The sequence below is a fragment of the Cryptomeria japonica genome, chromosome 7 (assembly GCF_030272615.1).
Source record: "Cryptomeria japonica chromosome 7, Sugi_1.0, whole genome shotgun sequence".
In the NCBI taxonomy this organism is placed as follows: domain Eukaryota; kingdom Viridiplantae; phylum Streptophyta; class Pinopsida; order Cupressales; family Cupressaceae; genus Cryptomeria; species Cryptomeria japonica.
In genome coordinates, this window is record NC_081411.1 from 159,500,053 (window position 1) to 159,572,141 (window position 72,089).

The 72,089-nt window shown below is 37.4% G+C and overlaps 1 protein-coding gene across 1 annotated transcript; it reads right to left on the reverse strand.

Moving 5' to 3' along the window:
- Window positions 1–1,604: 1,604 nt before the first annotated feature.
- Window positions 1,605–60,304, reverse strand: LOC131078258 (uncharacterized). The gene is made up of 5 exons (XM_058015924.2): window positions 59,930–60,304; window positions 20,727–20,844; window positions 20,503–20,608; window positions 2,822–2,965; window positions 1,605–2,332 (listed from the first exon to the last, which is right to left on the reverse strand). Exons 1-5 carry the CDS (start codon window positions 60,090–60,092, stop codon window positions 1,967–1,969), a joined length of 897 nt encoding a protein of 298 aa, XP_057871907.2. The 5' UTR covers window positions 60,093–60,304; the 3' UTR covers window positions 1,605–1,966.
- Between the last annotated feature and the right edge of the window lie 11,785 nt (window positions 60,305–72,089).

Genomic DNA, 72,089 nt, shown 5'->3' on the forward strand with positions numbered 1-72,089 from the left:
GTTTAATCAAATTGTTTACTATTTGAGGTCCGAGACTTATAAAGGAAAAACATACCTTTGTATTGAGAGATCTACGAAGAAGAAGATGATAATGCACATGGAGAAAAAGAGCACAAAGAGCTCATCAATTATTTCTGCATCTAGCATAAATCATTTTAAATTTTTATTTGAACATTTGTATTGATTATATACTTTTTGCCTTCAAGTATACCACCAACACATGTGCAATTTAGTTGTTATTCATTTCAAAACTTTGTTTGCAATGGATAGCTGATTTCTATTTTAACCAATCTTCATATTGTTAATTTTGCAGGTTTCTAAATGCATAGCTCAAACAAACAGCAAGCCCACAGAGAAGCTCAAAACAATCAGCAAGCCCACAGAGAAGCTCAAAAAGCCCACAAAGAAACTCAAAACAATTAGGAAGCATTTTGTGCATGTCAAGCTTTATGTTGGGCATTGTTTTTAGTACAATAGATTTTACACACAAAATGATACAGTTTTTACCATCCTTTAAACAAAAAATAATCTGTATAATGCAGCTACTTTGTGTTTATTTGTGTGATACAGTTGCCAGTAATTTTCTTCCAAAGAAGAACAAATCACTGTCATTCGAACCATGAACAAATACAAAGTCATTAGTGACTTGGAATCAATAAATGTTTTGATTTTCTCTGTTTTATCTTTGCCCTCTCAAGGCTTGAAACAAGCTATTAAAAAGGAAGGATGGGGATAGGAAAAGATTTAAGTACTCACATCGACCTATAATTTAGAAAAAAAAATGTAGTGCTTGCCATGGGAAATATTAGCAATGATTAAAAAACATTATTTGTTAAAAAGTGAACTAATTGTAAATTGATTTCTTTTTTTTTGAAAAATATTATCCTGGTGAATGATTTAGTTGTATTTCTCAAGAATGATATGAAGTCAGTGAAAAGAAATATAAAAAAAGTAATTTCTCAGTTATTAGAATGTTGAATTTTTAATGTTTGGGTGTAACCATTGCACACATATCACACCACTATAGCTGACCTATGGCTGATGTACTTCCAGAGTTTGCCAGCCATAGCTAAATATATGTTGTTCCTTCTCTTTCATCTTACAATCTGTTGTTTGCAAAGTCAGTTTACAAAATATATGTACTTCTCATCTTCATTATGTTGTTTATGTTAGTAATTTCCAGTTCATACATCAATGCAACAGATCAGATAAAAAGTAATATTACTAAATTTTCTTTAATTTTTTAAATTAATAACTTTCATAGATTCTAAAATTCAGGTCCTTACCTATATTGTTTGATTATTGACAATGAATGTTATTTAATTTATTTATTTTTTATCCACAACAGTAGATGACTATCTAATAATCCAATTTTTTTATTAAAAAAAACAGTTAAATTATAATTAATATGATCTTACTATTATATTATTTTATAATCATTAATACGGTCTTATTATTATACTATCACACAAAAATTATATATTACATTTTGTATCGTCTTACAATATTATTATTTCAATTTTTTTCTTCCAACATTCCACACAAATATTGTCCACATACCCACAAACCTATCGGTGTTGCACATTGGACCTTGCAAACTAATATAAGAGTAGAGAATTCTATACTCCTGCATCTTTCTTCTCAAATTTGAACTATTAATTTTAAGTTCACAGGGGATACCTTGGGCATAATTAATATGATATTTATCCTAGTTTTACATTGTGCTTTCCCATTTGAGTAAATAAAGTAGGTACTTTAAATCAGCACACACTTTGCCTTCCAGCATTTCCCTGAAATGCCAGGAAGTAGAAGCTGAAAAAAATTATTGGAAAGCAATTGGCAACAACAGTTGAGGCACAAAAATTATTTCATGGGCCACCTCAAAAAAATTCTCATTACTGTATGCAACTATAATAATATAGCTCTCTCCAAATGCCCATTGTCCAGTTTCGTAACTTCACTATGTTTAATCAACTAAATCATCATAACCTACAGGTACGCGGATCCTATCTTTGACAGGTAATTTCACCTTCTCTGAAAGTATGGTCCGTGGACGAATGTCATCCCTGCAGCGATTTCCACAGGTTTTGTTACCTGTTCTTATGCCATCTACCCACGCCTTAACCATAGGATCTTGCAAAGATTTTTCTTGCAGACCATTCTCAGACTGCGTGTCCTTGCATGGTTCATAGAAATGCCTATGCATACTCTCGGTGACTTGAGCTCCACCATTTCTGCCCAGATTATCTGAACCTATTCTATATCGTTTGCTGTTTTGTTGTCCGGCCGCTTCTGGACCGTACCGCTTATTATTTTCTTTTCTAAGTTCCTTCTGCAACATAAGAAAAGTAACACGTAAATGATTGTCAATTGACTGTAAGGCATTCATCTAGAAAATACATCGAAACCTTTCTATCCTCTAAAATCAATGTAAAATGTATCCAGCAAATCAGGTGACCCAGAATCCCGAAAAAGTGATCAAGCCTACTTTACATTTTGCAATTTACAAATACACTGTGCCTCCAAAACCACAAATACAACTTGTACGATAAGGAATAATTTGATTTCAAGCCTACTCTCCCTTTTGCAATGTACAGATACAACTTGCCTTCAAGAAGCCAAAGGCTCCCCAGAAGCCTTTGTAAGAGCTAAGAGCTAAGGGACTGAACAATTAAAAAACATTTCAGAAAGGTTGCCCTTATAATTTGTTTCTGTTGTAGAATGGCAGACTAGCGTGGAAAGTAACTTTCTGTAGATTTAATTAAAAACACACTATTTGCAATAACTTTCAATTTTCTCCTTTAGAAATCTACCAACATACCTCAAAGTCCTTGCCTTTCAGCATTATTTCCTTATATGCTTCTGGCTCTTGCAATTTCAAGATATTCCACAGGATACCTCCAGGTGTGCGGCGACGCTTACCGTCAGCTGTCATTTCTCCTCCACGACACTCAATAGCGATCACCTGAAAAAAAAAATATTCATGGATTTCAGTTACAAAAGGAAGGTTGTAAGTCAAGAACTGTACTTTTTTAGAAGATCAATGAGAATGCCCTGTTGTTACTCCTTAAATTAATTGTACGAGCTCATGGATCATACTTCTGCAGGATAATGTTCTTGTGAGGTCCATAAAGAGATATCAGTTTAGCCATGCAACAATCTAAAAGAATATTTTTTCAAGATGAACAAAGTAACACTGACTGAATCAAAACTAAGGTTATCAAAATCGATCAATCCTATTGCAAAAGTTTTCCAATGTTGCCATGTTCTTCGTATCTTAAAAGAAGGCAGGTAGACATCCATAGTTCAAATAAAGAACAATACATTGAACCAACATCATAGTTTCAACTTTTCCAATTCCTCAGCTAATAGATATATTATATTCCTACAACTACTATTAAATAATAGTTTACCATCATGTTTTTCATCTATTTAAATTCCTCTTCCAATAGAATTTTTATATTTCTACAATTACTGTTAAAGAACGGTATTTTTTGGTATTATAGGAAGTCAAAAGAATAATATGGCACTAAATATTATTTAGACGCTGTAATTCTTGGTATTATTGAAGTCAAAAGAATGATATGGCACTACATATTATTTAGAGGCTGCTATCATGGTTAATAGGTTTAGTACATGTCAACTCAAGTTTTTATTATTTTTATTATTTTAAGCAATAACTTACCATTTTATTTTCCATATTTTACAGAGATAACACAAGGTTTCAATATCTGAGGTCCACCACTGTATGGAACATTCCGTACAAAAGCTGATGCCTTGGCAAAAAGTTCACGTTGTAAAATTTCAGTTTTCATGCATCTTTTAAATTCTTAGAATATACACGTGTATCTGGAAGAGCCAATTTGGTGGAACAAATATTTAAAATATGCGTTTCAAAACAGATTTAAAAGGGAACATGACTCTACACCATAGAAAAGCAAATTCCATTACCTTGAAACATAACACATCTTAAGAATCAAAGAAATCTTTTACTGTACGGTGTTGCGATCCAATTTCATGCAATATGATAAGGTGCTTTATTGTGTAATAATTAAAAATGTTGTCTGCATCCTAACATCTCCATAATCACTACTTAGAGCAATTGATTACCAAGAAATATTCATGCAGCCTTATTTTGATTGTCTTTTTGTGATAAATAGAAGGTATATATACTAATTTATGTGAGAGATTTATGAAGTTCCCTGATCAAGCATAAAACTTGGCAAGGATTATTGTAAACACCATCTTAAGGGTGCCAAAAAGAGACAACAATAAAGAGGTCGTTTAGCAAGAGAAAGTTGTTCTGCTCTAGTTTTCACTTCTTGCTGTCACAAAATCAGGCTGAGATATAAAACTTCAAACGTAGCAGACAAACAATAGACGTGAATGCTAAGCCGTAGGAACAAGGAAAGATCTGTGAATGCTAGGGGAAGAGCAAAGAACATCAAAGAAACACCACCCTCTGCTGCTTTGACGTCTCCGAACAAAATCCTCTCTTTGCTGCTTGGTCAACATATCTGATAGAAATACATTTCCACCCTCTTGCTGCTTGAACCAGCTTCGAGAAACAGTCATGAGATAGATATTTATCATTTCATGCTGCTGGCTTTGACTGTATTTTTTTCATGAATTACTTTTTTTAATTTCAAATTTTTATTTACTAAAAAAATTAAATAATATTTCCTATTTATTAAATAAAAAAGGTTATTTATTCATAATATTTATGAACAATGAATATCTATCATGACATTCAAGTTTGACAGATTGATATTGGTATATTTGTATGTAAAATTTGAAATAGTTATGATATTTTTGTTTAGCACAGCAGGATGTGGTATTCTGAACTCAATTCCCTTTTTAGGCTCCAAATATGTATATATAGGTGGGTTCTTTTTGTATAGACATGCCTAGAACATACCCAGCCCCTCCAAAAAATTCACCATACCAGCTTACCATACCCGCATAGCCTTAAGGCCCTTAACAGAACAGAACTCCAATTCAGCAACTTAGGTTCAAGAGAGCCTTCAAGGTGTATATTTTGACCAATGCAAAATGTACATTGGTTTCAATGAATTTGGTATGACCAGCTGAATTCTTTTGTGTCAACGGAGGGGTTTTCATTCCAGTCTGTGGCTGGAGAAGATTCAGGATTTGAGGGTTTGTCAGAAATCATGAAATGGTGACCACTGTCCTGTTATTTTAAACCCTAGGTATGTTAACCAGATTTATCTAATTGATTATGCCCTAGGTTGTATTCAGATTTGCAGTATTTTAGTAAACCAACATAGATTAAATTGTGCTCTAGATTGTAATCAGATTTGCAGTATTTTAGGAAACCAACATAAATCAGAAATAGAACAGAAGACAAACAAGCATACCCTGGGAAAACCTCCAAGGAGGAAAAACCCAGCATGAAAGACCCACAGGTCAGATTATATATTCTCCTTTAAAATATAAGTACAATACTTAGCTCGAATCTGATCCTCACATATCAGATCTGTCCTTGTATGCTTCAATGTCTTGCATCAAAATCTACTATGTCCCTTTGGACAATTTCGCACCAAGCTGAATAAGTTAGCACTTTTCCTTAAGTTCGCACAGCAGAGCTAAATCGCCTTTTGATATGATTAAACTTTTTGAAATGACTTGCAAATTGTCATTTACTTATATGCATCTTTATTCCTTTTAAGTCGGCCTCCTTGTAAGTCGGCCTCCTTATTATTTTTGGCGCTAAAGTTATTTTGGAATTTATTTAGCGTGGCATGGTGAATAAGGATGGGGTCACGTTATTTTAGGGTAGGACCCGGTCCTAAAAGGGGTTCGGATGTTGCCTTATTTATTTAGCGTGGCATGGTGAATAAGGATGGGGTCACGTTATTTTAGGGTAGGACCCTGTCCTAAAAGGGGTTTGGATGTTGCCTTAAGGCAATCCGAACCCCTACACCCCTAGTTACAATCAACACTCCCTCTTAACTAGGGAGCAGAAGAATACATAATCTGAACCTTTTAAGTTCCATCTAGCACACAAGCATAGAATGGATCTAGCACACAAGCATAGAATTACATCTTCCACCTAGCACACAAGCATAGGATGGTTCTAGCACACATGCATAGAAAGTGCAATACACCAGTGGGTCTTTACATTATTACAATAATCCATCTAGCACACAAGCATAGATTGGATGAAATTCATTCTAGCACACAAGCAAAGAATGATTCAAAGTGCTACCAATAGTCACTGAGATTGAAGCTCCCTCTCAATCAGGGTTCCGTTTTCCATGACACCAAGTCTATCTCTGAAGTACTCGAACTTCACTCTGGATAAGGGTTTGGTGAGGATGTCAGCAATCTGTTCATCTGTGCTAATGTACTTTAGATGAATGGCGCCTCTCTGCACCATATCCCGAATGTAATGATAGTGTGTTTCCACATGTTTGGACCGATCATGAAATACAGGATTTACTGACATCTTTATAAAGCTTTGATTATCACAATGAATGGTGGTAGGATCATTGACTTGACCAAATAATCCAACAAGGAGCTTACGAAGCCACATTGCTTCTCTGGATGCAACAGATGCGGCAATGTACTCAGCTTCTGCAGTGCTTAATGCTACCGAAGATTGCTTCCTGCATGCCCAAGAGATCACTGCGGAGCCCAAGTTGAAGCAGATGCCTGAAGTGCTTTTCCTGTCCTTGACACTTCCTGCCCAATCTGAGTCTGAGTAGCCTTTCAGGAGGATTGGGGTATTAAGTGAATACTTCAGCCCATAACCAATCGTGCCACATAGGTAACTTAGAATGTGCTTGGCAGCAACCAGGTGAACATGTTTAGGTGAGCTCATGAACTGACTGTGAGCATTCACAGCATAACAAATATCTGGCCTAGTATTGACTAGGTACATCAGGGAGCCAATCAACTGCCTATACTCAGAAGGATCTGCAAAATCCGAGTTAGCTGCAGAAACACTTAACTTCTTTAAGTTAGATTCCATAGGAGTACGCATAGGTTTACAATCTATCATTCTAAATCTTTTCAAAATGTCAATAGTGTATTTTCCCTGACTTAGAAAGATTTCATTAGCTCTTTGCCATACTTCTAACCCTAGGAAGTAGTGCATTAGACCTAAATCCTTCATTTCAAATTCTGAGGCTAATTCCTTTTTACATCTTATGATTAATTTATTTTCACCCGTGAGAAATAAATCATCTACATACAAAACTAAAATAAGCATCTCATCATTATAAATTTTCAAGTAAATGTTAGCATCAGCATCATTCTTGGAAAACCCTAAACTTAGTAAGTATTTATCAATTCTTTCATACCAAGCACGAGGAGCCTGTTTGAGCCCATATAAAGCTTTCTTCAACCTGCAAACATGAGAATCTCTTTTATGGATTACATAACCTTCTGGTTGCTCAATATAGACTTCCTCCTCAATGACACCATTAAGGAAGGTTGTCTTAACGTCCATTTGATGCAGCTCCCAACCTTTGGCTGCAGCAATAGCTATTATAGACCTAATAGAGATATATCTAGCAATAGGGGCAAAGGTTTCTTCATAATCTATTCCTTCCTTTTGAGAAAAACCACGAGCTACAAACCTAGCTTTATATTTTTCAATACTACCATCAGCATTATGTTTAATTTTAAACAACCATTTAAAGGAAACAACAGACTTACCTTTGGGTCTGGGTATAATGTCCCAGACATCATTCTTGATGATAGACCCATACTCTTCATCCATGGCTAATTTCCAAGCATGATGGGACATGGCTTCTTTGACATTGTGAGGTTCAGACTCAATGATATTACACATCACAGAAATGTAGTTGGCGTGATTTTGGAATCTCTTGCTATCTCTAAAGGTTCCTTTGGGAGCAACAAATTATTCAGCATCTTGAATCGTGTTTCTAACCCAAAGTGGTCTCTTCTTGCAGACCACAATATCCTGAGGTATATCGGTAGAGTTCATGGGTTCTGTTGGGTCATTCTGAACTTCCTGATCCGGAAGATCAGTAGACTCCTCATGTATCTCAGGGTTAGCATCAACTATTGAATCTTGATTTTCAATCACCATATCATTATTGTTAGATAATGAACCTTTAGATCTTTTGAAAGCAATATTTTCTTCAAAAGTTACATCTCTACTTACCTCAACATACCTTTGACCTGAAATGTAGATTCTGAAGGCTTTGGAAGATTCGTTGTATCCTACTAGGATGCCTTTCTTTCCAGATGGATCCAGCTTGGTTCGTTTTTCTTGAGGCACATGAACATACACAGGGCTTCCAAATATCCTTAGGTGACTGATGTCTGGTTTGATTCCTGAAAAGGCTTCTTCAGGTGTCACATTCTTTAGGACTTGATGAGGACATCTATTCTGAATATAAACTGCGGTTTTGGATGCTTCTGCCCATAGGAAAGGTTGCAAGTCCTGATCATGTATCATGGCTCTTGCAGCTTCAACAATGGTCCTGTTCTTTCTTTCAGCAACTCCATTTTGCTGAGGGTTGTAGGGAACACAGAACTCCCTCTTAATTCCTGCTTTTAACACAAAAGTCATAGAAACTACCTGAGGTGTATTCACCTCCATTGTCAGACCTCAAACATTTAATTCGATTTCCTGTAGTATTTTCAACTAAGGCTTTGAATTCTTTAAATATGTTTAGGACTTCTTCAGACTCTTTAGTTTTAAGAAAATAGATCCATGTTTTCCTAGAGAAATCATCTATGAGGATAACATAATATAGGAAACCGCTAGGAGATGCTACTGACATAGGACCACATAAATCTGAATGAATAAGCTCTAACCTTTCTTTAGCCCTACTATCGCTTTTATGAAAGGGATTCTTTACATTCTTACCCATTGCACAACTTTTACAAGCATCATCATGAGATAAACTGAGATTAGGCATACCTTTGACCATTTTACCGAGAGTGGGAAGAGCTTGAAAGTGAAGATGACCCAATCTTCTATGCCATAGCTCGCATGATTCAGGGGTCTCGTGAATGAGAGCTTGAATTAGATTAGCTGCAAGCTTATATAAACTATCACATCTATTTCCAATAATACGAGCAGATTTGAAGTTAGATTTCTTAGACCAAGTGAGTACTTTCCCTTCAGAAAATGCTATTTGCAAACCCTTATCTTCCAAAGCAGAAATGGAAATAAGATTTCTTTTAATACCAAGTACAAATAGAATATCACAGAGTTGTAAGGAAATACCAGAATCTAGTTTTAAAGAGGTAGTACCAGAACCTTTTACCGAGTATCGAGCATCATCACCGATTACTACATGAAGATTGGTATCTTTTTCAATCAGATCTGAGAGATGCTCACGAAATCCTGAGATGTGTCTGGAGGCACCACTATCAAGTATCCACGTATTGTTGTCCGTAGGAACATTGCTGGAAAGAGCAGAGATACGAAGGTAGTCTTCACTTTGTTCGGCAACTTCATTTAAGTTAGCTTCCCTTTCCTTTGGGTCATTTTGACAATCTCTGGCATAGTAACCATACTTATCACATCTGAAGCAACGAATGTGAGAGGAATCTCTTGACTTTTTCCTTGGATCATAGGAGGAGGATCTAAAATCTTTGCTTCTCTTTTCTTTCTTCCAATGACCACCTTTCCTAGATTTAGATAAGAGAACATGATTATCTTTGAGAGAGTTCTTGAATTTTCCTCTTACCTCAATTCGAGATTCCTCTTCGATGCAATCAGATTGAAGACACTCAAAGTTGGGACGATCGGCTCTTCCACCAATGCTACAAATGAATGGTTCCCATTCATCTGGTAGACCATTTAATGCAATCATAACAAGGTCTTTATCTAAGATTTGGCAATCAAGAGTGCTTAGCTTGTCCTTTAGTTCATTGATCTTCATGAAGTAGGCTATGATTGAGTCTTCTTCTTTCATTTTCACATGAAGAAGTTGTTGTCTTAGGGCAAGAGCCCTGCTGAGATTGTTGACTTCATAGATCCTTTCCAAGTGTTTGATCATTTCTCTGGCAAATGTGAACTTTGATATGACAGTGACAAGATGGTTCTTGACGGACTCAATTATGATCCTTCTAGCCTTGAGGGAATCTTTCTTGAACAGTTTCAGCTCTTCAGCATCTTCTGGAGGAGACAGTCTTTCTTCTTCTACAAATTTCAGTAGGTCATTTTCTTCAAGGATCAATAGAATACGAACTTTCCAAGCAACAAAATCAATGGCTCCCTCAAGCCTATCTTCAGCCTTCAAACCTGACATCTTTAATCTGAACACAAACAACAACTATATGCAACAGTCGATTTGCTAAAATCAGAAGTTAGTGACACCTAGAGCTCTGATACCATGTTATTTTAAACCCTAGGTATGTTAACCAGATTTATCTTATTGTTTATGCCCTAGGTTGTATTTAGATTTGCAATATTTTAGTAAACCAACATAGATTAAATTGTGCTCTAGATTGTAATCAGATTTGCACTATTTTAGGAAACCAACATAAATCAAAAATAGAACAGAAGACAAACAAGCATACCCTGGGAAAACCTCCAAAGAAGAAAAACCCAGCATGAAAGACCCACAGGTCAGATTATATATTCTCCTTTAAAATATAAGTACAATACTTAGCTCGAATCTGATCTTCACATATCAGATCTGTCCTTGTATGCTTCAATGTCTTGCATCAAAATCTACTATGTCCCTTTGGACAATTTCGCACCAAGCTGAATAAGTTCGCACTTTTCCTTAAGTTCGCACAGCAGAGCTAAATCGCCTTTTGATATGATTAAACTTTTTGAAATGACTTGCAAATTGTCATTTACTTATATGCATGGCATGGTGAATAAGGATGGGGTCACGTTATTTTAGGGTAGGACCCGGTCCTAAAAGGGGTTCGGATGTTGCCTTAAGGCAATCCGAACCCCTACACCCCTACTTACAATCAACATGTCCAATAGTTCGGGGTGGTGTTGGTACCCTAGAAAACTCTGTTTCTAGGCCCCCTTTTGTGAAATGATGAGTAAATTCTCGATGTCACATTGAGTACAAGTCAATTATTGCTCTTCCAGTCAAGATTGTCAAAGTTGTCTTGTCCTTGGTCCTTTCAAACAAATTCAATTGTCAAAGTTGTCTCGTCCTTGGTCCTTTCAAACAAATTCAACAAAGCTCAAAACTTTGAAAAAAATGGAGAAGATAGAGATGAAGCTGGGATGGATGCAGCAGTTTTACCAGCCATGATCAAAGAGAAAAGAAGGAAAAGTTTCTGCCGCCAAAGCATGAAGAAGGGTAGGAAAGTGCATCAATGTTTAAGCTGTCAAACTTGGTCAAAAGTCGGCACTATTTCTTAATGGCAATGCCTATAGGAAACTTCACCAAATGTTCTAGAGGTGCCAATTTCCTTCTGAATGTCCACCTAGTAGAAAACAGCAAGGACAAGTGTTAGGTTGGCACACAATCTAGGTGTCACTGCCACAGGGAAATGGCACCTAGTGCCACCTAGGATGACAAAGAGGTTATGAAAGCATGCCAGCATTGAAAGAAGAAATTCAATCTTATAAGTTGTCAAGAAGTAGTGCCAAATTAGAATGGCTATGCCATAGTTAAACTGCACTCAATGTAGCAGAGACATAAGTGATAAGTATGTAGCAGCTAAAGAGAAACACAGTACTTGGGTGATATTGTAATATCCCTTGCTGGTGTAGGTGTGAAAAGGTGTAGTTGAACCAAAGGAATATTGTCAAACAATTTGCAGGCACGCTAAAATCTAATATATTCTGATTGCAATTGATGTAGGAAGACATACAACAAAACTAACATGAAGTAATATACCTCAAATCCATCTTAGTATGGAATGGACATTACAGCAAACACTTGTCATGCGTGTTTCAGAATAAGCAACTGAATATTGAATAATGCTGTCATAGCATTCTGAATACAATTTCAATCTTTTAGAGAAGCAAAGCAACTTATTTCTTCATGGATGATTGACAAATGAAAACCCTATTTAATGGCTGCCATAAAGTCTGAACACTAGTACTCAGAAAACCATTATTATTGCTATCAATTATTGGTCAAAAACCTGATTTGAAGATGCTAAATTGGAGAGTATCCCTCAGTGAACATTAAGGAATTTTCCGAAGATTTTTGGAGGCTCGAAGAATGAAATCGCCCCCACTAGCAGCTGGCCGCCTTATGCCCTTGAGTTGCAGGTTCAGGATAAATTAAAATGGACTGTCTTCAGCTCCCAATGAGGTATAAATATAATTGTCTCTAATTCCCAAAACCAATGCACCAATGCCCACAAAATTCTGATTGTCCAGCAGAGAGAAATGAGGGAAAATGTGAGAACTGATAGGTCTGATCGACCCTTATGACAGACCTGATAAGGTCCTCAGAAAATGTTTTCCACACCCTACAACGCCTATCTCCTCAATATATGTGGATGCAAGTAAAGATGTCAAATCCCTCAAGCTGAAGTAATCACCAACAAGCCGTCCACCATGAAGCTGCTGCAGAAATCTGACAATGTCCCTAATGCAGAACAGTGCCTTGAATTCCCTTCTAAGTTATCAATGGCGCCCTAGGAGTGGAGCGCTCCAATTAGATATGAAATCAATGCTACCATGAACAAAAACCGTGGCACACCCTCACAAATATGAGGTCTGAAAATAACTGGGACAAGAACTCAGCAAATGGCATTTACAATCAGCTCCAAAATGGCAACCAATGAAGACTTCACACCCAAATTGTCTCCCTTTGACTCCTCCAAAATCGTACCTCAGCAAGTTGGCCTTTGGCCACAAATTAAGCTCAAATAGGAAGACTGGATTATCTTCCTCTCAACTGCAAGACTCACAAATTTGGTGCTGATGTAGACTCCATCACGAATCCACTCCAAAGAAGAAGAATTAGGGTTTCGTCCAGCCCTTCTATCAATTTGCTGAAGGTTTGCGTCCTCAGAGATTCAACTAATGCAAAAGCATCAGACAGTTCATCAAATCCAAAATCCATATCTACTTTGAAGCTTTATCTTGATCTCCTTAAATACTTTTTAACCCCAACATCCAGAAGCTTCTAGAAGTGACTTTATGAAACAATATTTAAATTGTCACTTTATTAAATTAATTAAATATAAAGTCATCTTTGGATTTTAATTTATTTGACAACTTTATAAATAATTAACTTAATATTATTAATTAAAATAATTAATCAAGCTAACGATAAAATATATCAATAATTTGGACAACTTAATTAATTAAATTAATTAATTAACTTCTCTCCAAAAATGGGGACATTACAGATATCTTGTGTTGGCAAAACCATTTCCAAACTCTGACATCAAAGAAGTGGTAAAATCATTATGACATGGCAACCAACAGGTGGCAGAACAGTTAGTGATTCACACCCAAGTCAAGGACATTGGTAAAAAAGTTGGGTGCTATTTGAAGATGGAAGTGCCATAGAAAAGTTCCACAATTTCTAGGCAGCAAAGCAAATCTGAAAGCGTGCCTAGCAGATGGTAGGTGACAAAGGGCTACAAAACTTTGACAAGCTGAAGGGTGATTATAAAATCAGTCCTAGGCGTCATTCCTAAGTAGCTATGCCAAACAAGAAGCATGCCCATGTCTTAAAAAACTGGCCAAGTGTGTTACAAATTTCCACCTAAACCAAGGAGGTCAGCCAAGTGCACTAATGTTCAAATAAGTGGCAGACCAGTTAAGAAATAGTACGCAGACAAAGGTTAAGTTGGAAAACACAAATAAAACATGTTTTTCCTTGACCCAAGCCAAACTTTAAGACTCTTTGGTGCATTTTGATGCCACTAGGAAGTGGCACTCGAGTTGGATGACAACTTTTAGCACTTAATACATGACACAAAAAGAGTGTTTTCACCTTAATACAGTGAGCCCTGATCTCTGCCATATTTTCAGTCAGAAATGAAAATAAAAAACAGGCCAAAAAGCATGCAATAGTGTCCATGGAAGAGTGCTTTTCAGGCTATATCAGTCAACTTTGTCAAGGGTTTCAGCCTCTCCAAAGCACAAATACTGCAATGTAATAATCATTTTACAAGTTCCATCTAATCATGATGGTTTAGGGTTTTTCATCGCATCAAAGAAATCAATAGGTTTGGCATTCAATTGGATTAGGAGATTCAAGGTGACATTTGTACTGCAGTTTTTGTCCAAACCCTAAGGAATGATCAAGTGTTGTTATGGTTCACGGTCGACAAAAATTCATCATGGTGAACAACATCAAATAGGCACTGATAATAAGTTTTCAGTTCTATGTTTTCCAAATTGGCAAGGAGTACTCAACAAGTTTCATTGAAATGAACGATTAGAAGATCCAATCAAATTTTCAAAAACAACCTAAGTGGCAATAGTTATGTTTTTTCAAATAAAGCAGTGTGTAAGAAGACAAGTTGAGCCCACTAGATAATTTCAAGAAAAAAGCAACACACACTAGGAATAAAATTGGAGGAAAAGACAAGTTGTAGCGGAATTATTAATCAAAGCAAGATGCACTGCTGGCCAGATTAAAATCACAAACCTTTTTGAGGCAGGGAAGGGGAAGGACCTTCCCATGGAGTTATGAAACTCCTTACTTGGAATGTTAGGGGCCTAAATGCCCCTAACAAGCAACGTATCTTTAAACGTTGCATAGCTAAATTCAATCGAGAAATATTCTTAATACAAGAAACTAAATTAAATAACATTGAGAAGACAAAGTTCAACAAAAAATTAGGTATCAGAGAAATAGAAGGGCAAACTGCTTGTGGAGCCTCAGGAGGATTGGCCATCATATGGGATCCTAGGCTAATATCCTTTAAACTAATTAGCAAAAGCCCAAACTCGATGTGCGGCTGGGCTATAAGCATTAAAAGCAACTTAAAATTTATTATAATTAATGTCTATGGACCTATCCAAACACAAGCAAAAAGACAAGTGTGGAATGAAATTGAGGAATTCTTTTCAAGTGACATGGATCAAACATACATAATAGGTGGGTATTTCAATGCCATCTTAGATCCCAAGGAAAAATGGGGGGGTAATAAAAAAAATTTCCAAACAAGTCAAGACTTCAAAGAATGGACACATAAGTGTAACTTGATGGAATTCAAGACAAAAAATGAAGCTTTTACTTGGAATAATAGAAGACAAGGTTTCTACAACATTACAGAAAAACTAGACAGATTCTTCCTATGTGGGAATCTCACACAATCTTATGAGTCCTCAATTCTCCCGTTCTCAAGATCAGACCATTTCCCGGTCCAATTGACCATATCAGAGGAACTAAAGCCAACCAAAACCCCCTTTCACTTTAAAATAATGTGGCTAAGGGATGAAAATCTAATACAACTAATAGAACAATGGTGGAATGAAACAGAAGTTATAGGCTCCAAAACTTTCAAAGTAGTTACCAAATTAAAAAAGACAAAGCAGCAATTAACAATATGGAACAAAATGCACTTTGGAAACATCTTCACACAAAACAAGGAAATTGAGATAGAAATGGAAAGAACTAATGAAGAGGTAATTAAGCATGGGGTGGATAACATGCTTTATCAAAAGGAAAAAACCAATTTGGCCCAATATGAGAAAATCCTTGCAAGAGAAGAAATATATTGGAAACAAAAATCCAGGGAACATTGGTTGGAAGCTAGGGATAGAAATACAAGCTTCTTCCACAACAACACAAAACAACGAAGAGCTATAAATAGAATCAATAGAATAAAATTAAATTCAGGAGACTTCAGTGAGGACCCTGATAGTATAGCAAGGGAAGCAGTAGAGTATTTTGAAAATATCCTTAATAATAAAGAGGGTTCTAGGTGGACAAAAGAGAGTGAATTCTTAAAATACATTCCCAAATTAATCTCTAAGAAACACAACCTGATGCTTAATAAAAAACTATCCATGGAAGAAGTAGAAACAGCTTTATTCGAAATGGGACCGGATAAGGCTCCTGGCCCTAATGGTTTCCCAACACACTTTTTTCAAAAATGTTGGAACTTCATGGGGAAAGAAATTACAGAAGCACTAGAGGGGATGAGAAATTCAGGAAAGATTCTAAAAAAACTAAATAACACATTCATAGCTTAGATTTCAAAAAAGGAAATAGTGGACTGTTTTGAGGATTCCGACCAATAGCATTATGCAATACCCTCTATAAATTACTCACAAAAACAATTGCAAATAGACTTCACAAACTCCTCCCCATAATCATTAGTGAGAAACAGACTGGTTTTGTGCCAGGTAGATCTATTTGTGATGGAATAATCATTGCTCAAGAAGCAATCCATTCAGTACAAAATAATAAGGAACTGAGCATGATGATAAAATTAGATATTAAAAAGGCATATGATAAAGTAGACTGGCACTTTCTATGCAAATGTCTTGAATCATTCGGGTTCAATAAGCAATGGATCAATCTGGTTTATGAATGCATAGCAACACCTAGAGTATCAATCTTAGTCAATGGGGCCTCAGAAGGTTTTTTTGAAATCTCAAAAGGACTCAGACAGGGGGATCCCCTTTCCCCCTTTCTTTTTATCATCATGGCAGAATCATTGGGAAGGATGATCAATATGGAAAGAGAAACACAACAGTTGAAGGGTATTAAAATTACATCAGACATGGAACCAATTACCCATCAACAATTTGTTGACGACACCATGTTGCTTGGACAGAGCAATACAATAGAAGCAAAAACACTTAAAAAAATCTTAGACAACTATACTATGATTTCTAGACAGGAAATCAACACTTGAAATCCAACATTATCTTTTTCAATACAAATAAAGAACTCCAAAGGAAAATCATAAACATTCTTAAATACAATATAGGGGAATTACCATGTAAATACTTAGGACTTCCCTTAGACAAAAGGATTAGATCATCCAAATTATGGGATCAAGTGGTCTCCAAAATTACAAACAGGATCTCCTCTTGGAAAGGGAAATGGTTATCCTCTGCTGGAAAGGCCACCATGATTAAGTCAGTTCTCTCAGCGATGCCAATATACCAACTCTCATGAATGGATCTACCCTCAACCAAAAGAAAGGAAATTACAAAACATATCAGGACATTCTTCTAGCAAGGTTCTGAAGATAAATTCAGACTACCATTGGTAGCATGGGAAAAGATATGCATGCCTAAAGACCTTGGGGGTTTAGGTATCAAAGATCTAAAAAATCAAAGCAAGGCTCTGGGAGCAAAGCTTGCATGGAGAATGTATAATAACCCTAACCTCAAATGGGCAAGGATCCTTTATAAAAAATACCTTCATAACCCGGATCCCACAAGCATCTTTAGGACAGCCCATTCACATAAAGGATCCAGATTTTGGAACTTTATGATTGATTGTAGAGATATCATAACGGACAAGCTAACATGGAATTTAGGCAATGGGGAGGATGCCCTATTCTGGAGAGACTCCTGGGGGGCTCAAACTACCATCAACAGACTTCATAACTTCAACAAAATTATACCCATCCTTGAAGAGCAATGGGGAGATAATGTAAGAGACTGTGGAAGAATACTGCATTGAAGGCCTCAAACAATGGAGATGGAAATCACTGAATAATTTAGACCTACCAGACCAGGAGAGATCCCTCTTAGCACGGATCCTAGCCTCAAGAAACCCTGCATTAAATTTTGAAAAAGATAAACTGATGTGGGCAAGATCCAAGAAGGGTAAGTATGAAACTAAGGAGGGATATAAACACCTGTTAATCAAGAAAAAGAGATGACACAGGCACTCTATGCAAGGAGGTCTTCATAGCCTCGATCTTGGGCGATATAGAGAGGGTTCTTGTCAATATTGAAAATGATTGAACCATACCAAGGCCAAGAGACTATGATGTTTTTATAAGAAACAACAGACTGGTGCCAAGATACCCCATTATCACTATGGATGAGGAAGCATTTACCAAGGAGAGGACTGCTGCAGTAAATAGGAATGTTAATTTCCTGCTTCACTTATTTCATGTGAGAAACCCACCAAAGACCACTTGGTTCGAGGACTTCCTAAAGGAAGAGGGCTTGAAACTGGATGAGGGAGAAGAGGTGACCCCTTCTTCAAGCTCGAAATAAGGAGGCTACGGTTCCTGGTTAGAAGATGTGACATTTTTGTTCCTTCCTTGTCACCATATATTCGGCATAGTTTGGTCCTCTAGCTTATTATTATATTAAGAAGAACAATGTTAGCTTATGATCAAATACAGACTGTTAATTTTAATAATCTCGCCATATCTTAATGTTAATGTTAGATAATAATCTCGCCATATGTTAAGGATAAACATAGCTAGTTTAAATGAAATTAAATAGTATGAATTAACTGTTAATTTTATGGTTTTACTTATATACACTTCATAAGAGCAGCTTGGACCTGTCATTTTAGTTACTATTGATTGTTCTTGTTCATATATTTCTACATATATTTAGGATTGGCTGATATATTCTTACTCTATTTTGATATTCATAAATATGAATATATACTCATATATATGATTATAAGCAATAGGATATACTCATATATAGGTATATATTTGTATTGGTGGATACATAATCAATGAGGGATCTGTTAAAAAAAACGGCAATGAAGGCCTTCAATTTCTATATGCGTAGACCTATATGAACTAAGAAAATCAATTGTAGCGTCTATTAGTCCTGCCAGTTGTTAAAATATACTCGTATGATACTTGTTGTTGGGCTATCTATTAATGAAAGATTATCTGACATTCTACAGACTACGGGTAATAAGTTGCTTGCATGAAGAATACTCTGGGTGAGAATTTAAGATAAATTTTGCCATGAAACTCATCCATTTCTATTACCCTCTTAGTATAAATTTTACATGGCTAAGTCAGCTCGACACAGATACATGCAGGACAAAATCCCCTTTATCCCCTTTTGTTATTGTATCCTGGATATCATCCATTATCAGGGATAGCATGCTGATACAAAAACAAAAGGAAGTAAACAGGTGATTCATAACTTTGGATGACCATTGTTCAAAAAGGGAATTATCTAAGAACTTTGTTTATGATTATGTCATATCTACTACTTTCTACTTATAGATAAATGAGGTTAGAAACATCAAAGAAGGAAATCAAAACACTCTGTTTATAATTTTTTTTTACATATCTCTGTTTAAATCTTGGAATGGCAGTTCCAATCGGATAAATGGCTAAGGAATAATCCTAAAATGGAAAATAAATTATAATATTTGAAATAGGAAATTAAATGTTACTAACAATCTTGGCAAGTGATTTGAAAACTAACCATGCAAGAGGAGCAAGGCCATCTTTAACAAAAGAAAGGAAGACAGCTGTGCTAAAAAGGCTATAAACAACATGTAATCAAAGCTCAAACTCAAGACAAGGCACAAGGAGAACAGTGATAATTGTAATATGTTAATAGGGGCGTGTAAGGGAAGAAAATATCTTCCCACCTGATCACCCTTAGCCCGGGGTGCTATTATAATTTTCAAAAATCTGTTCATATATGTAATAGTTGTAGAAATTTTCTGGACTATGGTCTTGGGCAAGGCCGGAGGTTTTCTCGCCTCCACTCTTTCCTACCAGCGCCCGCACGAGTGGAGTGATGTAAACTTTAATAATGATTAATAAAATTTTCGGCTTCGGCCTCTTACCGATCAAAAAAAAAAAAAAAAAAATTGGAGGAAAAGCAATCCCATTACCAAAAATACTGGGAATACAACTTTGGACAGATTCACGAGTAGAATTAACTCCAATACTATCCCATGTTAAATCCACCCAACTAAATTCACGTGAAATCCACCTTGGCCTTCTTCATAATAAACAAGCACCAAATCACCCCCAGGTAAGAGCAATTGAATTGAATAGTTGAGATTAGAAGCTTGAAGGTGTTCTCCTTAATGATAGTTTAGTGTACTTCCTCCATCATCTATCACAAAACATTCCTCAAGCATGCTAGCCGGCATCACAACATCCAAAATTAAAAATTAAAAAATCCAAAGAGATATGTGTATATTGAGGTGGATGCACTTTTGTAACAGCAGAACATTATACCTTTTAAAAGTATTCTCATTTTGTTTTACTCTGTATGAATATTCTTACTAAAACACATTTGACATTGGCTAGTTCGCAGAGCAAGAAACAAAACGTCCATGTGTGAGAGCTGGAATCAGACAAAAGAAAAAAAAATATGTATTTGTTGCAAAAGACAAATAATTTTTCTTTGGAGAAAGTAAATTTTTCCCTCATTCTCTCACTTCTGCAGGGTGCATACATATCAACAAAAGTAGAGGTAGTTTTGTTGATATGTATTCCCACCCAATATAAATAAAGCACTCAAACATTGACTGATAAAGATCAAAAAAAATGTGAAAAGCTGTGTCTTGTCTATAGAAAATAGAAAATACTAATAACCAAAGTTTAATCAACATGCACGATGCACTGATCATACAGTCAGGCAAAAGAGATCTTGCAAAAGTGGAATTCAACTCAGAAATGTGTTACCTCCTCTACAAAATCTTTTACAACAGAAACACCAAGTTTCCTAATTGCTTCCCAAACAAGATAGGACTTTGGCTCTTTTAGCTGCCGACACGTGTCAATAACAAACCTGTTAAACCACCATCAATTGACTTATCAAGTTATTTTAAATTATTAACTACACAATACTATAATCAATAGTATAGAATTGCACAAAGAAGAGACTTTTGTAAAAAGAATTCAAGCACCTGTTAATGTTGCCAATGGTCTTGGCATTGTTCCTGTTTTTCCTGTACTTTTTCTTATTATGAGGTCTGCCCTTATTATCATGAACTGAACTGCCTATGGTTTTCTCCGAAGTGTTCTCTGCATATAGATAAAGCAAAAGATTACTAAGATATCAAGAATAAGAATTTCAAAAAAAATGAAAACATCATCATTTTGCAAATAATGAACCATCGATTATTAATACAATGAAAATCATTACTATCCTTGCCTTGAACTAGAATGCAGACATAAATCTTGGAACTTCATGGACTCTCAGACCAAGGACAGCTGCAAATTTTTATGGCACACAATATAGTTGATTAATATTTGATTCAAGTAGTAGTCAATGTGCAAGTTTATATCCATTTGTGGGGGTTCTTCCCGTTGAGGTTTTCCAAGCAGAACTTGGTCTACTTTTCAAGGCTAAACTCAAGCACTTCTTTGATATATGGAATAACGGCCTTATGGGCAACAGACTCCGATCCCCCCTTTACTCTTCTTAGGGGGGACTATCTTTGTAACCCTCTTGTTAGCTCATGTAATTCTTTGTTCCCTGAAGTAATATTACATGCATTTCTCAAAAACTAGTCATAAAAAATTCAAAAATGTAAATCTAGATAGTATTTAACAGTAATACACTTTCTCTATCTCTAACAAAATACTTTAAAGACTCACAAAGAGACGAAGAGAAAAACCAGATAGTTTCTAGGCAGAAGACAAATATATAACAGACCAGACTAGCATCTTGGGAAGATGCTTAAGCATTAAATCAATGGAGCTTGCATAGCAAAGTCCCAAGCCAAACCCCCAAATGACATAAATGTATAATACTGAATAGCATGGTTCCTATCCTACCTCAATTGACAAGATTAAGTGCACATCCAGGGTGGATTTGAGAGAAGAGACACCTCAGAATTAATCTTCACCAATGGTTAGCCCTCACCATGTTTAAAGAATAGGTCATTATCCAATCTAACAAATCATGTCTGTGCGTTAAAGCAAAGAGAGCAGATGATGAAAGTTCCAGACATGGAGACTTCTACTTCAGTGGAAACAATTTATTTTGAAAACTTATTCATTACACTTTAAGGTCAGTATATGAATACCATGCCATTTCAATTCTTATCCCTGTAATCTGCTATTTATCCAAACACTCTTATGGAAAAGGTGAAATATGATATTATGAAAGTAACAAAGTTTGGCTCCGACTCACTGAGACTCAATTCTCAACTCGATCAGCAAGAAAACAAGACAAGTTGGCTAGTAGCTTAAACTGAGACTCAATTCTGAGCTCAGGTAGCATGAAAACAAGACTTGTTGGCTGGTAGACCAGACTCCCCAAATCAAGTACATAAACAAAACAAAATGAAACTTATTCCATTTCAATGGTGACACTTAATCAGTTAATTGAATACCTGGTAGAATGATCATATCAAGTAGAGTGGAGGAATAACAGTTCATGTGGAACATGGATAAAAAATGGAAAGCTTTGCAAATTAAAACTTTAAAGGTAAAATGGAATATGATAATATATGAGAGAGAGAGAGAGAGACAGATAGAGACACACACACACACACAGAGAGGGAGAGAGAGAGAGAGAGAGAGAGAGAGAATTTGGCCCAGACTCGCTGAGACTCAATTCTGAGCTCAGTCAGTATGAAAAACAAGCCAAATTCCCCTGTAGCCCAAGATTCATTAAGACTCCCTGGAGTCAAGAATGTAAATGAGGCAAAATAAAACTCATTCTGAAAAGTTCTCTCAACTGAAGGACATTTTTGGAAGGCAATTAAGGCATAAAGTGGCTAATGCCATCAGAATTTTTTGGTTGTTATTAGAAGAATCTGTCCACTACATATTTTTAGGAGTGAGAAGGGTATCTCTCATTTCATTGTACCCAACAGCAACTGAGGCTTTAGTGGCAGCTAAAAGATGTTTTAGGACTTCACATGGCCATAAAGTTGTATTTTCTTCAAATTCTCAGAATGACAAAAACCCTTTTTCAGAGCTTGAACATTTTGTTCATCTCCATGCCTGTTGACGTGTATTTTGTACACCATCATACACAGAATAAAATACCTAAAGGCATCTTATTCTCTCTTGAGAAAATAGTCTCTAACTGCTGAAGATTCGCATAAAGGATCAGTTAGGAAGACTCCAAGGTTCTTTTGGTAGGGTCTCTACGTGTGGACAAGCTCCAGTGGTATGATGTGATTTGCTGGAATCACAAGGGGACTTACATATGATGATTGAACTTCCGATCTGCTTTGCTGGACACAGGCTCTTACTAATTTAGATTTGGAAAAAAGAATGAAAAAAGGATAAGGGCGAAGAGAGGATCTAATCCTAATACTAAGAATGTAGGAGCAATGACTTGATTTTTGATGAAACTCTAACTAGGTCTTGTTTTGACATCAATGGAACATCTACACAAGGCTAGTGCAATCTTCTAAGGGAGCTTTATGATGTTCAAATCATCACCGCAGGCATAGATACCATCCAAGTTGATGCATATCAATGAAGAGGCAACAAATTGAAATTGAGCTTAAGTTGAACTATTCCAGTTGACTACACAAGGCAAGTCTGCAATCAACAAACTGCTAGTAGTATGGATATACGAATTCCACCATCAATCAATCACATTTCCTTCATTCATCTAATCATCTACCATCTAAGATTGAAGACTCAACAAGAAACCATGCAAATTGCAAGAAAACGACATATTTCACCATTACTTCAATGAAAATGGAGTTTGTTTAGAATCAATGGCAACAATTTCTTGCCTTGTCCTCCTATTCTACTCTAATTGCTATTCTATTTCTATCTTCTAACTATTCCAACTATCTTCTAACTCTCTCTAATCATCCTTTACAAATGAAATGTTTGGGCTTATATAGTGCCCACAATACAATTTGATGGCTTAGATCAATTCAAGATCAATGGCCAAGATTTTACAATGAAAACCCTAATTAGGGTTTGTTACAACCATTACATAACATTTAATGCTTGACCAATGAAATAATTGTATTGCTTGGACACATGTCCCTTCTAGAAAAATCGACCAATGGATAGCCGGGGTAGGTACATCGGAGTTTGTGCCACCTTCCATGAGTTAAGTACATTGAATCTGGACATGCTGAGAGGGACCTCACTGATTGGAGACGTGATGACTAGGATGCCACCTCATCTGACACTTGTAGCTTGCTAGATATTCAATTTGATGTCGTTGAGAGGCTTGCTTTAATTAACTCTTGTTCTAACTCCTTTTGTCCTTGATTTGCAAGATGATGATGTACCTCGCCTTGGAAAGTTGGATTGAAAGAGGTTGCCCATGTCCTTACTTGATCGTCCCGGCGAAGACCGTCCTTGATGCGGCTTGATTTTCCTTGATGAGATCTCCATTTGATGCCTACACAACATTTCAAAATTAGTAACATGATTTTGCAATGAATAGCATAGATTAGAGATTAAATTTTAGGAAATTTAATGATAAGTCCTTTATTAATCATTTCCTAAAAAAGATTGAACTTATTGAAATTCAAAATTTCAAAAATTCAAAATTTAAGGCTATGACGATCAAAATTCGAAATTAAAACAAGAGATCTTGCCATACCTCACTTAAGAGCTTAACTCTAAAATGCAAAATGAGGAATTTGCCTAGGCAAAATTTGAAATAAGATGGTCTTCAACGTGATCTCCTTCTTCAAAATATCAACTTCGCCACCTTTGATATGTCCTTGACTTGATCCTCTAACACCTTGGCAAGTTCGCCCAATATAGATTCGCACCACCTTGGAAGTTACTAGCGCCTTCTAACTTGAAATGAAATTCGCTCCTTGAATACAACTTCGCACTTTCCTTTGTCTTCCTCAAGATCGCATGTAAGAAATGACAAATAATGATGTGAAAATAACAATTTTCACCCTCCCTTTATAGCGCTCACCTCTTAGTCACCTTTAGGCCGACTTTGGTAAACAAGACAAATTTAAAATAAAAGGCCGACCCTTACAAACCAAGCACTCCTTTTGATTTTTTTATTAAACTAATAATTAATTATTAAATGCCTTTATTATTTAAATTGTCAAATTCGATTTTTATAAAGGCAAAAATAATTAATAAATATCAAGCGCAAATTTTAAATGCCATTTTTAATTAAATTTTCAATCCATCGATTTTAGCATTTAAAATAAATTTAAAGAAATGTGTTTGAGCGCCAAATTTTGAAGATGAAAATTGCGTACCTCATCGCCCTGGTCCCTGATTGAGGGACAGGAGCGATCCATCAACCTTGTCTCGATACTTGCACTTTTAACGTTCAAAGTCTTGATCTCCACGTTGATTTTGTCATTTTCGCTAGGTCCTTCAAGCTTGATTGACTTGTTCTTGCAAATGAATGTCCTTTAGATATGATATCGCCCTGGTCCCTTGGAGAGGGACAGGAGCGATCTTCATGCTATCTCCTTGATCTTACATCTTCGAACTCCAATTTTCATTGTGAGGGACAAACAATGTTATTCCTCCATTCCACTTTCATTTCACTTGAATTCAACGAGGCGTTTTGGTGTTTAGAAGAATATCGCCCTGGTCCTTGTCCAAAGGACAGGAGCGATATGAGTTCCTTGCACAAATTGGTAACACTTTGACGTTCAAAACTCTTGCATATCATCTTCAAAAGACACCTTATACCTTGTGTGATCTCGAAAAACCTTGACTTGGCATGAGTTTGAAGGAAAATGAAGGATCCCATACAAATCGCCCTGGTCCCTTGGAGAGGGACAGGAGCGATATAGCCTCTATGTTCAACTTGATGATCATTTTACGTTCGAAATCTTCGTGCATCACCTTTTAATCAAGCCATGGACCCTCTATGATCTTGCAAAACCTTGACCTCACGTAAATTTCGCATGAATTGGCCAATATATCCAATATCGCTCTGGTCCCTTGGAGAGGGACAGGAGCGAAATTCATCATTGTGAGCTTGTTCTTGTTTATTTCAACTTAGAATTATCTTCAACGCGTGTAATGTCGTCCTGTCGATCCTTGTGGTAGCTTGATACTTGCTTGTCTCTTGAAATCTATGCCTTAATGGAAATATCGCTCTGGTCCCTTGGAGAGGGACAGGAGCGAACTTGCTCTTGTGGTCTTCATTTCACTTTGCTAGCTTCCAAATTTATATTCAACGGGTTCGTAATGCGTCCTTCCATTCATTCATGCCTTGGGATCGATTGAAACTTAGCAAGAAAATCATTTATAACAAAAATCGCTCTGGTCCCTTCCTGAGGGACAGGAGCGAACTAGGACATTTGGGTCGCTTGTTGATGTTTGGCAATCTTCAATTTATCTTCAATAGGTTCAACTTGCCCTCTTTCTTGCCTTCAAACATAAAACTTGCTTGGTCTTTGCCGAGATCGTACCTTGTGAAGAATTTCGCTCTGGTCCTTCAGCGAGGGACAGGAGCGAATTTGACCCTCTAGGCAAAAACTTCATCATTTCGTTGTTTTTGATCAAGTCTGGATGCTCTATCATGCTCATTTCGTCCTTCACCATGCCTTTGATGTCTCGATTCGTCCAAACAAGGTCAGGAATGGCTCAACTAAGCATTTTCGCTCTGGTCCCTTGGTGAGGGACACGAGCGATTCGCCTTGGTCCCTTGGAGAGGGACAGGAGCGCTTTTCGCTCTGGACCCTTGGAGAAGGACACGAGCGAAATTTGACTTTTCGCACTCTCAATCAGGACAATAAGTATAAGTGACATTTCCTTCTATGTTTCTTCTTTCTTATACTTTAAGTTATATTCCATATATACTTTCAAGATGTTTGAGAGCGGTTTCAGACCTCCAAGAGTTATATTGCAAAATCTAGTTTTTGGAGGTTTTTTCAGTTTCCAGACTTAGTCAAATTTCAGGGTCAGGACATTCCAGACTTAGCCAAATTTCAGGATCAGGACCTCACTCAAGCCGGACTTGGTTATCCATGTGATCTCCCCGACAGCACTTCAAGTTATATTCATTTGATAAAATGCACCTCTTTGGACCTTTTCACATCGTCAAGACGTTAAAATCCTGCAAGGACAAAGCAATATTTGATTTTAAGCTCCGGTCCTTCACTGAGGGACAGGAGCGATTTTTCCCCTGGAGGCATTTCTGTGTTCATGAAAATCTTCAATTTATATTCAATGGAAAGATCTCGCCTTTCTCCATCACTTCCAATTCGTAATTCATCTTGACCCTGCAGGAATAGTAAAATATTTGAAAACGAGCTCCCGTCCTTCACTGAGGGACAGGAGCGATTTTGCTCCTACAGGCCAAAATAACATGATTTTACACATTTTAACACTTCACAAGGCGAAAACAAATCATTAGAGATGCCTAGGATCAAAAATCAAAAATGTCAAAATTTGGTCAAAAATATTCAATTGGACAAAAATTCACATTTCATCTTCAACACTTAGACAAATTTAAGCTCTGCATTCAAAATTCCAATTGAAAATAGACCATTCTGGCGAATTCATTTCATTCAAAATTTGCATTCTAGAAAAGGAAATCAAAAAGCTCCCAAAACCGACTGGATTCAAACCAAAACCCTAAAAAGCAAAGCGAAAACGAGCAAAAAACATGGGTCCCCATTTGCAATGGGGCGATGTGTGAAAACGTCACAACATCCAAGTTCACCCTTGACAAATCGCTCCACTGAAGTCTTCAAAATATCGCACCACTCTAGATAATATTAGCACCACCTTTGGTTTGAAATTCGCACTCCACACTTGAAATACTTCGCACTTCCTTCCTTCTCCTCAAGATCGCATGTAGAAAGCAAGAAATGATTATGTGAAAATGATTGTTTTCACCCTCCATATATAGCGCTTGCACCTTTTCATCCCTTAGGCCGACTTGAGGATATGAAACGATTTTTTAAATGATTTTTAAATTAAATAACAAGGCCGACCTCCCTTTGTAGGGCTTCAAATTCGATTTTTATTAATTAATTAATTAATTAATTAATTAATGCCTCACGTTTTTATTTGCAAATTTCGATTTTTATAAAGGCAAAAATAATTAATAAAAGATCAACGCCATATTAAATGTTAACATAAATAGGATTTTCACAAGGGGACTTACATTGAACTTCCGATCTGCTTTGCTGGACACAGGCTCCTACTAACTTAGATTAAAAAAATGGAAAAAGGATAAGGGCGAAGAGAGGATCTAATCCTAATACTAAGAATGTAGGAGCAATGACTTGATTTTTCGATGAAACTCTAACTAGATCTTGTTTTGACATCAATGGAACATCTACACAAGGCTAGTGCAATCTTCTAAGGGGAGCTTTATGATGTTCAAATTATCACCGCAGGCATAGATACCATCCAAGTTGATGCATATCAATGAGGAGGCAACAAATTGAAATTGAGCTTAAGCTGAACAATTCCAGTTGACTACACAAGGCAAGTCTGCAATCAACAAACTGCTAGTAGTATGGATATACGAATTCCACCATCAATCAATCACATTTCCTCCATTCATCTAATCATCTACCATCTAGGATTGAAGACTCAACAAGAAACCATGCAAATTGCAAGAAACGACACACTTCACCATTGCTTCAATGAAAATGGAGTTTGTTTACAATCAATGGCAACAATTTCTTGCCTTGTCCTCCTATTCTACTCTAATTGCTATTCTATCAACTAACTGCTTTCTATTATTTACAACTCTCTCCAATTTATTGCTAATTTATTGCTAATTAGCCTTTACAAATGAAATGCCTGGGCTTATATAGTGCCCACAATACAATTTGATGGCTTAGATCAATTCAAGATCAATGGCCAAGATTCAACAATGAAAACCCTAATTAGGGTTTTTTACAACCATTACATAACATTTAATGCTTGACCAATGACAAAATTGTATTGCTTGGACACATGTCCCTTCTAGAAAAATCGACCAATGGATAGCCGGGGTAGGTACATCGGAGTTTGTGCCACCTTCCATGAGTTGAGTACATTGAATCTGGACATGCTGAGGTGGACCTCACTGATTGGAGAAATGATGACTAGGATGCCACCTCATTTGACACTTGTAACTTGGTAGATATTCAACTTGATGTTGTTGAGAAGCTATCTTTAATTAATTCATCTGGAATTATTTGCTTCTTCCACGAGCCCTTGTTCTAACTCCTTGCGTCCTTGATGTGCAAGAAGATGATGTACCTCGCCTTGGAACGCTGGATTGAAAAAGGTCGCCCTTGTCCTGGCTTGATCGTCCCGGCGAAGACCGTCCTTGATCCGGCTTGATTTTCCTTGAAGAGATCTCCATTTGATGCCTACACAACATTTCAAAATTAGTAACATGATTTTGCAATACATAACATAAATTAGAGAGCAAATTTTAGGAAACTTAATGATAAGTCCTTTATTAATCATTTCCTAAAAACGACTGAGCTAAGGCAAAACAAAATTTCAAAATTCAAAATTAAGGCAATGACGATCAAAATTCGAAATTAAAACAAGAGATCTTGCCATACCTTACTTAAGAGCTAACTCTAGAATGCAAAATGAATAAAATTGCCTAGGCAAAATTGAAATTCGATAGTCTTGATGTGATCTTCAAAAGAACGTTCCTCTTATCACCTTCGCCACCCCTCAAGTCTTGGACATGATCTCTAATGCCTTGGCAAATTCGCTTAAATGGAAACTTTTAGATTTGCACCACCTTGGATAACCTTGGCACCACCTTGCTTTGTAAACTCCAAATCGCACTTTGAACACAATTTCGCACCTTCTCAAATCGCATGTGAATGAAGAATGACAATGTGAAAATGAAGATTCTCACCCTCCCTTTATAGCGCTCACCTCATACTTACCTTAAGGCCGACTTGGTAATTAAAAGCGAATTTTAAAATAAAGTAAAAGGCCGACTTTTAGTAAAATAAACAAATAAATATCAAGCGCTCCACTCAATTTTTATTAAAAAACTTAATTAATTATTTGCCAACGTTTTTTTTAATTTAACAATTTCGATTTTTTTTACAAGGCAAAAACAATTAACTAATATTAAGTGCAATATTTAAATGCCATTTAATTGAATTTTCAAAAATTATCGATTTTCTTAGCATTTAAATAAATTCAAAATGTTTGTTTGAGCGCCAAATTTTGAAGATGAAAGATACGTACTTCATCGCCCTAGTCCCTGACTGAGGGACAGGAGCGATCTCCATTGTTTCTTCTTGATCTTGCATCTTTGTTCTCAAATTTCCATCATAAGGCGAACATTAGTGTTATTTCTTCATTCCATGCTTGTCTTACTTGGCTTCCACAAGGCGTATGGATGTCTGGAAGGATCATCGCCCTTGTCCCTTGGGGAGGGACAGGAGCGATCTTGAAGCTCTAGCCGAAATGCGTCATCTTTCAACTTTGGTTCCTCGTTCATTGCCTCTTAAAGGACGTCCTTGATCTTGTGTAAACTTGCCTTGACATGCATTTGAAGGAAAATGAAGGATCCTATGCAAATCGCTCTGGTCCCTCCCTGAGGGACAGGAGCGAACCTAGGCATTTCGGTCCCTTGTTGGCATTTGGTAATCTTCAATTTGTCTTAAACGCGTTCATTTCGCCTCTTTCCTTGCCTTTGATGTCTCGATTCGTCCAAACAAGGTCAGGAATGGCTCAACTAAGCATTTTCGCTCTGGTCCCTTGGTGAGGGACATGAGCGACTCGCCTTGGTCCCTTGGAGAGGGACAGGAGCGCTTTTCGCTCTGGACCCTTGGAGAAGGACACAAGCGAAATTTGACTTTTCGCACTCTCTATCAGGATAATTTTTATGGAATATAACATTTAAGTATAAGAAAGAAGAAGGACTTATACTTTAAGTTATATTCCATATATACTTTCAGGATGTTTGAGAGTGGTTTCAGACCTCTAGGAGTTATATTGCAAAATCTAGTTTTTGGAGGTTTTTTCAGTTTCCAGACTTAGTCAAATTTCAGGGTCAGGACATTCCAGACTTAGCCAAATTTCAGGATCAGGACCTCACTCAAGCCGGACTTGCTACCCTATTGATCTCCCCGACAACGCTTCAAGTTATATTCATTTGATAAAATGCACCTCTTTGGACCTTTTCACATCGTCAAGACGTTAAAATCTTGCAAGGACAAAGCAAAATTGGATTTGTAGCTCCGGTCCTTCACTGAGGGACAGGAGCGATTTTTCCCTTGGAGGCATTTCTGTGCTCATGAAAATCTTCAATTTATATTCAATGGAAAGATCTCGCCTTTCTCCATCACTTCCAATTCGTAATTCATCTTGACCCTGCAGGAATAGTAAAATATTTGAAAACGAGCTCCCATCCTTCACTGAGGGACAGGAGCGATTTTGCTCCTACAGGCCAAAATAACATGATTTTACACATTTTAACACTTCACAAGGCGAAAACAAATCATTTGAAATGCCTAGGATCAAAAATCAAAAATGTCAAAATTTGGTCAAAAAAATATTCAATTGGACAAAAATTCACATTTCATCTTCAACACTTAGACAAATTTAAGCTCTGCATCAACATTCCAATTGAAAATTAGACCATTCTGGCGAATTCATTGCATTCAAAATTTGCATTCTAGAAAAGGAAAATCAAAAAGCTCCCAAAACCGACTGGATTCAAACCAAAACCCTAAAAAGCAAAGCGAAAACGAGCAAAAAAAACAAAAACAAAAAGAGGGGGTCCCCATTTGCGATGGGGCGATGTGTGAAATGGTCACAACATCTAGCGCCACCTTGAATAAATGTTGAAAAACATTTCAGAGATAAAGACTCAATCGACACCTAGAACCTCTGGAAAATTCATCCTAGCTCGTCAGGAGATTAGAAAATGTACTCAAAGTGGAAGGAGAACCTTTAACCATATCTAAACACTTAATCTTTGATTACCCAGGTGTGTGCAAGTGTATTCATTCCTATCGACAAGACAATTATAACCTTCAGGTTCCCCTGTGATTAGCTACGTAGTTTATCTGAACTTCAAAAGCATCCTGGATAGAGCCTCGCTGCCAGTCAGACGTCCATAGTCCCGACGAAGTTATCGCCGCAAGCTCACGAACATTGCTCCATTGCCAGTCGGGCGTCTATAGCCCCGATGGAGTTACTCGCATATTCCCTTTAGCCAATTTTGATATTTCATTTCATCATTTTTCTCTTCATTTTTCTCTTTCATTTTCTCTTTTTTCTCATTTTTTCCTTTTGATATTGCTTTTTCTCTTCGTCAATTCCTTTGGCTCGTAAGCAGTGAAGCTTACTAGGGTTTGAGGATTGCGGTGGCGCTGAAGCCAGATTTTAGATTTTTCACCAATCACGGCTTTGCCTGAAAACCATAATGACTCGGAGTCTATTAATGTGTGAAGATATAGTAATCAACAGATGTCGGCATCAAGATATAGAAAATGATTCCCTTCCAAGTCAAATACAGGTCCTGATCAGATGATAAAGCTGAAGAGGAACAACCTCGGATTCCAAGCACTTTATGAATAGATATCTAAGAAATGAGTCTAACATAAGACCCAGGATGTTGCCAGTGTGTGGGCAACAACACAAACACCTTTCTCACAAGATGGAGGCTCCACTCAAGACACCTAAACTAAAGCAAACCGACCGACAAACCGACCCAAAGCAAACTAAACTAAAACACACACCAAAGCAAACTACCTAAAGAAAGCAAACAACTAAACTACCTGAGCCACACTAGATCATGAGTCAAATGACTCAAGGCAAATCAAGAACAAGGCTCAAAAAACCTAACTTAAAGACATGAAAAGAAATCCTACTCTAAACCTATATACAAGAGTCCTAGACTCGACACGACTCAAAGAAGCAAAATATATACATGACTTTACATGATTTCTCAGGTTGTGCAATAGGAGCATGGCAAACGTGATGGTTCTCAATCGGGCAAATTCATCCTTAAACACAGAAAGGCAAACTCTCACCATGCACATCTCATACTCAAGCAAATTTTCACTCAAAATGATCAACTGAGGTAATTCATTAGGACCATGATCAATCCAGATGCAAGTTGTTTTCCCAAAATCCCCATAATCAAAATCATAATAACTTTCAAAGCTAGGATTAAGGAAAGAGACAACCTGGCATATTTCAAGCTCAGACGGCACTGTATTGTTGCAAGCGAGGTCACCAACTGCTTCAGGAGGTCGCCATTGATGATGGACAATTCCACGAGCATCCACAACATGTTGATCTTGATTAGGAAGTTCTTGAAACAAGCTCAGCGCCCCTTCGAATAGCTCAAGATTCTTTGTTTGCACTGAAACATCTTGCATAAACCAAGTATCTTCATGAAATTTTGTTAGCATATCTTCAAAAATGAGAGTCTCTTTGATAGATTGAGCTTCAAACATCTCCTCTAGTTGATCAAATGTAATCTCAGGTGACCTTTCTTCTTCAACCTTAGTATCAGGAGGTCAGAGCTGATGATGAATCATTTCACTCACAGTAACTTGCTTATCTAGAAAAAAATTTGGCAGTGATTCCATTTGTGTTTCCTCTACAAGATCCTTCAATGTTTCCTCAAATAGCATAATGGTGATGAAATCTTCAAGCGCCCCCTTGAATTGTTTTTCATATCTGGGCTCACTTACGATGATTTGTATCTCTTTGTTCAATATCTCAACTTGATTGTCCCCTTCAATGAGAGCATTTGAAACCTCCTGCAATTCAATCTCAAGGATCTCCTTTTGTAGCATAAACGAGAATTCTTCAAGGAATGAGTCGTCCTCTTTAATTGCTTGTTCAACTCCTGGATCTTCCTTTATTATTGTTTGAGTATTTTCAATTGATTCTTCAACTTTTGTTTCATGGTATTCTTTTTCAGGTGCAAGGCATGGCGAGCTATCCATTGTAATACATTGTTCCTTAGGTGCACTAGTATCGTCAACGTACACTTGATCCTTCTCACATTCAAATGCTGGAACGATGTCTTGTTCATATGTTCTCTTGAATTCGGCTGCGAGATGTGCACCCCAAGATCTGTTCATGATACATTCTTCCTCGAACAAAGTTGGCATTCCAAACTGGTTTCTGACTTGATTGATAGCCATTTCACATACTGAGCAAGTAAATTCAGAGTGAGGTGAGTTGTGAATTCTACACCACAATGGTAACAATATGCTCTCTAAACGCATTTCACCGTCCAAAATGAGCTGACTCTCGATCATCCACATGAAGCTTAGAAGAGGATCCTTAGTCTCTGGGACACTGAAATTGCCTTCTTCTCTTTCTGGCTTGGGGACATCCCAAAAGAAGATTTTTCCCTGCGCTGCCGATTCCATCCTTGATAAGTACTTCAAGCAATGCATTTCATCATGTTCCTCTGTCTCGTGAACTCGACACTGCCCTGGTCTTGCAAACTCGGACAATCTACGTGGATAAAGTTGTGTATCTAATCTCCACCAAAGTTCAGGAAAATCAACTTGTTGCTCTTCGTGAAACTGTTGTCGCTCCATTGAGAAATCTTTCTTTTTTGATTTTTTGATATTTTGATTTTTTTGGATTTTCTATTTTCACTTTTTTTTTTTGGAGTTTTCTATTTTTCACTTTTTTTTTGGATTTTCTTCAAATTCTCAGAATGACAAAAACCCTTTTTCAGAGCTTGAACATTTTGTTCATCTCCATGCCCAAGGACAAAAACCCTTTGGAGCAAAAATCTAGAAAACAAAAAACCTCTTGGTTTCCGATTGAGGTGATTTCATTCAGGAATGCATTCGCACTAAAGATTGCAGTTTTTTCAATTGCAATTGATGATTGAAGATTTCAGGAAGTTTGAAGATTATATATATACACTAAGTCACCGCGTTCGAGTTCGTGTTCGAATTCGCCATTCGGATGACATTTGAAAAGAGGAAAACATTCGAATAAAAATTCATCATTAAATTCACCTTATATAAATTTGAGTTTTTAAAAAGTATAGATAATATATCTTAATAAATCAGAATAAACAATATTAAATTTAGTTATATATTTTTATTTAAATTTGTCAAATTTTATATATAAATAATTAAAAATTTAAATTAAATATTTTGAAATATTTAATTTTTAATATATTAAATGTTAAATTTGACAACTTTTATAGTAAACGTTAATATATTAACATTTTTATTAGTTAACATTATATCGGGCAAGAACATTATATCCCGCAACAACATTATATTCAGCAACAACTTACATTAGAATTTAATATTATTAAATGTTTAATAAGTGTTCACATTTATCAGGCAACTTTATGAAGTCTTTTTAATCTTAAGATTTATCTTATGTCTCCCGATGCGGCCGTGTACAAACCCTACCGGCATAGCGTCGACCCCATTGAAACGAGACTCACCTAGACTCGGCGAGTCTGAGTACGAGTCAGGCCCGATGAGTCCCAGGGGCTCAAACTCGGACTCGTCCAAGTTTGGCGAGTTTGGCCCAAACTCGCCAAACTCAGCGAGTCCCGAGCCTCAGACTCGGCTGACGTTAAGTTGGAAAAAGAACCAAAAAAAACAGTTTTAAATGCTTTTTCAAATCCGTTTTTTTTGGTTAATTATCTCCTATCCCTAAAAGTGAACTTCATTTCATTCACTTGCAAAAATAGGAGGAGTAAAATGAGTTGGGAAAAAAAACAAGGGTGCATAGAAGAAAAACCATAAAGGAGGAAGCTCAAGTTTTCTTCAATTTGTCATATTGGAGCTGCATTGGGTTTGGATTTGGTGCATCAAGAGTTGGATAGGAAGACTTTGCAGCTCATTTCAAGCTTGTTGTAAGAGGTAAGATTGTTTTTTTGAAGATTATTTTGTTTCTTGTATGCAAAAATTCCATTTTCTATTCATTTATTTTGAAAGTTTTACACTTTCTTTCAAAATCTTTTGTATGTTTGCATGTAGCATGTAGTATGTAGTTGTAGCGTTGTACTATGTAGGGTTTGTAAAAAAAAAAATTTAAAGTAGGGTTTGACAAACCCTACTTCAGTTTTTTTGAATGTATGTATTAATTTTATTTTGTATTTGTAATGTTTTATTGCAGCAAACTTCACTTTATTATTTGCCTCAACTTCAAGTTTCACAAAACTATCCTAAAATGTCTACTTCAACTTTTAGACCCCCCATTAGAAAGGACCCTGCTTGGAAATATCATGAGGATTTTCCAGGGCAAAGGGGCAAACAAAATGTATGTTTTGCAAAACAATATTCCATGGAGGTATATATAGGCTGAAATACCATATTGCTGGTGTGCGTGGACATGATGCCGAACCATGCCTAAAAGCAGTCCCCGAGGCCGTACGTGAATGTTATGTAATGGTTGAGGAGATTGAAAGGAAAAAGAAACAAAAGGAGGATCGAGCGGCCATTGGGAGAGAGACAATTTTTGGAAGAGGGACACAGTTAGGTTGTGTTGGAGGCCCTTCTTCCTTACCTCCATATCGTCCCACTAAGTTTGCTACTACTGGTGCTTCTGTTTCTGCTTCTGCTTCTATAAGTGGTGGTGCCACTGCCACTTCTCATGCTCCTACCACTAGTAGTTGTAGTGGGAGTGTTACCATTGGACCTAGGATTCGTAAATCTAAGTTGGATTCCTTCTTTGTGCCTCGCACTACTCCTGGGTCCCAACCATCGCTTGAGGGCATGGGTTGGAACAAGGAGGCCCATGATGCTGCTAAAATGGCAGTTGGTAGGTTTTGGAGCTACAGTTGTATTCCATTCTTTGTAGCCAAGTGAATGTTTTACTAACTTTTATATTTGATAACTTTGATTGTTTTAATTTTTATACTTGACTTATCTCATTGAGTTTCTTTGCGACAGGTATCCTTATTGGCAACAAATGGTGATGCCATTACCATATGCGGGGTAGGGTTCAAAGCCACTAGTGAGAGTGACCCATTTTGTCTCAAATGGTGGATGGTGTGAAGAAGGATTTAAATGAACAACGCCAGATATGGAGCACTAAAGGTTGCACCATCATGACTAATGGTTGGACGGATAGGAGAAATAGAACTCTCCTTAATTTTCTTGTTTCTTCCACAGGTGATTGATTAATTTTAGTTTCATATAGTCTTTAATTTTTTATTTTTTATCTAATGGTTTATTGAATGATCATTGACCTAACTTTTTTTTTTATTTCAGGGGGCACCGTTTTCATCAAGTCCATTAATGCCTCTGCCCATTGCAAGAATGCCACCTACCTATGTGAGCGGATAGAGGAGGTGATTGAAGATGTGGGTGAGGAGAACGTGGTACAGGTGGTGACCGACAATGCAGCAAATTATGTTGGTGTGGGTAAACTTTTGATTACAAACTAATTTTGTTTGCAAATTAATTACTATCTTGTAGTTTGTAGTATGGACCTCCATTAATTACAATTTACAATGTAACAAATTATGTTGCTGCAAGTAGACTATTGATGGAGAGGCACCCATCTATAGTTTGGACTCCATGTGTTGCTCATTGCATTGACCTCATGTTGGAGGATATTGGAAAAATCCCATGGGTCAAGAGATGTGTAGAAAGGTAAAGAAATGTCTGCAAATTTGTATATAATCATTCATGGGTGTTGGCTCTTATGAGACAATACACAGAGCAGAAGGAGTTAGCTCGTCCAGAAATCACAAGATTTGCCACAAACTTCCTCACATTGCAGAAGTCTGCCTTGAGAAGTATGATTGTTGGTGAGGAGTGGTCTTCCTCATCCTATGCTACCACCCCTACAGGAAAAGATATGGCAAACTGCATTTTTGATGAGCAAGGCTTTTGGGTCCCTTGTGATGAGATAGTGAAGGTAATTTTTTTATAAATTCTACAATTTAACTTCATGTTTTATAACTTATTATATGTATTCTCTTATTTGCTCATTTTTCTAAATTACACAATATTTTCAATTTTGCAATTTGTTAAGCCCTTGGTGGTTTTGTTGCGAGTTGCGGATGGAGATAAGCCCGCAATGGGCTATATATATGAGGGCATGGATAGGGCGAAGGAGGGCATCAGATTCGTCTATGGAGGAGATGGGAGCAAGTATGGTCCCATTTGGGAGATCATTGATAGGAGATGGCATCATCAGCTTCATAGGCCCATCTACACAACAGCCTATTATCTGAATGCGGTATTTCGTTTTATCCCTTCTTTCAATGCTGATGTGGAAGTCCTTAATGGGCTATATGCAATCATGGAGAAGATGGGACCTGCTCGTACTTCTCAGATAGACCTTTTTCGAGAGCTACAATTGTTCTCAGATGCACAAGGGGAGACCTTCTCTCGTCCTGTCGCCAAAGACGATAGGACAACTATGATGCCAAGTAAAAATAAATTGTAAGGCTTAATTTTAGTTTTATTCAGTACTATATTGTAACTTGTTAAATGAGTTAATGAGTGAGACTGATTTTATTTATTTTTCTCATTTCAAACTCAGATAATTGGTGGAACTTTTTTGGCCCAGAGACCCCAAATATTCAGAAGTTGGCCATTCGCATCTTGAGCCAACCATGCAGCGCATCAGGTTGTGAGTGCAATTGGAGTATGTTTGAGCACATACACTCCAAGAGGCGCAATAGATTATCTGTGGAGAAGATGAATGATCTCATCTTTGTTCACTACAACCTCCGCCTGAGAATGAGAAAGAATGCATTAGTTGACATGTCTCCTATCATTCTAGATGAGGTTGATCTTGAAGCAAAGTGGGCCAATGAGAATCAGACAGCTCCTGGGACTCCTACAGTTGTATTTAGTGATGATGACATTGATTGGATCGACCAGGTAGATATAGAGGTTGAGGTTGTAGCCATGGCAGAGGAGGAGCAGAGAGCACGAGCAGAGACAAGAAATACTGAGACTCAGAGTGACACAATTGTTCCTGATGTTGGTGAGCATGACACAATTGTTCCTGATGTTGGTGAGCATGGCATGGTGTCACGGGGAGCGACTATGGCTACTAAATCATCCAGGACCTACTTTAAATGCCTTCGCAGGAGGCCAGGGCGAGAGGGTGCACGACCCTCTGAGCCATAGGCTTGTACACTTGTAGTTGTATTTAGTATTTACTATTTACCTTTGGTATTTGTATGAAACATTTGATGATGATCATATGATGACATGGATTTTTTATTCCATGAGTTTTGTAATATTGTATACATTTGACAATATTTATATATCTATGTTTGTTATTTTCTTCAGCTACAATTTGCGTTTATGCTTATGTGATTGATGTATACTTGTGTATGTTATCAAATGAGCCGAGTTTGATGATGTTTTTGTCTTTAAGGTGTATTCAATAAAGGGTGTCTGATACAAGTTTTAAATCTTTAAAAATCTCTAAATTTCTTGAGTTTTTCACTTTCCCGAGTCCAGCAGAGTCTGGAGCCGAGTCTGACGTCGAGTCCCGAGTCCGAGTCTGAGTCGACCTTGCCGAGTCCGAGCCGAGTCCGAGTCCCGTTTCTTTGGTTAACCCGCAGCCCTCGTTCCTCCTGACGGCAAGCACAGCGTCGACCCATAGCCCTCGTTCCTCCTGACGGCAAGCACAGCGTCGACCCATAGCCCTCGTTCCTCCACCGATGACAAAAATCTCTACCTGTTTCTTGCAAATTTTAAAAGAATTTTCACAAATTTCATACACTTTTTATATGTTCGCCGAATTTCGAACCTGAAGCCAAAAAATCGGTGAACACGGTGACTTAGTATATATATATGTCTGTATGATTTCTAGATATTACATTGTATTGGTGCTTAATATTTTATATTGTATTGGTTGTAAAACATTTCCTAGCCAAGTCATACCACTTAATGTTGTATGCTTTATAGCATTGATGGTTGTACCATATTGTCAAAACTTGTATCATCTTCATAGGAATATTAATACTAGAAGTTGGTCGCCATATCTTTGTTTGTCATACACAACAAAGAAATCATATTATTTGTTATGTGGTCACTGCAATATCTAAAGAGGTGTTGTACCTTCTAAAGGGATTGAAAAATCATTAAAGACTGTAGAAGTTGTCATATTATTTTACTCTATGTGCTTCTATAGCAATCAAAAAGTGGTTCACATCGAGTCACCAAGCATTTGCAAGTTTTTTCAACTCCCAAGTAATAGCAAGTTAAACTCACCAAAAAATTAACGCTGGGGTTTTTAGAAAAAATCACTGAAACGCTAGGGTTTTTAGGAAAAATCACTATGTTTTTTAGTGAATTACTTCTAGCACCAACAACTCAAATAAAAACATGGGTCAAACATTCCAAAAAAGTTGTCTTTTAAAAATTTACGAAAATGGTGTGAACCATGAAGATTTGTGTGGTCTTGAAGGTCTACCTTTGAAACCCACGAGGAGCACTACCCTCAACCTTGCTAGGGTCATTGCTCTAAGACCCACGCAAGGGGCACTACCCCTCAACCCTACTAGGGTTGAGGCCCCCCAAACCCCCACCAAATTCATCACTTTTTCTCCTTTATTCTGCTTTATTTGATGTCTATCTTTACTAACATGGGTGCTACTTTTGCTTTGTTTCCCACTTCATTTTGGCAAGAAAAACATGCTAATTTGGTGTTTGATGAAGTTAAGGCACCCATTTTCTTTTTGGTAAAATATTTGTTCATTATCACCAACTATGAAAATTATCAAAGTTGGTGATAAGTGGAAATTTCTCCACTCGATGCCAGGTGGAACTTTTTTGACAATAATGGCAAGAAATAAATCACTAAAAAAGCTAGCACTTGATGGAAATTTTTCTACTTGATGCCAAAAACTATAAGTCTTATTACTTGACACCAAGAAATGAAAGATGGCAAAGTTGAGGCTCAATGGAACTTTCTCCATGTGATGCCAAAAAGTGAAACTTTTACATCTTAATGCCAAGAAATGAAAATTAGCAAAGTTGGTGCTTTGTGGAACTTTCTCCACTTGACACCAAAAAGTGGAGCTTGTGGAGGTTTTTGGTATCAATGCCAAGTTGTGAAAACTAGGAAAGTTGGAGCTTGGTGAACTTTCTCCACTTGATGCTAAAAATGGAACTCGTGGATGTTTTTGTCATCAACGTCGATTTTGGAATGATTAACTCACAACTTTGAATTTCTTTTAAATTCATTCAATAATTTTTTCACTAAATTTAGTAAAAAAAACTTTATTTCTCATTGCCTTTCATACTTATGATTCTATTTTCATGTGGCAAAGCTTGAAACTACTCTACCCTTCTACTTATATCATTCATTGTTTTTCATCAAAAAAGCAAATAAATAAACTCTAAAAATAGAAAGTTCTAAATTTTTGTGCTTATTCCTCATTCGAGACACAACAAAAAAGCAAAAGGAAACGTTTTCTTTAAAATAGAAAGTTTGATCTCTACTACTCACTGAAACCGCTTGATCTAAATATTGGACCCTTTGAAGTGACCACTTTATGCTTGGATGATAATCTCCATATATGATTTTGCCTAAATGAGCTAGAGAAGATTTGCCCAAGCCTAGATCCTTTGTACCTCTACCTCTACCTCAAATCTACCACTATAGTATTTCTTTAGCTTCACTATTTCTTTCTTCCTCTACCTATGTTGGTGTCTCCTTCAAGATTCAAATTTTGATAATCCTCATGATGAGCAACTTACGTACATTATTAGTAAACCAAGGCAAACCAACACCAAAGGACTTAGCTATTTGATTGCAAAGCTAACATTAATTGACATTGATGTAACAAAAATGTCCTAGCATTTTGCTACACACATGTTGATCTTTAAGTTATTTTGGGGGGTAGAAATGTTGGGTGACAACAATATGCAAATTCACAATTAAGAGTTAATGAACAAATAATGTTCACATAGGAACCTCAATCGTTCCATGCTTCAATAAAAATATTAAGTCCAGTCCCTAAGTTATGGAATCAGTCTAAACCCCAATGACTCCAAGTATAGAACATTTCAAAATTGGGGTTGGAATTGATTCGTCTATGGGTTCGAGCAAGACACAAGTCTTTTCAGCTAGTTTCATTTAGAATTGTGCACAAGTGTCCTTGGGTAGTATTGTGACGTTTTCACACGTCACCCCATTGCAAATGGGACCCCCACTTTTTCGTTTTGGGCTTAGGATTTTAGTGTTGTTGTCTTGGCTAAGTGAGGAGGTTGGTTTTGTCAGATTGGAAATTGAGGTCAAGTTATTTGGACATGTCAAAATTGCAAATGTTGCTAATGTTGTCAAGTTGCAAGACATTTCCTAAGGTCCTCGATCTCTTGGGTTGATTTGCTTAAGTGTTGGAGTCATAGTTAGATGAGGCTTGCATGATTAAGTTGTTCTTGGTGATCAAGTCATCGAGGTCACACTTGCATACATGAGGTAGACCCTAGGGTTTTAAGGTGGCAAAAATAGGTTCAAGGAATGGTGGTCAAAATCACTTCCAAGGATGAAGGGTATCTAGGTGATGAAGGTGTGAAAATGTTGAGCTTGACCAAATCTTCAAGGTAAAATTGACTAAGTAAGAATCTTGCTCAAGGCGTGATCATGATGGTGGTTTGCTTAAAGAGATATGTTTGTGCAAACAAGCCTGAAAATGCCACTACACTAGGATAGGCCTGTGCAAACAAATTAAGGAAAATCTGACTTAGTAACATGTTTTTTTGTGCATAAAGAAGGCTAAATCCGGAATTGATTTTTTACAAATAAAGACTAAAATCCCGCCACCTTGTGCAAGGGATGCCTCAAATGCCGACTTGCAAACTCACTTTGTGCAAACCAAGCAAAAAATGCCACCTAGCAAGAGGTAAGTTGTGCAAGCACAAGGCAAAATTGCGCCTAAGTTTGGGTTGATCAAGCAAATCACTTGTGAATAAAAGCCCAAAATTGCCGCCACACTTGTGCATAGAGGACCTCAAATGCCGACAAGCCATAGTGTTTGTGCAAGAGCACCTTGAAATCCCAACTAGGTGAGGAGTTGTGCATACAAGCCTCAAGATGTCGATCCTTTTATGCAAACGACATAAAAAATTTCAATCAAGACTTAGTCAAATTGTGCACACAAACATTAAGATCAGACTTAGCGTGGTCATTTTGTGCAAAGGATAAGCAAAATACTAACACAGAAAGCTTAAAATTGTGCATTCAAGCCTTAACTTGCCGATTTGATTGTGTAAGAAGAGTCTCAAATGCTGCCATGTTGTGCACAAGGGCCTTAAAATCCCGCCATACCAAAACAGTTTGTGCAAGTGAGGGGCCAGAATGCGCCTAAGTGTGAGTTGGGAAACAAAGATGTCGATTAGCAAAGTTGTGCACATGAAGCTTAAAATGCCGATTTGACAATAACTGTGTGCATGGAGGAGGCAAAATGCCAACATTTTTGTGCATGAAGGAACTAAAATGTCGACATACTAAGTGGCGCAAGCCTATCTAAAAAATGCCGCCAAGGAAGAGGATGAAGCATTCAAGGGAAAGTCGGCCAATAAGAACATAATGATCATGTGCATCAAGCAGAAGATAAAATGTTTCATTGTAAGGGTCAAGCCAGCTATGCACGAAGAGACACACTTCCACACATTAGTGCAATAAGAGGTAGTATCCTATGTCAATCAAGCATCATTCAATACAAGTTGCTAAGCGAATCTGATTAAGAACCTACAGCAGTGCGAAGTCCATTAAGGAAAACGATTTTTTATCATTTCATTGATCAAATTCCACATCAAAGAAGTTCGATCTTGATTAAGAAGGTTTGAACTTGAGAAAGAGGTTTGTTTCATCCATTCATTGAGGGCAACAACAGCAGGTTTGAGTGAATTTCCATGATGAGACCTGTAGCAAACATAAAAACAGACATGAAGTAAGCAGAATCAGACCTTAAGACATCATTTGATCAGGACAAAATCAGAGCACAGAGAGATGCAAGGTAAGTAAAATTAAGTTTATATTGTATGTGTTTAATGCCTTCTTGTTTGTTTTGCAGGTGATAAAGGGGCATTCAAGGCTAAGCATTGCAAACATGAGGAGGTCAAGGCTACATCAAGAGCAAGTTTCACCACTTAGAGCCGAGGTTCAAGTGATGTAAGATGGTGGACAGATGATTCATCAACAACACACAAAAAGGAGAAGATCAAAAGGTGCAGGTCTGGTTGTAAGAGGATCAGAACAGCACTCTAAGATCAGTATAATCACCCCATGGAGATAATTCTACAACCTTAGGAATTCAAGCAATGCAAAGTAGAGGAGATGCATCACATAGTCTGCATCAAACATGATCAAGGAAGTAGATAGTTTCAGAAGAGTTAATCAAATTTTGCTTGATCATGCCAAGGTAATGTTTCCCAATAATCATCACATCAAGCTTGAGATGTTGAGTATCAAGAGATATTGCCCGAGGCATCAACACTTCCTTGTGGTGAGGTATCAAGTCTACTACCAAGCAAACTGAGATGGCATCTTTGTCATCACCCAACCGATTGGAGGATTCCATGTCAGCATGTCCAAATGCAATGTACTTGACTCACCCATGGAGACACAAAGTTCAAGATACCTAACCTCATTTCCTATTGGTTCACATGCAACGTGTGACATGTGTCAAATCAAATGTAATTTTCTCATTGGCCAAAGGGATTTTTTGTAACAAACCCTAATTAGGGTTTCCATATTGTAATCTTGGCCATTGATTGTGAATCAATCTGAGCCATTCCTTGTAAAGAGCTATCTATATAAGGCTCAGTTTTCTCATTTGTAAAGGGTTAATAGCAGGCGAATAGAGAATCGATAACAGTTAGATCATTAGAGTAGAGTAGAGTAGGAGAAAAGGAGATTGGTGCCAAGATTTTGTTGTAGGAGACATTTTGTTTTCATTTAAGTTATGGTGAATTCTATATGTTAATTGAACATGTTGCATGGTCTCTACTACTCATTTGCTTTAAATTTGATTAGATGAATAGAAGATATCATTGTTGATGAATGGTGTACCTAATGTTCATACTACTTGTAATTTGTTGATTGCAATTTGCAATGCGTAGTCAACTGAACTTGTATGAAAGCTTAACTTCTATTACTTCATGCTCATTGTTCGAGTGGTTGATGTGCATTGGTGATATAAAAACCATTCATTTATCCTTAGGAGATTGCACCAGTTTTGTGTAGTTGTTCCTTGATGGCGAAACAAAGCTTGGTTTGGTCGCACCTAATCTAAAACCAAATCCAACATTCTTAGGATTAAATTAGTTTCCCTGTTGAAATAATAGCTAAGTTTGGATTACATGTAACTTGTAATTATATCTTGCTATGAATATTGGGCAAGACCTATATATAATGTAACTTGTGGATAGGACAAGACCTATATATAAATGTAACTTGTAAATGATTATTGGTCTGACCCTATATTGGGCGCCAACCTTAGATTATTATGAATTCAATTAGCAAGGCCAACCTAAGGCTTCTAGGTTAGTTTGTCACATATATATACAAAGTCATTTACAAGCATCAGATATACATTCAGAAAATACATTCCTATCTGTCATAAGCAAATTACTTCAGTGATCAGCATATTATGATGAGAGATCAACAAACATCATCTAAAGGCAGCGATCATCATTGAGTGCACAGCGAACACAATCAGGAGACAGCGAACACTATCAAAAGTCAGCGAATATTATTGGAATCTCAGCAAACCTTATCTAAAGCACTGCTATCACCTTGGAAGGTCAGCGAATTCCATTTAAAGGGCAGTGAGCTTCATCTTTGGGACAGCAGCATCCGAATTGCAGATAAGTTCACTCCCTAGGTTGAAGTTATTACTGTCCATTATGTGCTGACAGCTTCAAGTGCTGAAGCATATTGTAAAATCACTTCTGATTATTGCCTAATAAAGATCTGAGACCTGTTGCTGGTTATTTCACCTCCAAGAGGGAGGTTTTCCCATGGTACTGTTGTGTTATGTGTGTTTCCTTTGTTATTTTCTGCTTAAAGTTATCTGTCTGATCTTAAAATTAACATTCCCAACCCTTAATTCCTTTTGCTATTTGTTTTCCAAGTTAAGTAAGTCTTCATGTTCTAGTAAGATTCATGTTCAACGCAAGTCCTCCTTGTGATTCCAACAATATCACATCAACCATTGAGCTATCAACACATCAAAACCTGACAAGAGAAACCTTGGAGTCATCTTAGTTGATCATCTAATTTAGCATCTGAAGAGATTTTGATAAAGAGAGGATAGAGTGCCTTTGGTATTTTATTTTTTGTTGCATAGTGCATAAAAACATATCAACAGGTGGTTCCAATCTTCTAGATGTGGGGCAATTTCAAGGTTTTTCCCAATGGTCGACATTATTTTCAATGCATGTGGATCGATTTTCTTTGGCTTTTGACCATCAAAGCTTGCCCTAAACCGCAAACCAGCATTCATAAGTAAAACAAACAAAAAGAAAAGCATACTTTCAGCTCCTTCATCAATTTTTTGTCTACCATTCCTGAAATAAATAATTCTACTACAATGCTGCCGACCATACAGAGTGGATATATTTTTGCTTCCTTCACTGCTGACTATGCAAACAGAGTATATTCTGAATAAATTTCAATCTTGGTGCTTCCATGTTTCTCCGATTTTTGATAAGCCTATATTTCTCAAGTAGAATTCAAAAATAAACAATGCATATATACAGCCTGCAAACTGCATTTTGTTTTCAGTTTTTGCATGTTTGCAGTTTAAAATTTAAACTAATATTAATGATGGTGATGATATTGATCTTGATGAAGACCCATATGTTAGTTTTTAGTACTTTCAGATTGAATAAAACTCAGAAAATTAGAATAAGGTTAATTAACTTATTGTTTTCCAGACTTAAGCATAATAAAGGAAATGAAATGCAAAAGACAAAACACAGTTACCCTGGGAAAACCTCCTAGGAGGAAAAACCCAGCCAAGGGATCCTCAGATCTGATTATGATTTTGAATTCAACTGAACATTACATATGATCTCCAGCCTCTTATGAAGTTCGTTGTATGGTCTGCAGCTTCTTATGAAGTTTGCTGCCCTTAATTTGGGATCTACAGGTGTCTAATGGAGTTCGCTGTCTTCTATTGATGATCTGAAGTTCACTGCCTTTAACTAGGGATCTGCAAATGTCTGATGGAGTTCGTTGTCTCCTATTGAGGATCTGCTGCTAACTAATGGAGTTCGCTGTTTGCCAGATGCCTTTAATGTAAAGTTTGCTTTTCACTGAATAAAATTTTCATCTGCCTAAGTTGGAAATGAAGATAATGAGAAGCAAGAGTCACATTTATAGGAGACTTCTTTCCTTTTAACATGTCGGCCTTCATGTATTAACATTATTAATTATATTAATTATTAATTCTTTTTAATTGAGTTGAATAGGGTCGGCCCTATCAAGGAGGTGTGATATGTTTAAGTGTAGCATGGGAGCCTTTTTAGGTGGGAGCAGAGGAGTATTGGGCCTAGCCCTATATGATGGAGGCGGATTCCAATGTTGGAATCCACCAGCCCTAATTACAAACAACACTCCCTCTTAATTAGGGAATAGAATCATAATCATAATCTTCCAGCTTGCACACAAGCATAGACTGGATCCACCTTGCATTACTCACAGAGGGTGGAGAGGATCCTTTTCTACCATCTTACATTGCCCGCAGAGGATGGTTTAACAATTACACTTCCCTTTTACAATACCATCTTACATTGCCCGCAGAGGATGGTTCATAAATACACTTCTCCCTGAGAAGTTTACAATACCACCTTACATTGCCCGCAGAGGGTGGCTAACATTTACAACACCATCTTACATTGCCCGCAGAGGATGGTTAAGAATTATACTTCTCCCTGAGAAGTTTACACTACCACCTTACATTGCCCGTAGAGGGTGGATTTATACAATACAAAGTATCACTGAACTTGAGACTCCCTCTCAATCGAAGTTTCATTTTCTACAATACCGAGTCTATCCCTGAAGTACACAAACTTCACTTTGGATAGAGGCTTGGTAAGGATATCTGCAACCTGCTCATCAGTGCTGACGTATTTCAGCTGAATGGTACCCCTTTGCACCATATCCCGAATGAAGTGATAATGGGTTTCCACATGTTTTCACCTGTCATGAAACACTGGATTGATAGAAATTTTAATGCAACTCTGGTTATCACAGTGAATAACTGTAGGGTCCCATGGCTGACCAAACAGTCCAGCAAGGAGCTTACGAAGCCACACTGCTTCTCTGGATGCTACACTTGCTGCAATATACTCAGCTTCAGCAGTACTCAATGCCATTGAGGATTGTTTTCTGCAGGCCCAAAAGATTACTGCAGAACCTAAGCTGAAACAAATACCGGATGTGTTTTTCCTGTCTTTGATGCTTCCAGCCCAGTCTGCATCAGAATAACCTTCCAAGGTTATTGGGGTGTTACGTGGATACTTCAGCCCAAAGCCAACTGTGCCCTGCAAGTATCTTAGAATATGCTTGGCTGCAACAAGGTGAACATTCTTGAGCAAACTCATGAACTGATTGAGGGCATTCACAGCAAAACATATGTCTGGTCTAGTGTTAACTAGATACATCAGTGATCCAATCAACTGTCGGTACTCGGATGGATCTGCAAATTCAGAGTTAGCTGCAGAAACACTTAACTTCTTTAATTTAGATTCCATAGGAGTAGACATTGGTTTACAATCCATCATTCTAAATCTTTTCAAAATGTCAATAGTATACTTCCCTTGACTTAGAAAGATTTCGTTAGATCTTTGCCATACTTCTAGACCTAGGAAATAATGCATTAGACCTAAATCTTTCATTTCAAATTCTGAAGCTAATTCTTTCTTGCATCTAATAAGTCCAAAAATAAGTCCATCTTTACCAGTCAAAAATAAGTCATCCACATAAAGAACTAGAATTAGCATTTCATCATTGGCTACTTTAAAGTAAATGTTAGGGTCAGCATCATTTTTACAAAACCCTAGACTTAGCAAATATTTATCAATTCTTTCATACCAAGCACGAGGAGCTTGTTTAAGACCATATAGAGCTTTCTTTAACCTGCACACATGGGTTAATCTATCCTGAATCTCATATCCCTCAGGTTGCTCAATATAGACTTCTTCCTCAATGACACTATTGAGAAAGGCAGTCTTAACATCCATCTGATGTAGTTTCCAACCCTTAGAAGCAGCGATAGCAATTATTGTTCTAATGGAAGTATATCTAGCAACAGGAGCGAATGTTTCTTCATAGTCTATGCCTTCCTTTTGGGAAAAACCACGCGCTACAAATCTAGCCTTATATTTTTCAATACTACCATCAGCATTATGTTTAATTTTAAATAACCATTTAGAGGAAACAACAGACTTACCTTTGGGTCTGGGCACAAGGTCCCACACATCATTCTTGACGATTGACTGATATTCTTCATCCATAGCAAGCTTCCAGGTATGATGACTTAAGGCTTCTTCAACATTGCAAGGTTCAGTTTCAATGAGATTACACATTAAAGAAACATAGTTGGAAAATACCTGAGGTCTCTTAGTTTCACGGAAGGTGCCACTTGGAGCAACAAATCTTTCAGCTTCTTGAATGGTGTTTCTTACCCAAAGTGGTCTCTTCTTGGTAACGACAATGTCACTAGGAATATCAATGGGATTCATGGGTTCTGGAGGATCATCATGATCATCTTGAGGTGGAGGTTCAACTTGCTCACTCTGAATCTTAGGGTTAGTATCAACGTTCATATTTTGATTATCATCAGATTCATCAATAACACAAGAACCCTTCGATTTCTTAAACGCAATGTCTTCTTCAAATTTAACATCTCTACTTACCTCAACATACCTTTGACCTGGGATGTAAATCCTGAATGCTTTGGAGGATTCACTGTATCCGACTAGCATGCCTTTCTTTCCGGAGGGTTCCAACTTTGATCGCTTTTCCTTGGGCACATGAACATAGACGGGACTTCCAAAGATCCTGAGGTGACTAATGTCTGGTTTGAGTCCCGTGAAGGCTTCTTCCGGGGTCATGTTCTTTAGAGCACGATGAGGACATCTATTATGGATATATACTGCTGTTCTAGAAGCCTCAACCCATAGGAAGGTCTGCAAGTCTTGATCGTGAATCATAGCCTTTGTAGCTTCCACAATGGTCCTATTCTTTCTTTCAACAACACCATTTTGTTGAGGATTGTATGGAACACAAAACTCCCTCTTAATTCCTGACTCAACACAAAAATCATGAAAGCTACCGGAGGTGTATTCACCTCCATTGTCAGATCTTAAACATTTGATTCTTTTACCAGAGAGGTTTTCAGTTAATGCTTTAAACTCCTTAAATTTACTTAAGACTTCATCAAATTCTTTAGATTTCAAGAAGTAGATCCAAGTTTTCCTAGAGAAATCATCTATGAAGATTACATAATAAAGGAATCCACTAGGAGATGCTATAGACATAGGACCACATAAATCAGAGTGAACAAGTTCTAGTTTGTCTTTAGCTCTATTTTCACTTTTATGAAAAGGACTTTTAACATTCTTACCAATAGCACAACCTTTACAAGTGTTATCATGAATTTGACTGAGTTTAGGCATACCTTTGACTAGCCTTTCAAGGGATGGAAGAGCTTGATAATGTAGATGTCCAAGTCTTCTATGCCATAACTCACATGATTTTGGGGCCTCATTAATGAGGGCTTGAATAGGGTTAGTAGAGAGCTTATAAAGACTATCATATCTATGACCAATTATATGAGCAGATTCAAAACTATCTTTCTTAGACCAAGTAAGAACTTTTCCTTCAGAAAATGCAATTTGATAACCTTTATCTTCTAGAGCAGAAATGGAAATTAGGTTTCTTTTAATTTCAAGAACAAACAATATATCACTAAGATGCAAGGAAACACCAGAATCTAATTTTAGAGAAGTAGAGCCAGAACCTCTTACTGAATAACGAGCGTCATCACCAATTACTACGTGAAGGCTGGTATCCTTTTCTACTAGGCCTAAAAGATGATCGCAGTAACCTGTGATGTGTCTGGAGGCACCACTGTCAATCAACCATGTATTGCTATCTGAGGGAACACTGCTAGATAGAGCGGAGATGAATAAGAAGTCATCATTTTGTTCTGAGACTTCATTTAGGTTTGCTTCACTTTGGTTAGGGTTAAACTGACATTCCTTAGCATAATGACCGAATTTGTCGCATCTAAAACATCGCACACGCGAGGTATCTCTTGGTTTCTTCCAAGGGTGTTGGGAACTAAAGGATTTGGAATCCCTATTTCTTCTAGGATAAGGTTGCTTCCAATTTCCCCTTTTCTTGCATTGAGCTGCAAGCATGTGATGTTCATCTACATGGGGGCTCTTGGATTGACTCCTTGTGAAGAGGTGAGACTCTTCCTGGATGCAATCATTCTTAAGTCGATCAAGAGTAGGTAACTCCGACCGACCACTTACGGTTTGGATAAATGACTCCCAAGAGAGAGGTAGACCATTAAGGGCAATCATGACAAGGTCTTTATCTTCCATGTTATGGCCAATTAAACCTAGCTGATTCTTTAGTTCTGAAATTTTTATGAAATAGGAAATAACAGAATCTTCTTTAGCCATTTTGATATTAAGTAGTTGTTGTCTTAACATAATTGCCCTACTAAGATTGTTAACTTCATATGTACCTTGTAGATGGCTGAACATTTCCCTTGCAATGGTGAATGAGGCAATAGAGGTGACGAGGTGGTCTTTGACTAAATCAATGAGAATCTTCCTGGCCTTGATAGCATCCCTTTTGAATTGTTTCAACTCAGCTGCATCCGAAGGCTCAGTTAGCTCTTTCGCTTCAATGAATTGGAGAAGATCTTCTTCCTCAAGAGCCAACTTGATTCGAACTTTCCATGCAGTAAAATTTAGATTCCCATCAAGCCTATCTTCAACTTTCAGCCCCATTGACCTGATCTGCAAAAGCTACAGCAATTTGGAAATAAAGGTGTACTGAATTTTAAATCTGAAGATTGATCTAACCAATTAGCTCTGATACCATGTTAGTTTTTAGTACTTTCAAATTGAATAAAACTCAAAAAATTAGAATAAGGTTAATTAACTTATTGTTTTCCAAACTTAAGCATAATAAAGGAAATGAAATGCAAAAGACAAAACACAGTTACCCTGGGAAAACCTCCTAGGAGGAAAAACCCAGCCAAAGGATCCTCAGATCTGATTATGATTTTGAATTCAACTGAACATTACATATGATCTCCAGCCTCTTATGAAGTTCGTTGTATGGTCTCCAGCTTCTTATGAAGTTTGCTGCCCTTAATTTGGGATCTGCAGGTGTCTAATGGAGTTCGCTGTCTTCTATTGATGATCTGAAGTTCACTGCCTTTAACTAGGGATCTGCAGATGTCTGATGGAGTTCGCTGTCTCCTATTGAGGATCTGCTGCTAACTAATGGAGTTTGCTGTTTGCCAGATGCCTTTCATGTAAAGTTCGCTTTTCACTGAATAAAATTTTCATCTGCCTAAGTTGGAAATGAAGATAATGAGAAGCAAGAGTCACATTTATAGGAGACTTCTTTCCTTTTAACATGTCGGCCTTCATGTATTAACATTATTAATTATATTAATTATTAATTCCTTTTAATTGAGTTGAATAGGGTCGGCCCTATCAAGGAGGCATGATATGTTTAAGTGTAGCGTGGGAGCCTTTTTAGGTTGGAGCCGAGGAGTATTGGGCCTGGCCCTATATGATGGAGGCGGATTCCAATGTTGGAATCCGCCAGCCCTAATTACAAACAACACCATATGATATTGACTAGTGAAGGTATTAGTTTAATATTGAACAATGAAATCTATTATGAAATTCAAGTTTGACAAATTCAAATTGAACTAGTATACCATATTTGTAATATAAATGATTGTTTTGTTTAGCATATTCATGACATGATATTCTTAACTTAATTCTGGTATTTAAACTGTAAATAGTATATAATTATAATTTTTATAGATTTTTTGTGTGACATGCCCAAAATGTTACCAGAGCAATTTTTTTCCACATTGGCATACTATGCACATACCCATGCTTGATTCTAATTTGGCAACTTATAAATAGCCAAGAGAAAATCTATGAAACAGCCCAAACAAGAGAATAAATGAGAAAAAGTCCATCTCAATGGAAACATCAAGATTCCAAATTGCAAATCAAAGATACGACTATTGTGGAAAGATGTTAAAACAATTATTAAATAACAGGCAATTTTTTAATTTCTTATTGATTTTTCTTTAGTTGAATGGCCTCATATAGCAAGCCAAGGCCTAGGAAGTTATGTTTTGTTGAGAAATGGGTTTCTTGTAATATCCTGCCAGTTTATTTATTTTAAATTTAAATATAACAAACCCTAACTCACAATCATAGTAGTTTGCACAAAGGGAATACTACCGATTTTAAACCCTAGTAAATTTTGAAGGGATTTGTATAATTAAACCTAGGTATGAAATCCCTATTGCTTCTTGATGAAATGATCCCAAAAGTACAAATAATGTGTTTGATTCTTTAAACGGATATAATGTTCAAAATTTTGCTCAAAAAAGAATGAATTAATCTTCTGCAGCAGCTGCTAATTTATCTCTAAATCTGCAACAATGTACTTCTTAATGAACGCCTTTGAAACACCTCCAAATCTGCTTAACATCTACAATTACAATGCCACAACCTGTTTGTAGTTGAAAGGATATTTTAATTTAAACTATAATTGATCAAATTTGCACAATGGTAATCTCCATGTGACACGAATTGTGGGTTTTCGTCCTCCAATTCCAGACCTAGAAGGGTTTCATCCTCGGGTTAATTGGATTGTAGTTCCATGCTCTGCAAGGAGCAAAAATAAAAAAATAAATGTTTTCTCAATATCCCCCTTCTCCTTCCTTGGTCTCTCTTAAATAGAGTCTTCATCCAACAGTGATAAACCTTCAAATGTCCTTTGAAGGGTAAACTTCAATTTTAATTCAAATGATAAATTTAATCAACATTAGCATGATTGTTGGTTGCGCACTTCCACTTCAAAGTTTTTCTTAAGCTGCAAACCTGTTGTGACCATTTCACACATCGCCCCATTGCCAATGGGGACCCCTGCCTTTTGCTTTCTAGGGTTTGTTTTCTAGGTCTTTTAGGGTTTTGTCTGTTAGCCTTTAGCTTTCAAGTGTCGCCAAGGGGATCGCCTAGATAGCAGGTTCTGCTTGAGTTAGGTCAGGTTGGTGAGTGATGAAGTCTGGAATGTCCTGATCCTGAAATTTGGCTAAGTCTGGAATGCCCTGATCCTGAAATTTGACTAAGTCTGGAAAACTGAAAATCCTCCAGAAACTAGATTTTGCAATATAGCTCCTAGAGGTCTGAAACCACTCTCAAACATCCTGAAAGTATATATGGAATATAACTTAAAGTATAAGTGACACACTTATACTTAAATGTTATATTCCATGAAATTATCTTAACGGAGAGTCTAAAAATGTCAAATTTCGCTCCTGACCCTTCCAGAGGGTCCAGAGCGAAAATCAACCTAGGACTCATTTCTTGCCTTATTTGACCAAATTTTGATTTGCAAGGCATTTTGAAGGGAAAATTGGAAATGTTAAAAAATGATGGATTCTAGCCTGGAAGAGGAATTTCGCTCCTGACCCTTCCGGAGGGTCCAGAACGAAATTCATCATAAACTTCATTTACCACCTTGTTTGGGCTTGCAAAATTGGTTCCTGGCCTTGAGAATGATCTAATCTTGCCCTGTGAAATGATTTGAGACTAAAAAGTTGAGCGGTTTAGCCTAAATTGAAGATTTCGCTCCTGACCCTCTCAAGAGGTCCAGAGCTAAAATTGTATTTAAGTTTATTTGTCACTAATTTTGGCTAACTTGTTTTATGCAAGGTCTCCTGGAAGGAAGATTGGATGTCACTTGATGCATTTGGAGGTTTGAAAGCATGAAAAAATGGTGAATTTTGGGCAACAAAGGTAAATTCGCTCCTGACCCTTGCTGAAGGCCCAGGGCGAAATTTTGAATTTCGCTTATTTTGTAGTGAAAAAGAGCAAGTCTTAAAACATGAGTGAAATAAAGACATCTCCCTTTACCCACCTGAGAAAGTGTCAATTTGAAAAAGTGAAGGATTTTGTTGAAAACTTAAAATTCGCTCCTAACCCTTGCTGAGGGCCCAGGGCGAAAAACCTAAAATTGGACTTTTCCTCCAGAATTGAGCGAAGTTAGGCCTAGGGATAAGCTTGAAATGATGTTTGAATTGATTTAACGTGAAAAGGGATTGTTAAGAATGAAAGTTTTAAGGATAAGGAGGAAAATCGCTCCTGACCCTTCCTGAGGGTCCAGGGCGAAATTTCCAAGTTCTCCCCTTTTTTTGCAAAATTAAGACAAGATCTTGCTATTCATGATTTGGATGGGAGGGAGGCATGATGTTCTTTGCCTTAGAAGTGATTTCAAGTTAAAAGCATGAAGAAATATGCCTAAAACTCAAAATTCGCTCCTGACCCTTCCTGAGGGTCCAAGGCAAAAATCCTAAAATCTCCCATTTTGCCTTGCAAAATGAAATCAAACTTGGATTGGGAGAAAGAAGAAAGATATTTCCTACCATTGAGAGGTGGACTGAAGTTGGAATGATCAAAAATGAGCTACAAAAAGCAAAAATCGCTCCTGACCCTTCCAAAGGGTCTAGGGCGAAAATATCAAAAAATCTATTATTCAACCTTGTTTGATTGAGTCTAAGGCAAATTACAAGATTGAGAATACAAAGGCATGGAAATTTGCAAATATTGGTTGAGAAAATTTCAATTTTATCTAGTGAGCAAGTCTAGACGAGGAGTTCAAACCATCACTATGGATATCTTGATGCTTAAGGAGTCTTGATCAAGCTTTAACATTCCTAAGCTAGCCTATAGCCGTTCATTAAATTTGCCTATTTCAAGACATTTGGAAAACTAAAGCAAGTTCGCATAAATTAAGGCATTCATAATTTGATTAATTAAATTCTAAGCCTTAAAACAAATGAAAAAACCCACCTTTGAAGCCTTGAAATTAATTTTCAAATTTTAAATGAAGGTGAGCGCTCAAATACATTTATTTGCTTTTACAAGCAAGTCGGCCTCCTTTTAAGTGGGATTTTATCTTATTTTAAAGCTAATTTGCCAAGTTGGCCATCCTTCAAAAAGGGGGGTTTTATTTCATTTTTATTTCCTTTTTGTCAAGTCGGCCTCAACAAGAATCAAGATAAGCACTCTATATAATGGGAGAGGTTCTTTAGCAAATTCAAATCATTCTTGCATTATCTCTCATGTGAATTTAAAGAGCATATTTGGAGGTGCGAAATTGGGCAAGCTGGAGGATAATTTCCAGATTTTGGAAGGTGTTTGAAGGCGATTTTTTGCTAGGTGTGGAGACTAAATTTATTTTGAAGGCTAATGGAGGTGTAATTCATCCAAGGGAGGACTATAATCTAAGCCTTGTCCATCAAAATCCGGTCTTCTTTCATCATTTTTCAAGGTTTTATAGTTAGGCTTTCAAAGGAGGAGGTATGAGGAATCATTTTGAAGTTCTTATTTAAGATTTAATTTGATTTCATTGCCATTAATTTAGAAAAATGAAGAATTCTGGATTTATCATGACATTTTCAAATTAATATCTTGAATCTTCCCTTTGGAAAGTCTTAATTTCATGCTTTAAGGTTTGATGCTCAAAGACTAACTTTAATCTTTTGTGTAGGCATCAAATGGAGACCCCGAAGTTGGAAGATCAACCACTTGGCGGACCCTCATCAAAGAAGATCAAGTCAGGGCAAGGACAAGGGCGACCTCCTCCTGTCTGGCATCGGCAGGGACGGCCTTCTTCGGTCAAGCATCATCAGGAATAGCCTCTTCCAATCCAGCATTCCAAGGCGAGGTACATCATCATCCTGCACATCAAAGACAAAAGAAGTCAGAGCAAGGGTTCGTTGGGGAAGCAGATAGTTTCAGAAGAGTTAATTAAAGCTAGCTTCTCAACAACATCAAGTTGAATATCTACCAAGTTACAAGTGTCAGACGAGGTGGCATCCCAGTCATCACTTCTCCAGTCGGTTCGGTCCACCTCAGCATGTCCAGATTCAATGTACCTGACTCATTAAAGGTGGCACAAACTTCGATGTACCTTCCCCAGCTATCCATTGGTCGAATTTTCCAGATAAGACATGTGTCCAATTAATACAATTATTTCATTGGTCAGCATTAAGTTTGTTGTAACAAACCCTAATTAGGGTTTTCATTGTAGAATCTTGGCCATTGATCTCAAATTGATCTTAGCCATTGAATTGTATTAAGGGCACTATATAAGCCCCGACACTTCATTTGTAAAGGCTAATAAAGAGTAGATAGAAGAAGGAATAGAATAGTGAGAGAACAAGGAATAGTTAGTTCATAGAGGTTAGAATAGCTAATAGCAAATAGAATAGCAATTAGAGTAGAATAGGAGGACAAGGCAAGAAATTGTTGCCATTGATTGTAAATAAACTCCATTTTCATTGAAGTAATGGTGAAGTGTGTTGTTTCTTGCAATATGCATGGTTTCTTGTTGAATCTTCAATTCCAGATGATAGATGATTAGATTGAATGAAGAAAATTGTTGAATGTACCTGTGTGGAATCCGTCTAATCCAAACCGCTAGCCTCTTGCTGATGGTAAGTGCGCCTTGCGTTGTCAACTGGAACAAAATGAGCTTAATCTTAAGTCATTACACATCTATTGTTCATGCATTATCTTGAATGGTGATCAGTGTATGATGGTGTACGATTTGAACACATTGGAAGCACCCCTTAGAAGATCGCATTGAGCTGGTGTTGAATTGTTCAAGCCTGATGATGAGACCCAGCCCAGTAGGACTCCACCTAGTCATTCATCCATCTTCTCGCATTCTAGGTAGTAGAGTAGACTTCCTGAACCTTGCATCTTTTGCCATTTGTTTGTCTTCCAATTAGTAAATAGGACTCATGATTCCAGCAAATCAGACGTTTAGGTCGTCAAGTGTAAGTCCCCTTGTGATTCCAGCAAAATCACATCATACCACAAAGAGCTTATCCACACGTAGAGATCCTACATAACAGAACCTTGGAGTTACTCTGACTGATCCTTCGGCGAGATCTTCAGCAGTCAGGAACTTTGCTCAAGAGAGGATAAGGTACCTTTTAGGTATTTTATTCTGTGTTCGCATGTGCATGAAAAACACATCAACAAAACCCTCTCTCTTATGAATTAATGTTGTGCTGCCAATTGGAGTTAGGCAGCTAGAACCAACATGATATATTTTGAGCATTCTTCAAAGCGTGGTACCAAGCAAACCTCACAGGCCCACCTTTGATTAAGTTCCCATGCAGCCAAGAGAATTTTAAATTAATTGACTTATCTAATATTTCTGCGCTGGCTGTCTATTTACTGAGAAGCAGCAGAATTTGAAATCTCCTATCTTTCAATTTACACAGCTCACTCACTTCAAATGTCTAAGTTCAGTGCTACGATTGTCCGCCTAGTACTTAGACTCAAGCAAGTCAAAAATTAGAATAAGTATTAATATGAAATTGGTATGCTGGAATCATTCTGGACATTGTATCAAACATTTTAGCCCTGGCTCTTGTTTCATTGTAGTGAATTCCAAGATCCATGAGAAATGATAGGCACTGGGTTTAGTCTTGGTTTAATTTGAAGAAGGGGCGTTAATTTCTGAACACTACAGTCCCTGATTATTTGGTTTACGGTAAAATAGATCCAACTGACTCAAGTGAACTGCGTGGTCATGATTGACTTTACTACAAGCCATGCATCTTTTGTTCCTACCTAAGTTGGGTTATTGTGACACTGTTTTATTTTGTCGAATTTCACAAAAGGGCATGAATTAGCTTGTCCCCTCCCAGGATATTATTAATTACAGATACCAATAGTGACATCTAATTTTAAATAATTTTTAATCTATACTGGATATCATAATGATTTGCGCTTGTTCCATGACAGATCTCATGGTAATAGGTATAAGTAAAGCTCATATCTCACTGTTATACAATTAACATCAATGGAACTCACTCTGATTATAGCTAAACACAATAAGTATTGTACAGGTAGTTGTCAAACCTGAGCATTATAAGATAAATAATTATAAACATGCCCACTAAAATTTGCAATGGGGTTTGAATTTGGGTCTAGTTTGGCTTTGCTTTTGGTTTACAGAATTGAATCATGAATTTTCTATAAGCAGGTGGGGCATCAGTTTATGTGAAATTGTCCCATGAATAAAAATGTGCACAACACACTTATGGATTTCAAGTAAATCTCCTAAGCAACTGCTACCACAACGATTGTCAGAATTGAACCTAATAGACTGTTAAGAATAACTAGAGATGCCACCATCTACATTTGAGTGCAACAACATTCTCAAGTTTTAAGAACATGGTCCAAGCTTAATTCGCGCCACCTTAAAAACAGCCCATTAATTTAACAAAGACTTGACAAAATGAAAATGGATAGAAGCTTCCATAAGTTTTTTTTTAAAGAAATTGAGATCAATATAGCCCAACAGAATGATATATAATGGTAGCACAAGAGCGTGACTCAAGTTAAATCCCCTTACACATTTGAGTGCAACACATATTCACAAGTTTTCAGAACATGGTCCAAGCTTAATACACGCCACTTTAATAGCAGCTCATTAACTCAGCCAATAGTTAACCAGAAAAAATATTAACATTCATACAATTTTTCATAGAAATTGGAAGTAGCATAGTCCAAGGAAATGTCCTGTAACAGTAGCTCGTAGAAGCATGACCCAAGTTCAAATAACATCACTGCAACAAAGCAGCCCATAACTCACGGTATTTGTGTGACCAGGTTGTGGAGTAATAGTAAGAATCTAGGGCATAAACCAAGTTTTAAAAATCGGTTTGAAATTACCCCAGCCGCATCAAAAAGTTTTCGATTATGCAAAAAAACTAAACAAGAGAAAAGGCGGACTATAACGGCATCTGGCCTGATTGTGGTGTAACCATAACCAGGTAAACTCCGCCATGATCCAGGTTTATAAATTGTAAAAATGCAGTTCAAAATGAGCCCACTCTGCATTAGAAGGCTACCCATAAATTCGCCCATAATTTACCGATAAATAAAGATACAGCAGATAGAGTTGATAAATACAAAACTCAACCAAAAAAAAAAAGGGTTAAGATGAACACCTGGTAAATTTTCCTGAAAATCAAATCCCCCAAAACTCTTAAGCTTTCCATCCTCGATGTGATCATCTTCAGAAGCATCCGCCATTTCAACGTCTGAGAGAAAACTCGCATTGCCTGAAAAATCGTCTTCATAAATTGCCTCCAATACGCTCTCTCTATCCATATCTTAAACCGTGGGCTTTAAGTAATTGGGTTTTTGAGAATGTTATTGTCCCAATCTGGGGATTCACTCAAGGACAAATAATGAAAGATTTTCAATGAAGAATGTAATGAATTTGCTTTCACACAGACATGGCCTTATAGAATCCGAACGCAAGAAAACCAAATTGAAGATCGAATATATAAATCGGTTTATGTGTTTTAATTGTAGAAGAAAGGATTAATTCATGTGAGATTAAGGCATTGGAATGTGGCGGGAAAAAAGTTGAATAGATAATAAATTTTAAATTAGAAAATGTCCAAATAAGAGGCGCAAGTTCATGTTCGTAGGGTTGGAGTTGGTGGAATTTGATCTCCATCTTGTAATCATTATTAGATGGATATACATTATAATTGAAAATAATAAGATTAATTTTATTAATTTTATTTTACATTTGAGATTAGGTTATGTTGATGATATTTGGTATGGATTAGTTAATTTTAAAGTTGTATGTAAATTCATATTTAGTTTTTTTATATTTAAATTTTAAACTTCATATCATTAAAAATAAAAAATTATAAAATATTTTTTTTTTTAAAGAATATTGTAATTATGAAATGGTAGAATTTTTTTAATATAGTTGTTTTTATTTTATATTTATATATCTATTTAAAATTTATAATTTTGGATTGTCAAAAAAGTTGTCAAGCAACTTGTATAAGGCGTTGGATGGCGTCATGCGTGTGGGAGGTTGCAAAGGGTCGAGCTAGGGCACTGATGCCCTAGCTCGTGAGCATTTGTGCGTGCAGGGCGTTGGGGGTGGGCAGTGGAGGATTGCACAGGGCGGGGAGAGGCTGAGGGTATGGGGTGTAGAGCGGTGGTCAACGAGAGGGGAGTAGACTACGCGGCGGGGGTTCTTCTCTTCTTTTTTTCTGCAGACCATGGGTTTCCAGTGGGGCTGGGGGCTACAGTTGGTTCTTCTTCCCGGTGGTGCTTGGGAGGGGTGGGGTCTTGGGTGTCGTGCTTTCTTGCGGGCCCCTTTGGGGTGTGAGCTCCTTATCCTTTTTTGAGACCTAATGTCGAGTATTGGTGGTGAGACCTCGAAGGTTCCTCCCGCAATGGATTTTCATGTTGCGGTGAGCTCAGAATCCCCAACCCAGAGCATGAAGACTTTTAACAATAATATATTTTCCTCAAATTCGAGGTCTGCTAGTGCTGGTAGCTCTCGCATTATGAAGATCAATGGTTGTCTGGAGAGATGCAGTGAGAGGCCGAGGCTGGTTATTCCTCCAAACATGATAGTTGAAGACATTGAGTACTTTTCAAAACACTTGCTTTACTGCAAGTTTTTGGGAATGAGGGTTTCTTTGCAGTTTTTGGAAAATTGGGCGCAAAGGACTTGGGCACCGGAAGGGGAAATGGAGATTATGTTGCTGGCAAACAACTACTTTATGGTTACTTTTAACTGCATGGAGGATCGCAATAGGGTTTTTGAAGGAGGCTCATATTTTTACAATCAGGTGGGTTTGTTCATCAAACCTTGGCATGCGGGGTTGAACCCTTCAGAGGAGCTCCCGAATAGGGTTCCAGTGTGGGTTTGTTTACCACGCTTTCCAATGGAATGTTGTTGAGAGGATGTGCTTTGGATGCTTGTTGCACTGCTTCAAAAGCCTGTAGGATCTTCAACACAAACCCTAGGGAGAAAGGTAATGACCTTTGCGCGTATCTGTGTTGAAATCGATCTTAGTAAACCTTTACCATATGTTATAGATATGTGTGTGGGCTCTTATTCTTGGGTTCAGCAATTAGATTGTGAGACATTACCATTTCAGTGTCGTCTATGTCATGAGTATGGTCATTTACAGTGCAAGTGCCCTAGATATAAACCAGCGGTGCGCCAACCTCAGATGTCAGCCCACAACCTAGATGGGGCTGATAAAGGAAAAGTTGCTATGTCGGTCGAGGTTGTGGGTGCTAATGGTTTTGTCTCAGCTAAGACAAAGAATAGGAATCGAGGACAATAGAGGTCCTTACAGGAGAGACAGGAGGAGGATACCTTTAACAGATTCGAGGCCTTTGATGACCTTAGCCAGCAGGAGGTGAACTTGGGGTTAACCCCTTTGGACCAAGGTGCTTCAGGGGGGGCTCCAGAGTGAGTGGTTGAGGACTCGTCTCAGGCTCCGCAAGTGGTTGGAAGGCAGCAAATGGAGATGGATCAGCCAGTAGAGGTCCAGTTGGGACTCTCTTCTAGTGTGGAGGTGAATTTGGTTGGGGGAGAGGATTCTCTGTTAGCTCTGAAATCGGAACCGACTGGGGGTAAAAGTAATAAGTCCTCCGTTCACCTGGGTCTTCATCAGAAAGATATTAAGAAAAGTGCTTCGGAGAAGAGCTCAAAGGTTGGCAGAAATAAGGATTTGGATAAGATTAAATTGATGAGGGAAAATTTGGTCGAGTCAAGGTCGGTAAAGACTCTGGATTCTCACTTTTCCAATCCTCCAAAATGATTGTGCTTTCATGGAATGTGAGGGGCTTGAACAATGGCCCTAGACAAAAACCTGTTCGGGAATTGATTAGGAATCATTCCCCTGATGTCCTATTCTTGCAAGAAACTAAACTTTCGGTAGAGACTATGATGGGCCTGGTGTCGAAGCTTTGGGGGCGAGGTGAGTGTCGGTATATTGGGGCAATTGGTTCCTCTGGAGGGGTGGCCTGCCTTTGGAACCCTTTAAGGTTTCGCTCTGTTTGGTGGGTTGCCTTGAGATCTTTGTTATCTGGGATTGTCTCTAGTCTTGAGACTGGGGAATTTATTTTGTTTTCTAACATCTATGCCCCTGCTGATCTTCAGAGTAAGCAGAACTTGTGGTCTCATATTTCTTGTATGCGAAGGCTGGTCCCTTTTCATTCTTGGATTATGGCGGGAGATTTCAATGCAATCCTTGAGTTGAGTGAGAAGAAGGGGGGTATTATACAATTGGAACCCTCTTCTTTCCTTTTTCAGGATAGTATATCATCATTGCATCTTGTTGACATTAAGCCTGGTAATGGTTTGTTCACTTGGAACAATAGGAGGGTGGGGGAGTATTGGATTGCAGAGAGGTTGGATCGTTTTCTGGTTTCTAGTTTTTGGATTGGTGGGGGGTGGTCCACAAGTTCTGGAATTATTGACCGAAGAGGGTCAGACCACTGGCCCATCAATTTGGTTTCTTCTTTGGCTCAGTTCGCTCGCTCTCCTTCTTTCAAATTCCAACTTATGTGGGTTCGGGATCCTGCTTTGTAGGGTCTTGTAGCGGAGTGGTGGAGGAAAGGGAGGCTGACCTTTGGCACTGCTATGTACACTTTTGCCAAACAGTTGCAATTTATTAAGTTTCAGCTTAAACAGTGGAACCGTCAAGGTTTCAGGAATATTTTTTATGCTAAGAAAGTTGCTCAAATTGTGCTAAATGGCATCACCAATGAAATCAGAGAGCATGGTTTGTCTGAGGCCTTGCTTAGGAAGGAAGACAGGTTTGTCAAGGTTGTAGAGGAATGGGAGCTCAGGGAAGAAATATATGGGAAACAGAGAGATCATATTGATTGGCTTCAGGCGGGGGATAAGAACACTGCTTTCTTCTTCAACTCAGTGAAAGCGAGAAGACAGGGAAATTCCATCCTTGTTTTGGTCAATGATAGAGGTGAACAGTGTTTATCCTTGCAAGAGATCTCTAGGGAGTCGTTACAATATTTATGGTCCCTCTTTAGTGAGGACTCTCAGGGGGAATCGGTGGAGGAGAATCAAGATCTTGATTGCATTCCTTCACTTGTCACTGGGGAGATGAACGAGCAGCTCTTGGGTCCTATTTTGTCAGAAGAACTTGAGAGGGTTGTTTTTCACATGAGGAAAGGAAAATCTCTTGGACCGGATGGGTTCCCAGTTGAATTCTTTCAAGATTTCTGGGATATTATCAAACTGGACTTACTGGAAGTAGTCCAGGAGTCCTTGAGGAATAAGAAAATGCTTCGGGCTTTGAATGCTACTTTCATTGCTCTAATACCCAAGTGTGATGGGGTTGACCGGTTTAGCCAGTTCCACCCTATCTCTCTCTGCAATGTGATTTATAAGATCATCTCTAAGCTGATAGCGGATAGGTTGAAAAAGTGTCTAGGGGATGTTATCTCTGAGTAGCAGAGTAGGTTTGTGGAAGGGCGCCAAATTTTGGATGGTGTGGTCATTGCTACAGAGACCATTCATTCTATGGAAGCCTCCAAGGAAAAAGATATGTTTATCAAGTTGGATATGGCTAAGGCTTACAATAGAGTTCGGTGGTCCTTCCTCTAGAAGATCCTCAGGGTTTTTGACTTTGCTGATGAGTAGATCCAATAGGTTATGAGTTGTGTTACATCTACTTCTTTCTTTGTGCTAATCAATGGAGATCATACCTAGCTGTTTGGTGCTTCTAGGGGTATTCGCCAGGGGGACCCTCTCTCCCCTTATTTATTCATTCTTCTAGTTGAGGTCTGAGGAGGCTGATTAAGCATAATGTGGGTCTGGGTATTATTCAGGGTTGGAGTTGGGGTAATGACTTACGGTCGCAGTCTCGTTTGCAGTTTGTTTTGGATGTTTATCTGGCGGCCTTTGGCCAGTTGATCAATGAGGATAAATCTTGTATCCTCTTCTTCAACACACCTGGAACTATTCAAAGGAGGATTTCTCTTATCTTGAGATTCCAAGTTGACTCTCTGCCCCTAACTTATTTGGGTTTCCTATTTCTCCTGGTAACCCTCCTAGGGAGTCATGGCAGGGTATCTTGGATAAATTTCGCACGAAGGTTGATCACTAGACTCACAGATGGTTATCCTTTGCTGGGAGGGTCCAACTGATTCATTTGGTGGTTTAAGCTCTTCCGATTTATTGATTCATGCTACACGTGGCTCCTAAGTGGTTCTTGAAGGGTTTGGACTCTCTAGCTAGGCAATTTTTATGGGCAGGCAATCTTTCCTCTTCCAAATGGAGTCTTGTCGATTGGGACTCGGTGTCTAACCCAAAGCAGTCGGGGGGCCTTGGTTTAAGGTAAGCTATTTTATTTGGGGAAGCTCTGGCGGCTAAATTGTACTAGAGGTGGTGTGTTGAGCAGGATCGAAGTTGGGCTAGGATTTTGGCCAACAAATATATGCAACGAATCCTGATGGAGGAAATCCCTAGATATCCTCTCAAGGTAAAAGGCTCAACGATCTGGTGTACTCTCAAGAGGGGAGCTTCTCTCATTGAGGCAGGTCTCTTTTGGATTTGCGGGAGGGGGGAAGAGGTCCTCTTTTGGAACGACTCTTGGTATGGATGTCCCCATCCTTGTTCAGTTTCCTAACCTTGGGAATCTGAGTCAGAGGTTTTTGGAGGCAAGGTGGTCAAGAGTGAGTGACTTCAAGGATGTTTATAGGTGTGGATGGCTGGATTTGGAGCAGTGAAAGGCTCGTAATGAGTGGTCAGTTGCTAGGATGGAGGAAGAGTGTGCTGAGTTGCATGGTATTCTAGCAAGTAGACACTATAGTTCCCTCAAAGGTAGGGATGGACTTGCTTGGTCTCCAAATCCTAAGGGCATCTTTACTGTGGCTAGTGGATATCGGGAACTGTTGAACCGAATACTGGAGGGAAGAGAGGTGCACTGGTGGAAATAGGTGTGGAATAAATTTTCTTGGCCGAAGTGTAATTGCTTTGCTTGGACCTTGACTTTTAATAGATGCCTAACTTGGGACAATATCTGCAAGCAAGGATTCTTGGGGCCTTCTATCTGTGCTTTGTGTGGTGATGGGGAGGAAGATTCCTCACACCTGTTCTTCAGATGCCCCTTCTCTTTACTTATTTGGCATTATTGGTGGGTAGTGTGGAAGTATCCTTGTGTTCACGCGGTTTCTCTGGTGGAGTTTTGGAGCAGTTTAGGTAGACCTCCTATCTTGTCCTCCTTCCTCCAGACTGTCTGGTATATTGGGCCCATTTTCATTCTGTGGCAAATCTGGCTCGAGAGGAATAGGAGGATCTTTCATGAGGTCAAATTGTTAGTTCAACAAGTGTGGAATAGAATCATTGTTATGATTCGGGTGATGGTGGAAGCTAAATGTGAGGTGAATTTTCCTCTGGGTAGAGATGAGGCGGATATTGTGAGTAGGTGTGGTTTACAGGAGTTGTCTCCCGCCTCAGCTTGTGTCAGGAGAGGTAGACATGCTATGAAGAAGGTTCAAAGGGTGGGAAGGTGGATACCCCCTCAGGATGAGTTTATCAAGATTAACATCGATGGTTCATCTAGGGGTAACCCAGGTCCTACTGGAGTTGGTGGTGTTGGTAGAAATAGTACGGGGGAGGTAATTTTCCTCTTTTCAGTGCATAAAGGGTGGCAATCTAATAATTTTATGGAGGGATTTGCGATTCTCTATGCCCTAAAGCGTGCTTGGGATTTGGGACGAAGGAAGGTTATTTGCGAATCAGATTCACAAATTATTGTTAACTTGTTGACTGAGCAAAAGATGAGTGGGATTTAGTGGAAGTTGGCAGGGATTGTTCAGCAAATTCTTCAAATTAGTTCTTTAATGGAGCAGGTGTCTTTCATCCACATTCCTCATGAATGGAATAGAGTAGCTGATTGTTTGGCTAAGTGGGCCTCAAAACATGGTAGTGATTGGAAAGGTGAAGGTTGGGAGCATCTCTCCTCAGAGTATTGTCAAGACTTGCAGAAGATTTTTGCTGAAGACATGGATAGTTATGAAGCTGGTTGATTTGGGGCTAGTTTTGTGGTTCTTTTTTGGGGCCTTGGGGCTCTAGTTCTCTTTGTGATTCTTGTGTCTATTTTTCAATAAAGTTTTTACCCCTTTATTCAAAAATAAAAATAAAAATTGACGAGAGTATAGTTTGTTTTATATGATGTTTATTTTAAAAATATTAACTTTATAATTAATATTAATCTTTTGACATGTGAATGGTTTTCAAATTTAATCTAAAAAATAAAAGTTAGCATGAATAAGTTCTAATGTTTTCTTTTAGTGGACTCAAACCCAAGACCTTAACCACAACGTTGTGGGGTCATCCCTAATAAATTCTAATCCTTTATTACTGTAAATTCATGCAAAAAAAAAATATTTTCCTTTTATTTTCATCCAAATAGTATTCTTTTTAAAATCAATATAATGTTCGGCCAAACTTATTCACAATAGTTCGACACCAAAAGTTTGGCTGAACTTATTTAGAATAGTTCAAAATAGTTCGGCCAAATTGAGTTCGACTAAACTGAGTTTGGCCGAACTCACCTATGTGTCAGGTGACGTGGCAACAAAATCACCATTTTGTCTACATTTCTAAAAAATTTCACTTCTGCTCTATTTTTCTCCAAGCAGAATTTTTTTTACAAAAATAAAAAATGACATTTTGTAGAGTTCGAAGTCAGGTATCTGGAAGTCAGGTATCTGGACATATAATTTTTTATTTTTTGATTAATTTTAATATTTTTTTTGTTTTTAATCATTTCAAGAAGGTTTTTTAAGTTCAAAAAGAGGTTGATTTGAAAAAAATTTAAAAATATTAAATGATTTTAAAATATATATATTTTTCACTGAGAGAATCTTCTCCAAAAGGGTTATTGTTTTTTTATAATGAAAAAATTAGTAGACAAAAGGTGACGCCAAATGAAAACTATCAAATTCAGCTATGTTAGACTTTAAAATATTATTACAAGAAAAATATATATCAAATTTAAAAAAAAACAATTAGCACTGCATATATATGTCCTCTATTTGGAAAATTAAAATCGAAAAAAAGAAGTTTGTTTTCATTTTCTTTGCTGACGCCAACTAGAACCCCTGATTTTCAGCATTTTCCAACAATAAAAAAATCTATCTTTAAATATATAAAAAAATGTCAAATTTAAAAAAAAATTAAAATAACAAATATAAATTTATTGATATTTATACATTTGATCAATTTACATCGTTTTGAAATGACCACTTTTATGTAGTTGAAGTTAAATAGTTTTAGTTGTGTTGGCCACTTCCTTTATAAAAGGGTTACACAACATTGTGCTTTTACCTAGAAGCCTTGCACTTGACCTATGAAAAAAACATTATGGATTTCAATCCAATTTTCTTTTCTTTTTTTTTTTTTTTTTGATCGATAAAAGGCCGAAGCCCTGAAGAGTTTTTTTTATTAATATAAATAAATATTTTACAGTGTGACCCCACTCGCTGCAGGCGCTGGTAGGAAAGAGCGGTGTTGAGAAAACCTCCAGCCTAGCCTGGGACCATAAGTCCTGTCCTTATACAAAATTAACATGGGCATACCCATGACGAGATTTATTAAATACAAAATTTCCGTAGGCATACCCACGGTTTGATATTCATTAAGATCTGTGCTTTCATACATGGGCATACCTATGTCCCGTATATTCTCGATAAATGTTATCCTCTTGCTTTGTCGAGAAAGGTTCTTGAGTATCAGACAAGAAGTCTCCTCCTCCAAAAGTTAGCCATTATCACAATAACAAAGTGATGCATATTAATTTAAAGAGACTATTAGCCCAAATAAGAAAAATGAGTTAAAAATGATAAAGAAATGATTACCTCATCAAGATATCTGAATTAGCAATGGATTGTTTATCCATTCTAATTAACTATCCACTATCTGCCCATGTTAGTAGAGAATAGAATTTAAATAATAGCAATCCTATTTTACAGATCTCCATACTTATTCTGAAAGCCGGCTTGCCATAATGGGCCTGAATTAACATTATTACCTTACATTTATATGTGCTACCAATTAGAACTCAGTGATAATCTTTACCTCAGCTAGAACGAAAAAACATTCAACTAGATTAAATCTAGCTCTGTTCTAATAAGTAAGGAAATATACAGATCAGAAAACACATAAATCTTGTATAAACATATGTGAATGTAAAAGGAAGGATGCATGAATGATTACATGATAAAATTCTAAACATATATCAGTATATATATTTCAGCAATATATATAGAAATATATGTGTCTGATAAAAAGAAATATGGAAAGACAGAGCTAGAAGATATATATATATATATATATATATATATATATATATATATATATATATATATATATATATATATATATATATATATATATATATATATATATATATATATATAAATAGCCAAATGTGTGTTTCAAATGTGAGAATAAAATAGGATATAGCTGAGGATATATAAGTCACTCTATGTATATATATAAAGACGTATATCTATATACCCAAATGATATCTCAAAGTATACAAATACCTATACTATACATTAATAGACCTATCAGACATATATTAATATATTTGAAAGCTAGAATTAGAACTAAAAAAGAAACTAATAAGCAATCATTCCATAATGTGGTTGCCGTTAGCACCTAGATTTGCTAAGGAGTCAGCTTCAGTATTACCCTCTCGGAAAGTGTGCTTGATAATTACCTCGGAAAAGGTTTCTATGATAAGATTGATTTCCTCAATTTTAGAATTCATAATCCAATTAGGAGTCTTCTTTGTGCAGATAGCATTAACGATAATTTGGGAGTCTCCTTCAATCACAACTTTGGACAAGTTTAGATTTTTACAGATTTTGAGGCCTTCCAGAGCGGCAAGGCATTCCGCCATGTTATTTGTAGTAGGCTTGATGGGGTGGGCATACTTGGAAATTGATTCTCCCTTCCAGTTCCTAATAATCCCACCGATGCCCGCCACTCCGGGATTACCCCTGGATGCTCCATCAAAATTCAGTTTTACCCAACCTTCTTCGGGGGGAACCCAGGAGCAATTAGCTCTGTCAACTTGAGTCTTTGTGCCTCCTCTGCCAAAAAGATTTGGAATGATTAAAGAGGGCCATTTAAGTCTGATCTTATTATCCCAGGATCTAAATGAATCCTCATAGCAAAAGATATTCCGGAGTTTGCTATTGATGTTTTCCGTAATTGAGGCCTCAATTTTGTTAATTATGTTTTTCCAATCTAATTTCTGGTTAGTAAAAATTCTGCGATTACGTTCCTTCCAAATCTCCCATGCTAGTATACATGGGGAAATGGTCGAGATATCCTTATAAAGATTATCTTTGTAAAGAGTAGGCCAGGCTTTTAGGAGGCTTAGTAGGTCAAACGGAAGGGCTGTCTTCCAATCTAGACATTGCTGAAGCCAAATCCAACAATTTTGAGTGTAGGGACAGTTAAGCAACAGATGATTCACATCCTCCTCCTGACTTTCACATAAGGGGCACCTTGTAGGACCCTCGAAGCCTATCTTACGAATCCTATCCGATGTTAAAATTCTGTCCTGCAGAGCAGCCCACAGGAACATCCCAGCCTTGGGAAGACAGGCTTTGTTCCAGCATAAATTAAGGGGAATGTCTAGATTGTCCATTTTCTCGTCTCGAATAATGGTTTTATAGCCATCTTTAACTGTGTATTCTCCATTATTAGAGCCAGCCCATACAAGGGAGTCAGGCCTATTTTTAATAGTGATATTCCTATCTTTTAAGATACTAAATAACTTTTGGCTTTCTAGATTAAACAATATTCCTCTTGAGGTTAAATTTGTATCATAATCGTTGTTAAGGCTAATCCAATTTTCATCCACCCATTTAAATAAAATAAAAATTCTTAATAAAGACATTCCAAAACTTACAATTAAGTGCACGTTGTTGGAGATCTTGAGATTTTGAAAGAAGTTTTGTCTCCAAAAAGGTTAAATTCAGCTTACTTTGGTGCTCTGCCAACAGATCTTTTATAGTTGGAATAGATGTCAGTTTATCTCCATCTATTTCTTTTACCCCATCCAATATATTTTGATTGGCACATCTCTTAAATACATCTTATCTTTTAGGCTTCCCTCTTGCCCATCTAGTTCATCCCATGAGGAGGAACTATGAACCTTCTTCACCCAAATCATCTTATTTGAGAGAGCATGATTTATATTTTTATTCAAAAACCCCTGGTCCTGGTTTATCCATGTATCTAAAAAGCAAGGATCTATCTTATGTTTGTTGAAAGCATTCTTTTCAGATCGAGAAATCTGGTTTTGAGATAACCACCAGTTCTTTTGTTGAAAACCCAAATCTGCATTGCTCTTCTCAGGAACCTTGTAAGGAAGAAAATTGCTCGAACCAAATGGATTTTGATACCGAAATTGAAACCCCTTCTTCTCCCGTAGCAACCTATCAATTTATTGAAACCCAAATTTTGGCCTATCATTCCAAAGCTTGAAATCTTCCTTTCTAGCCTTCTCAATGCTCCAATATTCATTAGACCATGCCTTTTTTGGTAACCTAGGATTAACTAATCTCCCATAGGGCATGAGAGGATAGATAAGGATATTGTTTGGAAAAGAGAGTGGGTTTTTATCACTGGAAGACAATATATTATGTTGATTTTTGTTTCTTTCTAACCCAACTCTACCAAAATTCGCAGGTCTCCCAAAGGGCAAGAGAGGAGAGATATGAATATTGTTCGGATAAGAGAGGAGGTTTTGGCCACCAAAAAATGATATATTCTATTGCCCTCTGATTCTCTCTAACCCAACTCTGTCAAATTTTTCTAGGTACCATTTGGGCTTCCCTGCCCTCTTGATCTATCTTTGCCCCTTCTTGAAAATCGAGGGGCATTGATTGCCCAACCTTCCATCGAATCGACTCTAATGGTCTTTGTCTCTTGCCATACAAATTTTAAACCTACAAAGATTGTTTCACTACAACTATTTAAAAAAAAAAAAATTCTTTATGAATTATAAAGTAAAAATAATTAATAAAATATTTCATAAAATAACTGTAAGGGAGAAAATTTGTCACCTCAAGGAAAAACTAACCCTATGTTACCTCCTCGAACTGGCGCTAAGATGAGCCTAGGGATAACATAATTATGCAAAAAGTGTCTAACACCCGAGAGCCTTCTCTAGACAACTCTGCAGAGCCTCTGTCCTTGGGATGAGCATACGACGTGCTATCATCTTGTACAAACGGAGCGCAGAAAGTGGATAGAGAGTCTATGATGTACTAATAGAATTTCCA

Bases quoted from the DNA above. Each gene is read 5' to 3' on its own strand.
- LOC131078258 (XM_058015924.2), bottom strand. From the start codon at position 60,092: ATGGATAGAGAGAGCGTATTGGAGGCAATTTATGAAGACGATTTTTCA. The intron at 20,845-59,929 runs GTGTTCATCTTA...ATCTATATGCAG, and splicing joins TTTTCAGGAAAATTTACCAG to AGAACACTTCGGAGAAAACC. The intron at 20,609-20,726 runs GTGCTTGAATTC...GTGGTTTAACAG, and splicing joins ACCATTGGCAACATTAACAG to GTTTGTTATTGACACGTGTC.